The sequence below is a fragment of the Schistocerca cancellata genome, chromosome 4 (assembly GCF_023864275.1).
Source record: "Schistocerca cancellata isolate TAMUIC-IGC-003103 chromosome 4, iqSchCanc2.1, whole genome shotgun sequence".
NCBI lineage: Eukaryota > Metazoa > Arthropoda > Insecta > Orthoptera > Acrididae > Schistocerca > Schistocerca cancellata.
Window position 1 is genome coordinate 37,071,276 of NC_064629.1, and position 72,089 is coordinate 37,143,364.

The following is a 72,089-nucleotide window of genomic DNA, read 5'->3' on the forward strand; positions in this document are numbered from 1 at the left end:
TAATTTTCGGACTAGGTAAAACATAAGCTAGTTTATGAATTACAATAACATATTACATATTCGGACGGTTCGTGTATATCCATTTTTTTTAAATTTACATGTAAAGATGTTCTCATAACAAGATACATAATCGAACTTTTCTTAGGCGTATTAGAGAGCATTCTTTTATATACACTTTCATTATAAAACTATAATTATATTATACTTGATTGAACGTTCTAATTTTATTAATTTTTTTCTGAATGTGTACCTAAAGGCAGATGCAAACCGATTGCTAAACTTAAGGGTGCTGCCTGAATGATTTAAAATACGACCATGTGCATAAACGACCATGCATATAAGCCATGTGCAAATACGAATGAAAATACAGGGTGTTCATAAAGTCCGGGAACACAGTCCCTAGTAGTTTCAGTGTTTTCAGTCAGCCATTGATTGTTTACAGTTGACAGTAATAAGGCATCTATAAAGAAACGTAACGTGGAAAGCTGAAATGAGGCCTAGCAGCTAGCTTTACTACGGCTGGCGAGGTTTCTGGAGGTGCACACTTCTCCGACTGTTGCGTTGGCTCTGTAGATAGCCTACTCCCGCCGCTATGTCCCACAGCACTCAGAGTCCACAGCTAAATCCGCAGCTGAGATACGGGGCCGCCGTAAAAGCAGAGATACGGAGAACTTCCATCCTCTCCAAGGCGCTCTGAGCCTGAGTACCTGCCCTTTCATAACTTTGGAGGAGGTCATGGCTACCCCAAACATCACGTGGACTTGGACAGCGCAACCCTTTCCCTCGTGGCAGAGGCTGCTGAGGGGTAGTAAACCGCTACTTCTCTTTGGGAGAGAAAAAATCTGCTCTCAGTGGTTCACGGGGTATTACTCGCGTGCTCTCTGGAAATACCTTTGCGTTCGCACTGTAGGGGTTCCTCGTTCTTCATGCACACAAAAATGCGTCATTGTTGGCCCGAATAATAACTGTGCTTCTAAATACTATAGCGGAATATTTTATATTCATATATTATTATTAGAAACACACGAATCGCATCTTCTACTTTCACAGAAAGCGCAGAATGCAATAAATATAAGATTTCTCCTCCTTTTGTTAATTTATTACAACAATTCCACCGCTAATATAAAAAAGCGTTGTCCGCTCGGAAACGAATTAAAGCTTTAGTTTTGGAAACGTTATTGACTATTACAAGGAGAAGTATCCAGCACATCTAGTAGTGCTTTATGAAACTTTTATAAAAATAAGAAAATATCTTTCAAAATATGAGCGGCAGCTTGATATAGTCTATCGCCACAAACAAACTGTTTACATGAGAATATGCGAAATAGTGATTGATATGCATCTGATATTCTATGTCCCAGTATCTGGAGAAAATGAAGGCAGGGTGTGGAAGGTCATCTATTTTATAAACAAAGCGTATGCACAACATGGTTTAAAAATGCTGGGAGAAAAAGAAACAATTATGTTTTTGCTGAGAAAATAGGGGCTAATATATTTATGTGATGATGAGGTAATGGGGTGAGTTAGTCTCTTTCATTATTTAGGACATGGTATTTTTATTCATAAGAAATGTAAAAGTTCTAAAGTTATGTGAAATGATTAAGAGATACTGAGGAGACAAATGCCATAAAGAACCCAGCGTGAAATTTTATGAAACATGGGTAATCAGAAAAATATTGCCTAGAAGGATATCGGAATCCAGAAAATGACAGAAGAGTTATATCTAAGCATCAGAATGGAATTTTTTTTTTACAGCATTAAAAAATATCGAAGATCAGACGAGCTCCGATCATGGAAGGAGTCTCCACGAATGATGGTTGTACAGTCGGGCGAGTCCTGGAATTGTTGAACTAATGTCAACGACTAATCCTTTCACCACCGGAAAACTACTGACACACATCAGAGAAAGATGCCAAAAACAAACATTTGGCCTTTTCGAGACCAAAAATTGTGATGACTTCATTAAATATCAAAGGATTGTCAACAGGGATAGAGTGTTTACTATCACAAACGAGCGAACAAAGTTCACGGACCATTTTAGCATTGCAGAAAACAAAGGGGTAAACGACCAAAGAGATGAAGACTGCGTTAGAACTTCCTAGTGAGCAATATGGTGGTTCTGTCTTTGTATAGAAATTAAGTTAGAAATTATCGTGGTCACAGACAATATTGAAAATTTAACAATTGAGCTACAGTCGTGTACTACTACACCAGTGTACAAACTACCTAATACTGATTTCATTTTACACCCATGAACCATGGACCTTGCCGTTGGTGGGGAGGCTTGCGAGCCTCAGCGATACAGATAGCCGTACCGTAGGTACAACCACAACGGAGGGGTATCTGTTGAGAGGCCAGACAAACGAGTAGTTCCTGAAGAGGGGCAGCAGCCTTTTCAGTATTTGCAAAGGCAACAGTCTGGATGATTGACTGATCTGGCCTTGTAACAATAACCAAAACGGCCTTGCTGTGCTGGTACTGCGAACGGCTGAAAACAAGGGGAAACTACGGCCGTAATTTTTCCCGAGGGCATGCAGCTTTACTGTATGATTAAATGATGATGGCGTCCTCTTGGGTAAAATATTCCGGAGGTAAAATAGTCCCCCATTCGGATCTCCGGGCGGGGACTACTCAAGAGGATGTCATTATCAGGAGAAAGAAAACTGGCGCTCTACGGATCGGAGCGTGGAATGTCAGATCCCTTAATCGGGCAGGTAGGTTAGAAAATTTAAAACGGGAAATGGATAGGTTAAAGTTAGATATAGTGGGAATTAGTGAAGTTCGGTGGCAGGAGGAACAAGATTTTTGGTCAGGTGAATACAGGGTTATAAATACAAAATCAAATAGGGGTAATGCAGGAGTAGCTTTAATAATGAACAGCATAGTGAACGCATTATTGTGGCAAAGATAGATACGAAGCCCACACCTACTACAGTAGTACAAGTTTATATGCAAACTAGCTCTGCAGATGACGAAGAAATTGAAGAAATGTATGATGAGATAAAAGAAATTATTCAGATAGTGAAGGGAGACGAAAATTTAATAGTCATGGGTGACTGGAATTCGAGTGTAGGAAAAGGGAGAGAAGGAAATGTAGCAGGTGAATATGGATTAGGGGTAAGAAATGAAAGAGGAAGCCGCCTGGTAGAATTTTCCACAGAGCACAACTTAATCATAGCTAACACTTGGTTTAAGAATCATGATAGAAGGTTGTATACATGGAAGAACCCTGGAGATACTAAAAGGTATCAGATAGATTATATAATGGTAAGACAGAGATTTAGGAACCAGGTTTTAAATTGTAAGACATTTCCAGGGGCAGATGTGGACTCTGACCACAATCTATTGGTTATGACCTGTAGATTAAAACTGAAAAAACTGCAAAAAGGTGGGAATTTAAGGAGATGGGACCTGGATAAACTGAAAGAACCAGAGGTTGTACAGAGTTTCAGGGAGAGCATAAGGGAACAATTGACAAGAATGGGGGAAAGAAATACAGTAGAAGAAGAATGGGCAGCTTTGAGGGATGAAGTAGTGAAGGCAGCAGAGGATCAAGTAGGTAAAAAGACAAGGGCTTGTAGAAATCCTTGGGTAACAGAAGAAATATTGAATTTAATTGATGAAAGGAGAAAATATAAAAATGCAGTAAATGAAGCAGGCAAAAAGGAATACAAACGTCTCAAAAATGAGATCAACAGGAAGTGCAAAATGGCACGGCAGGGATGGCTAGAGGACAAATGTAAGGATGTAGAGGCTTATCTCACTAGGGGTAAGATCGATACTGCCTACAGGAAAATTAAAGAGACCTTTGGAGATAAGAGAACCACTTGTAAGAACATCAAGAGCTCAGATGGAAACCCAGTTCTAAGCAAAGAAGGGAAAGCAGAAAGGTGGAAGGAGTATATAGAGGGTCTATACAAGGGCGATGTACTTGAGGACAATATTATGGAAATGGAAGAGGATTTAGATGAAGATGAAATGGGAGGTACAATACTGCGTGAAGAGTTTGACAGAGCACTGAAAGACCTGAGTCGAAACAAGGCCCCCGGAGTAGACAACATTCCATTGGAACTACTGATGGCCTTGGGAGAGCCATTCCTGACAAAACTCTACCATCTGGTGAGCAAGATGTATGAAACAGGCGAAATACCCTCAGACTTCAAGAAGAATATAATAACTTCAATCCCAAAGAAAGCAGGTGTTGACAGATGTGAAAATTACCGAACAATCAGTTTAATAAGCCACAGCTGCAAAATACTAACACGAATTCTTTTCAAACGAATGGAAAAACTAGTAGAAGCTGATCTCGGGGAAGATCAGTTTCGATTCCGTAGAAATACTGGAACACGTGAGGCAATACTGACCTTACGACTTATCTTAGAAGAAAGATTAAGGAAAGGCAAACCTACGTTTCTAGCATTTGTAGACTTAGAGAAAGCTTTTGACAATGTTGACTGGAATACTGTCTTTCAAATTCTAAAGGTGGCAGGGGTAAAATACAGGGAGCGAAAGGCTATTTACAATTTGTACTGAAACCAGATGGCAGTTATAAGAGTCGAGGGACATGAAAGGGAAGCAGTGGTTGGGAAGGGAGTAAGACAGGGTTGTAACCTCTCCCCGATGTTATTCAACCTGTATATTGAGCAAGCAGTAAAGGAAACAAAAGAAAAATTCGGAGAAGGTATTAAAATCCATGGAGAAGAAATAAAAACTTTGAGGTTCGCCGATGACATTGTAATTCTGTCAGAGACAGCAAAGGACTTGGAAGAGCAGTTGAATGGAATGGAAGGTGTCTTGAAGGGAGGATATAAGATGAACATCAACAAAAGCAAAACGAGGATAATGGAATGTAGTCGAATTAAGTCGGGTGATGTTGAGGGTATTAGATTAGGAAATGAGACACTTAAAGTAGTAAAGGAGTTTTGCTATTTGGGGAGCAAAATAACTGATGATGGTCGAAGTAGAGAGGATATAAAATGTAGACTGGCAATGGCAAGGAAAGCGTTTCTGAAGAAGAGAAATTTGTTAACATCAGGTATAGATTTAAGTGTCAGGAACTCATTTCTGAAAGTATTTGTATGGAGTGTTGCCTTGTATGAAAGTGAAACATGGACGGTAAATAGTTTGGACAAGAAGAGAATACAAGCTTTCGAAATGTGGTACTACAGGAGAATGCTGAAGATTAGATGGGTAGATCACATAACTAATGAGGAAGTATTGAATGGGATTGGGGAGAAGAGAAGTTTGTGGCACAACTTGACCAGAAGAAGGGATCGGTTGGTAGGATATGTTCTGAGGCATCAAGGGATCACCAATTTAGTATTTGAGGGCAGCGTGGAGGGTAAAAATCGTAGGGGGAGACCAAGAGATGAATACACTAAGCAGATTCAGAAGGATGTAGGTTGCAGTAGGTACTGGGAGATGAAGAAACTTGCACAGGATAGAGTAGCATGGAGAGCTGCATCAAACCAGTCTGAGGACTGAAGACCACAACAACAACAACAATTTTCATTAAAAAATCGGCCGGCTGGAGTGGCCGAGCGGTTAAAGGCGCTACAGTCTGGAACCGCACGACCGCTACGGTCGCAAGTTCGAATCCTGCCTCGGGCATGGATGTGTGTGATGTCCTTAGGTTAGTTAGGTTTAAGTAGTTCTAAGTTCTAGGGGACTTATGACCACAGTAGTTGAGTCCCATAGTGCTCAGAGCCATTTGAACCATTTTTTCATTAAAAACTCAAGATTCTATTGAGGTATTTTAACTACTTAAGTGCCAATTGGGTATGTATCTGCACTGATAAATACGCAGAAATAACAGGAAATCCGACATAAAAAAGGGTACAGTAACCTATTCTAGCCCTGAACAAAAACCTTCATTTAACAGCAGCAGATGACAGAGACGGTATAATCCTGACAATGTCTTTATTACTGAGAACATTGCTCATCATGTTTCAAAAATAGTAGAAGAACCCATCCCCAGGACGTTACATTGCCCTATACCTTGTTTCTGGAGTTTTCAGAATAGAAATTGTATCCTTCAAACGCCGTTTTGTCTTCAAGTAAGTGAAGTGGAAGGCTTTTCGAAAAGAATTGGATCTCGAAGTTGCAAACATGTAAGCAGACCCAATAAACCACAAAGAGTTTGCCGAACTTGTAAAGGATCAGTCAAGGAGGCATGCTCCACGTGGATTTCGAAATAATTTATATCTGGCCTCGATTGAAGTTCACAAGAGCCCTTGGACGACTATCTTACTAAATACAATGGAAACTTTTTCTCAGCAGTTACAACAGAGAAGAGAGGAGATCTACTCTGAACCAAAACTGAACATAAAAGGGAAGGAGGGGCTGAACTGTAAGTGGTAGTACAGTGAAAAACAGTTAAATGGAAAAAGTAAGTAAACTGTTTATTGTTGCAGGAGTAATCACTATGATTGTTAATACATTTCTCGCACTGTGAGACAAGACGGTCAACGCCTTCAGGGAGAAATGTTTAAGGTTGTCTACGGAACCATGATTGTGACCTGCCCACATACTGCCAAGCTTTTTCCGAGTACGCTGCAGACGTTTCTCTGGGAAGCCCTTCCATATCCTCCACACAGCCCCCACCTCTCTCCATACGATTTCCATATTTTTGGAGCCCTGAAAAAAAGACATCTTACCCGCGCGGTTAGAGGCACCATGTCACGAATTGCGCGGCCTCTTCCGCCGGAGGTTCGAGTCCTCCCTCGGGCATGGGTGTGTGTGTGTGTTGTCCTTAGGGTAAGTTAGTTTAAGAAGTGTGTAAGTCTAGGGACCGACGACCTTAGCTGTTTGGTCACTTAGGAATTCACACACATTTGAACATTTTTGAAAGACATCGTACCCATCGATTTGCCTCGGACGAAAAGGTGCAAACGTAGGAACAATGATGGTTTTGTAGGTAACGAAAACGCCAAAAGGCATTAACGATCTTGTCTCACAATGCAATAAATATTTTAACACTTTTGACGATTACTTCTGAAGCAACGAACGCTTACCGACTTCTTTTTCCATGTCTCTTTCGACTGTTCCTTCACTATCCTATCTCAGGGGTACTCATCCTGTCGACCGCAATCTACCGGTCGATTGCCATGGCTTCATGAGTAGATCTTTCAACACCTTTGTTCGAAATTTGTTTAAATCAGCTTTCTTATAAAATACCAGTTTGTTGACAGTGTGTTTTTCGCACAGTATTTGTAGGCGGTAAATCTGACAACACTGTGTCCTCTTTCGTTTCCGTCTACATTTCACCGCCTTTAACGCTCGCGCCAAGCAGCAGTGTTTTCTCCTGCGTGGTTCTGTTGCGGTGGTGAACCAGATCCGCCTTCGCTCTTGTAGGTAGCACAAACATCTCACTTAGTGACTTGTTTCTGAAAAATGAGGGCACCTAAACATATGAAAACATACCAGTTCCATGGTGAAGTAGAAGAACAGTTTCGTGTTACAATGCATGAAGATAGGTGTGTATGTGTGACATGTAATGCTACATTACTGGCCATTAAAATTGCTACACTATGAAGAAATGCAGATGATAAACGGGTATTCATTGGACAAATATATTATACTAGATCTGACATGTGATTACATTTTCACGCAATTTGGGTGCATAAATCCTGAGAAATCAGTACCCAGAACAACCACCTCTGCCCGTAATAACGGCCTGGGCATTGAGTCAAACAGAGCTTGGATGGCGTCTACAGGTACAGCTGCCCATGCAGCTTCAACACGATACCACAGTTCATCAAGAGTAGTGACTGGCGTATTGTGACGAGCCAATTGCTCGGTCACCATTGACCACACGTTTTCAATTGGTGAGAGATCTGGAGAATGTGCTGGCCAGGGCAGCAGTCGATCAGTTTCTGTATCCAGAAAGGCCCGTACAGGACATGCAACATGCGGTCGTGCATTATCCTGTTGAAATGTAGGTTTTCGCAGGTCGAATGAAGGGTAGAGCCACGGGTCGTAACACATCTGAAATATAACTTCCACTGTTCATAGTGCCGTCAATGCAAATAATAGGTGACCGAGACGTGTAACCAATGGCTCCCCATACCATCAAGCCGGGTGATACGCCAGTATGGCGATGACGAATACACGCTTCCAATGTGCGTTCACCGCGATGTCGCCAAACACGGATGCGACGATCATGATACTCTAAACAGAACCTGGATTCATCCGAAAAAATGACGTTTTGCCATTCGTGCACCCAGGTTCGTCGTTGAGTACACCATCGCAGGCGCTCGTTTCTGTGATGCAGCGTCAAGGGTAACCGCAGCCATGGTCTCCGAGCTGATAGTCCATGCTGCTGCAAACGTCGTCGAACTGTTGGTGCAGATGGTTGTTGTCTTGCAAACGTCCCCATCTGTTGACTCAGGGATCGAGACGTGGTTGCTCGATCCGTTACAGCCATGCGGATAAGATGCCTGTCATCTCGCCTGCTAGTGATAGGAGGCCGTTGGGATCCAGCACCGTGTTACGTATTACCCTTCTGGACCCACCGATTCCATATTGTGCTAACAGTCATTGGATCTAGACCAACGCGAGCAGCAATGTCGCGATACGATAAACCGCAATCGGGATAGGCTACAATCCGACCTTTATCAAAGTCGGAAACGTGATGGTACGCACTCCTCCTTTTTACACGAGGCATCACAACAACGTTTCACCAGGCAATGCCGGTCCACTGCTGTTTGTGTATGAGAAATCGGTTGGAAACTTTCCTCATGTCAGCACGTTGTAGGTGTCGCCACCGGCGCCAACCTTGTGTGAATGCTCTGAAAAGCTAATCATTTGCATATCACAGCATCTTCTTCCTGTTGGTTAAATTTCGCCTCTGTAGCACGTCATCTTCATGGTCTAGCAATTTTAATGGCCAGTAGTGTACTTTAGTCATACCTAAAAAGGGAAATACTATACTCATATTTTAGAACAGTTCACAAATACTTCGAGTCGGAAACCGACGTTGGTGATGAGCTGAGGAGAAAGAAACTTTCTCATCCTAAAAGTAAATTACAATAACAGTAGATGCCTTTTTGTCAAGCCTGTGCAAAAATGTCTTTCATCAAACACACCGGCATTTCGTGTATTTGAAGTACTGATGACATGCAAAATCATTTTGCCGATAGCACAGTTGTTAAGGAGTGCATTCTGGTAGCTAGTGAGACCGTTCCACATTTAAAAACAAGTCGAAAATAATGTCAGACAACTGAGTCCTGCCTCTGACATGACCTACCATAACAAGGTAAGTGAAATGTATGGCGAAAAATATAAAAGGTCAGCTGATACCATATTTGAATCCTGCTTGTGTATCTCATTGCAGTTAGGCGAGTCGGTTGAATGGAGTCGATTGACCTTAAGTCTCGATTTTTGTAGGACTTATGATTTCGGATTTCAATGTAAATGAAGACTTCCTTGCAAATTTGACCTTGAAAGACACTGCACGAGGAGCAGACTTTTACATTGCATTTGAATCCTTCATTTCTGAATGTGATTCGCCAATTGAGAAACTCGACTGATGCAGTGCCTTGCGTGGTAGGCAAACACAAAGGATTTGCTACATTGTGTGTGAACGGCGAATATTTCCCGCTTTTCTCTAAGTATCACAGTATGGTGCATCAGCAAGTTATTTCGATTTTGAAAATGGCGCATGTTATGAGTATTGCCACAAAAATTATGAATTCAGTTCTCTCCCACTGACGACAGATCAGATAATTTAGAGTGCTATTAGAATTGGATGGCTGGTATGGACACCTGCTATTGCACAGTGGAGTTCGCTGGCTGGAGAGAGGTATGGTTCATAACAGATTTAGGGAACTTCCTACCAGCGATAAGATCTTTTGTGTCTGGAAGAGGGGAAGAGTACTCACAACTTTACAATTTGAGCTTGTTGTTGGATCTGGCATTTGTAACTAATATGACAGCTAAATTAAATGAGTTAAAGAACGTCAAGAAAAAAGCCAAACTGTTATAACTCTTATGTCTTCTGAAAAGTTCTTAAGGCAAAGACTTGACCTTTGCATAGCACATTTGGAGAAATTAAATGTAAAACACTTTCTTCAAATATAGTCAGACCTGTCAGATCAATAAACATCACTGGAACATGAAGCTGCAAAAAAGTTATACGGCAAAAAAGGCAGCACTGAAGACGGAGCCTGAAGACAGAAATACAGACTTCAAATGGTTCAAATGGCTCCAAGTACTATGGGACTTAATATCTGTGGTGATTATTCCCCTAGACTTAGAACTACTTAAATGTAACTGACCTAAGAACATCACACACATCCATGCCCGAGGCAGGATTCGAACCTGCGACCGTAGCAGCAGCGTGGTTCTAGGCGTTTCCGGACTGAAACGCCTAGAACCGCTCGGCCACAGCGGCTGGCAAATACAGACTTCACGGCAATGGAACCTGTTCCAGATTTCATAGCTCAAACTTTCCAAAAAGTGGATTTGAAAGATATTTCAAGTAGAATGAGTTTTCTTTTCTCTTGTAGTGTAACTGAACTTGAAGAGAAAGTAATTAGATTTCGCAACAATATTTACTTAAAGTCTGAATCAATGATGATATCTTATGGAATAGTGAATTTAAAAACCTACCCTAAGATTATAAAAGCGGTATCGAATGCCTTAACGTTCTTTGGATCAACTTCTCTGTTTGAGGCAAGGTCTAAAGCGATGGGAATAGTGAAATTTAAGTGTAGAAACAAAGTGACTGATTTTCATCTCTCAGATACTGCAAGGTTTGCGCAGAAAAATTATTTGCCAGATTATAATAAACTCGCCAATGACACACAAAGCCAAGTATGTCCCCAAATATTTTTCAACATTTATGATGGTGTCTATTTTCATTTCTGTTCACATGAGTAATATATTGAAGATGGAGCAGCAGGTTTACAGTTTTTGATGGAGAGAAATTTATGTTTTATATATTTTGTGAAATAGCCTCTTGGCTACAAGTTGTTTGTGCGTAAAATTTTATCAGTTTTTAAGTCAATAGATCTCTAAATGAACTACAATGCATGTAGTAGATCTGAAGCCTAAAATGGCTGAGCACCCCTGTCCCATCTGGGTATGAAACAGAACAGTGAAAGAGCGTGGAAGCTGATGAAAAATCTTAACAAATATACTACGAATCCACCGTTGGGCACAAACGTTAATCCGAATCAAACTACTCGCTAGCTTCTACTTAATGAAAGACAAGACAAAGCCGATTAGACTGAGTCTCAAGTGAAGCATAGGAGGAGAGGATGGGTCTCTAGAAACATCACTTTCACCTAAAGAGGTTGGAAAACCAATGTGATAACCGGGAGAAAACAATGCAGCCGGCCCTGAAAACAAACGAGTTGAACAAGTAAAGGTCTTCGGTTCAAAAATTAATGAATGGCTAGTGAGGATGATAAACAGATTGTTTGAAACATTCCTGATTCCCAAATTGTGGAGGAAACCAGAAGACAGTTCTACTGTAAATTGTATGGAGAGGTGTTACATCATTGCACCAACTCAGAATACTTAGAAGCCAGCCTAGACCGTACGATGCCATTTACAAATTACTGAATTGATTTTAAAGGAAAATTATGTGCTAGAAACAATATTATATAGAAACTTACTGGATCAACCTAGCGAGCACAGCCAAAAGGTATTTGATCATGAGCAGTGGATTCTGTTATGGAGGAGGGTAATAAGCAGCACCGGTATGGAAGACACCTTGTACCCTAAATGAGTGGATGTTGCTTTACATGAGACTGCCAGGATTGTCACAGGATGTTTGAGGCATACACCAGTCCACAAAATATGTCCACTTGCACCCGTAGCACCTCTAGATGTCGTACGCAAAGCAGCCGATAAAACAGAGAAGTACAAACAGTAAACAGCGCACGGCCCTTATGCACAGGGTGATTATAATTAACCTTTCGCTACTTGAGAGGGCCGCCATGAAAAACGAGTGATCGTAGGACAATGGAACTTCGTGGAAACATTTGTAAGAACGTGCGGAATAATAAAACTAAAAACTGTCGTGTTTGTCTGTTAGTCTGTCTGAATAAGGTTCTTCAAAACTACCAGACGAATTTTCTTGGGGTTTTCGCAGGAACTTGAGCATAGCTTGGGATAACGTATAGGAACTTGAGCATAGCTTGGAATAACGTATAGACTTTATTTTATCAAAATCAGATCGCGGAGACAAAGGTATTGAAATATAAAGTGTTATCTAAAACTACCGTGTGTGTCCCTTTGAACACGCTAATCTTCAAAACTAATAGTTGAATTTTCGCGTGGTTTTGAGAGGTAACTTGAAAGTAGCATGGAGCACCGTAAAGGCTTTATTTCAACAAAATCGGATCAGAAATAAAACATATTATAAAAATGTATGTATCTGTGTATGTTCCACATCTCCTCCGAAAGCACTGGACCGATTTCAAGCAAACTTATTACACATTTCACTTACTGTCTGGAAAGAATAGCTGTGAGTGTAAGTACGACCTACATATCAAAGGGGTGGAGGTGGAAAAGAAGTGTAGGCCACGACGCGCGAATACCCAGATTTTAGTCATCCAGTATTTGAGAGTGAGAGCACTTAGTGTCTTGTAACAGACTTTACACATAATTTCAGACCTTTGAAAACTTAGTCTCGCTTAAAACCGCCAAAAAATGAAACAAAAGAAGTTTATCGCTTACTACATTTTCGCTGTTCATGCAGTAAAAGTCTTGCATCAGGCATGAAGGTTTAATTTATTTCCTCTTTGCTATTGACTTTATTCGCGGCACATTTTGCAGACAGAGTTCACATATACGATGTAATGTACGTACCTACCAATAACGCCATAAACACTGAGATGCGTGAACGAAACTACAGGGCGAAATTTGCTAGAGAGACAGGTGAAAGATGCGGGCAAATATCTATTTCGATGGAATTTGATCTGTAGATAGCATGAACCCTGAGGAAGAACGTGGGCTGTTTTTGAAAGTGAGTAGTACAAGGTACTTATTTGTTCGCACTATATTAGAAGAATCAGGAAAAAATATTCGCTCTTTGAAAAAGCTATTTACTCTTTGACTTTCGAACTTCATCATACTCGTGAAAATGATTTTACTGGTTGATATGTGCTACATGATACGATTAAAAGTCGTGAATACACGGCTTGTACAATCTTCAATGTGTTCAGTCCATATCTCCGCACAATTTGTTGTATGATGCACACACTGTGGTAAGTATAGCTACTTCAGTAGCTTGATACATGTTTGCACACTTCTTCCTACGCCCCTCTGTACGCATTACTCATCAGTGATGCTGCACATGCCAACGCCTCATGCATATCATGTGATGGGGCAGATTGGGAGGGGAGAGAGGGAGGAGCTCACAACTTCCTATCAGAAAAAAATTGCAGTAAAATTTAGCCTACCGTCCACGAGTCGAGGATGGACAAATCAGTCAGATTTGCTCCGACCTAAGACAGAACAAAAAACACAAAGACCGTCCGAGCAGGCCTTGAAGGGCCAACGGTACCGATCGGCAGCCGTGTCATGTTCAGCCCTTAGGCGTCACTGGAGGCAGATACGGAGGAGCATGTGGTCAGCATACCTCTCTCCCGGCTGTTCTCAGTCTTCGTGATCGGTGCCGTTATTCTTAGTCAAGTAGCTCCTCAATTCGCCCCACAAGGGCTGTGTGCACCCCGCTTTCCAACAGCACTTGGCAGACCCATCCAAGTGCTAGCCTAGCGCGACAGAGCTTACCTTTTGATAATCTGATGGGAACCAGTATTAACACTGTGACAAGGCCATTGGCTTTTGGAGGTAGAAGGGTGCCCAAAACTACGCTTTCAGTGACACGCCAGTATGAAACTTCTTCTCCCAGAAAAATATAGACGCACACCAAGTAAATGATTTTCTGTCGCTTATCTGATCTCCCGAGTCCTGCGAAAATGCAGTTCGGCCCTGAAAGCCCAGATGCTCACATTCTTCAGTCATGTGCCAGACTCCAAAACAAGCTTTAGCTTGTCCCTACTTGTTCGACTACCGCAAATGTAGCTAAATTTAGTGTTGTATATCCGCTCCTTAGTATTATTCGCTCTTCTGTCTCTGAGAAGAGCTGGACTGCCAGTGTGGCACTGTCCATACAGAGCAAAGACCCCCTGCTGTCTCCAACGACCTTTGGTGGTCACTCACACAGCTTCTGAAAGCGACTGCATGTTGCTCAGTTGCATATCTTGGTTACGTCCTTTTGACAGTCTCCTGCTGGACATAGGAACTTTCTCTAATTCGTCATACACAACAGAGTCTAGGGAACCAATATGCTTGTCCAGAAAGCTTACACGGGGTACACATTTACTATAAGTATCTTAAATGTAAGAAAAAGTTATGAAAATAAACTACTGAAGAAACATTACCTCTGAACATTGATTGAAAAGAAAATTGGAGGTAATATGGAAACAAAATCTCATAAACTCGAATGCAATTAACAACTCTGAGGAACCGAATGTGAGAGGAAAGCCAATTAGGCCGTCACCTCACAAGCTCGTGCTATCGCACAGACTGTAGCTTGCCTAAGTATTGGGCCAAAGTTCTTCCTGGACCAGTTGACAAAACTTTCTAATGTCAACGACAGGGTCACCCCATCCCTCCCATCCCCCATAGTCAAGATCAAAGTCAAGGTAACCTACTGTTCCACTCCTCCTTCTCCCCTCCTACCCTCCTTCCACCATCCTCTACTTTGACCCCTCCTTACCTAATCCTTACTCCAAGACTTACTTCTGCTGGCCAATTCTATGGCTTACAATTGGAAGGACGTTGCCTTGTCGATCGTCAGACCTCTATCACTATTTACTCTAGGCTTTCTATCGGTTAGGAAAGTCATCACACAATGCATGATTGCCAGGCAGACTAAGCATCATTCCTGTTCTGTCTACTGTAGTGAGAGGACTGGCAGCCAACACATACTCAAACTGGTCTAAAATTACGCTGGTTCTGTGGTTAATGGTGGGAAAGCTGGGTCTGACACATGACTTGTGACTGAAATAACATATCGCACTATGGACATAGTAAAACAATTACCAACAAGCATGTGTCACATTAAAAACACTGCCACAAGCTGAGAACAGTTATTCCATACAATCACACATGCCATCCAGACGGCATAATAAGAAAAATGTGAGCTGAGACATTGTTACTGGTGCAATTAATTAGGCCAGTTGGTATACCACAGTCCAAAAAATGGGAGATTGCCTTAGTGGGAAGGTACACACTTATCAGCGTTACCACCACCTAATCACTATGGCAAATAATTACCACTGATCTCCATATGCAACAATTAATGAAATATGATACATTAAAAACGACATTCATAAACAGTTAGCTGAAAAGAAATGCTTGCCTCAGAACACATGCCGCAAAACGATACATCGCTGTACCACTAGGAGTTGTAGCAAATGCTTCTTTATTCAGCAAGGAGGAAGCATCGTTGCTGTGCATCCATAGGAAATGTGACTGTCACAGGCTGACTCTAATCATGACAGCAGCGCGCCAGGAACCATTTATAAAACGTCCTCTTTAGAACCATTTATACAAGACTGTGCTTAACCTGACACACAATATTATTTAGCGCAACGCAATCTGACTATCAAAGATCCCTGCAAAAGAATGGCCCTGAGTAACATTAAACTATACCTTTCACAAATCACTTACCTCACAAAAATCTCCGTTACTCGAACTACTGCAATACGGCGAGCGCCACTACTGCCAGCTAAATAAAAGATTCAAACTACGGAAGGCACTAACTTCTGATAGGGATAGTTAGCAAATGAAAGATTTTAATAGAGAACAAACACTGTATTTACCTTAATACTCATAATATATATAGCAGTTCATGATAAATTACAAAACTCCGCCATCTCTCTCCCCACATCCACCACTGCTGGCGGCTCACCTCCAACTGCGCAACGCTACGCGCTGTTCACATCCAGCTGCCGCTCTACAATGGCAGACAACAATGCAAACTAGCCACAGACTGCACACAGCACAGCCAGTGATTTTCATACAGAGCGCTACGTAACGTTGCCAATAAGAAAACATAAACAGCAAACTTACATAAAGAAAACATAAACAGCCTACTTACATAGAGAAAACATAAATAGCCTACTTACACATTGAGTGGCTACTGCAAGTGTCGGTGTACAAACGTCTCCAGCAAGAATGTGAGAAGCCAACTGTGGTACTGGCATGTGTTGGGAGGCGCGTAGTTCCTCACCACCGACCTCTTGCCCAAACCTTCTCAGATGCTGAGATACTGCAGGCAAATCCTGACAGATGCAACTCCAGTGCATCTTCCATGTGACAAAATAGCGAGCCCTCAAGCTCTCACAGAAATTGTATGTCGTTGAAATGCAGCATAAAAATAACACCAAATAATATCTGTACAGAGTTCTCAGGTTCTATATGATCATCACCATAATTTACTGCCCATGAAAGTCAAAATCTCCACTTTAAGAATTTTTCCATTAATTTTGCACCCTCGCACAAATTACAGATCTGTACATGTCTGCATTACTCCATCACCAAGCCACTGCTGTCACTGGGCACCGCCCAATGGTCATTGACTGTACGCTGACAAAGACCAGCTGTACTGCTATGGCCCAGAGCGCACCGCCGTACCCCACCATCATCCTTATATCAGTCCATCTTCTGTTGACAGCCAACCAGCCCACCAGAGCAGACATTCTTCACTGGACCCTTTGGCATGTGAGGCGTCGTCTGCTGCCCCAGCACGTAAATCTAAGTCATACAGATCGTCGAATTAATTTTTTTTATCAATGTCACCAACCTCCCACTACAGACTCTGTCAGATATATTAGACAGAAGGAATACAACAGCAGTCAGTTATGAAAGGCAACACCGTCTACCAATTATAGGCACTCGGTGCAAGACGTATGCTTGTCAAGGAACACATAAACAGCAGAAGAGAAAACGACACACCGCTGACAGCCGCTTGTTACTGGTGATTCTTGTTGTGCAACGTCTGTATTGTATGAACGAAGGAAGGAAGGAAGGAAGGATAGGATCAGTGACGATTACTCTAGTACCATCAAATACGGCGACTGATGATCACAACTGCTGCTAGCCGGTGGGGACAGCCACCACTTTTAAGCACCTGGAGTGTGCTGCACATGAGTCTGCTGTGAGGCGCCGAATACTGCATAGCAACATGATTTTGTTGAACCGTGGGTGCACCGTTCCCTCACCCCATCCTCAACACCACTCTGTTGCTACCCCCAGCTTCTGGCATCCCTTGTAGTGGTTGTGTTCTCCAAGTTAAATTTTTCCATTTTGTATCAGAAGCATGCGAGTGACTCTGGTGGTTTTTGAGAACACACTGTAAATTCTACAGTGGAAAAAAGTTACGCAACTGTATCGTGATGGCAGAGTGCTACACTCAAAGCTTTATGCTGTGGCAAGGAGTGAAACTGAACCGCACTTTATCGGTCACATAACATATTTAATTGCAAAATGTATTCCAGAGGCGCACGAAAAATTACACACACTCCTCTTGGTATCGTTCTGTGAGTCGTAATGTCATGGTATACCATACTTTAGTGATCACACGACAAGCTCAATTGCGAAGAATTCATTTGAAGGAAGGAAAGACGCAAGGCTATGGTTACACATCCCAAGGACATAGAAGTCATTAGTTCAGTTTAGTTTAGTTATGTCATCTTCTGTAGACCATTTTCATGATTACTTTATCGATATGATGTGGAACGATCCAGATTACAAGATTATATATATATATATATATATATATAGTTAATATTTCTGAAATTTTTAGTTCTACACATGGAACTACACTCCTGGAAATGGAAAAAAGAACACATTGACACCGGTGTGTCAGACCCACCATACTTGCTCCGGACACTGCGAGAGGGCTGTACAAGCAATGATCACACGCACGGCACAGCGGACACACCAGGAACCGCGGTGTTGGCCGTCGAATGGCGCTAGCTGCGCAGCATTTGTGCACCGCCGCCGTCAGTGTCAGCCAGTTTGCCGTGGCATACGGAGCTCCATCGCAGTCTTTAACACTGGTAGCATGCCGCGACAGCGTGGACGTGAACCGTATGTGCAGTTGACGGACTTTGAGCGAGGGCGTATAGTGGGCATGCGGGAGGCCGGGTGGACGTACCGCCGAATTGCTCAACACGTGGGGCGTGAGGTCTCCACAGTACATCGATGTTGTCGCCAGTGGTCGGCGGAAGGTGCACGTGCCCGTCGACCTGGGACCGGACCGCAGCGACGCACGGATGCACGCCAAGACCGTAGGATCCTACGCAGTGCCGTAGGGGACCGCACCGCCACTTCCCAGCAAATTAGGGACACTGTTGCTCCTGGGGTATCGGCGAGGACCATTCGCAACCGTCTCCAGAAGATGGGCTACAGTCCCGCACACCGTTAGGCCGTCTTCCGCTCACGCCCCAACATCGTGCAGCCCGCCTCCAGTAGTGTCGCGACAGGCGTGAATGGAGGGACGAATGGAGACGTGTCGTCTTCAGCGATGAGAGTCGCTTCTGCCTTGGTGCCAATGATGGTCGTATGCGTGTTTGGCGCCGTGCAGGTGAGCGCCACAATCAGGACTGCATACGACCGAGGCACACAGGGCCAACACCCGGCATCATGGTGTGGGGAGCGATCTCCTACACTGGCCGTACACCACTGGTGATCGTCGAGGGGACACTGAATAGTGCACGGTACATCCAAACCGTCATCGAACCCATCGTTCTACCATTCCTAGACCGGCAAGGGAACTTGCTGTTCCAACAGGACAATGCACGTCCGCATGTATCCCGTGCCACTCAACGTGCTCTAGAAGGTGTAAGTCAACTACCCTGGCCAGCAAGATCTCCGGATCTGTCCCCCATTGAGCATGTTTGGGACTGGATGAAGCGTCGTCTCACGCGGTCTGCACGTCCAGCACGAACGCTGGTCCAACTGAGGCGCCAGATGGAAATGGCATGGCAAGCCATTCCACAGGACTACATCCAGCATCTCTACGATCGTCTCCATGGGAGAATAGCAGCCTGCATTGCTGCGAAAGGTGGATATACACTGTACTAGTGCCGACATTGTGCATGCTCTGTTGCCTGTGTCTATGTGCCTGTGGTTCTGTCAGTGTGATCATGTGATGTATCTGACCCCAGGAATGTGTCAATAAAGTTTCCCCTTCCTGGGACAATGAATTCACGGTGTTCTTATTTCAATTTCCAGGAGTGTACATTTAGAGGTACAACTTTTTTTTACCAGTTCTGAAACAGAGACTCGTCTATAGAACAGAAGGAGTTGTCCAAAAGAAATAATTTTAAACTAGATCTAAAACTTGATCTGCTACCTGCCAGACACTTCATGTTGTCGGGCAAATGATCAAAGAATTTTGTTGCTGAATAAGGTACTCCCTTTTGAGCAACTGACAGCTTCAACAACGGATAGGAATGGTCATTTTACCCTCTAGTGTTGTACGTATGTGCAACACTGTTCTTCGCGAATTGGGATGGATTATTTATAACGAATTTCATTAGCGAATATAAGTACTCTGATGGTGCAGTTAAAATACCTAACTCCTTGAATAGGTGCCTACATGACGTCCTTCTGTGAACACCACTAATTATTCTCACTGCTCTCTTTTGTGCAATCAGTAATTTACGTCTATGTGGTGAGTTACCCCAGAAAACTATTCCATAAGACATTATTGAGTGGAAATATGCAAAGTACGTTAGGAGGCTAATCTGTGTATTACCAAGACTAGCGATTATACAAAGAGCGAAAGAAGCTGAACTTAATTATTTGAGAAGCTCAGTAATATGCTTCTTCAAGTTCAAGTTGTCATCAATGTGAACACCCAAAAATGTGGAGAAATCTATCCTATTAACTGAGTCCTGTTCATATGCTACATCAGTTGTCGGTATGACTCTATTCGGTGTACAGAACTGGATATAGTGAATTTTTTCAAAATTAAGGGAGAGTCCATTTTGTGAGAACCACTTAATACTTTAAAAGCGATGGCTCGTTTTATTTTACAGGTTACTATCCCTCTTTGTAGGGGCTGTAATTTTTGATATTCCTTTTTTTTAAACCAGCAAGGTAAAACAGAGGCCACTACTTCCACCACATCCAGTGGATTTAGTGCTCACGTACTCACACTGAGCCGTGAACACTTCCCAGTTTATCAATGGGGGATAATTGAAAATTATTATTACTATTATCGGTGCCATGCGTGCAATGGTCGTGCCAGGCGCGCGATATTGAATCTTGATCCTATCATTAATGGCGCGAGACCTGCACGACCTTGTAGCAACCGTTATAGTTCTTCATTATTCTACTGTGACACTAAGGATGGTTTCACGCAATGAAAGGGAGAATGTACGGATTAAAGGACTCATTTATTTAACAGTTGAATGCTGAACAATTATACAGTCAAATGGGGGTGGGGGAAGAAAGAATTGAGTTCAGCAGCTTGCCCCAACGCTCGTTCATAATAAGCCACGATAGCAAGAGACAAGGAATTTTAGGGACGATCGCCGTATTATCAAATGGGGTCCAATTTACTAAAGGAAGGGGTTGCAGGCATGCAACGACCACTACGATGAATCAGCAAAAGATTAAGATAGATGCTACTGTGGGTGAATCGCTAGGTAGCCTCCTGTACTAAGGGAATACAACCAGCAAGACGCGAAACTATTCACATAACTTTGGCTCGCGGTCCGACTACGTTAACGAAACATGAAGGGGCGCCAGACACTCACCACGTGGCGTAGGACAAAGGGCACAACTTTTCAAGCTAGGAAGACACAAATTCTGAGTCGAATTTTACACAGGAGAACTGAAAGAGCTACTGTCGGACGAAGTGGAAAAGTGAGCTAGAATGTGTGCACTTTAGTGCCGTACTGCAAGCTTCTGTGACTAACCAACACGTCTCGCACATTATGCTCGACTGTATAAGGAAAACGCTACAGTCTTATAACACGGAAAACATTGCATAAACCGTAATTCAAGGAGCGCACATCAGTACAATGACCTATAAGGTTCCCTCTGGGCCGCAGGGCGCGAATCTACAGTGCACGTCGGCGCTCATGCTTACCGAAGTTCATCTCCTGGAAGCAGCACCTCCGGCCTCAGGCACGGTCACACTAGAACTGACTACAGCCCCTTTGTCCACTATCCATCCGCGGAGGGCGGTTGGCGCCCGCCCGCGGAAAACGGGCGCGCACCTGAACTGGCCAATCATAGGGCTGGAATTTCACAGGGAGGCGACCTCGCGACGTTAAGGTTGAGATGAAATATCAGTTACAAGGTTGGCAAGGCAGGTTGGGGAACTGAGAGCAGGAGAAACTTTGGCCACTACTGAACTTTCAAACGCCACCACGTGCTACCCTGGCGATCGGAAAAAGGATAGGAAACGGGGAGCCATCATGGCTGCTAGAAAGACTGCTGCCCTCGCCCATAAATAAAGAAAATTCCTGGCGTCAAGCTCCTCTCACAGATCAGTGTGAGACAAGCTGTAAAAATCGTCAAATAGATCAGGCAACCCATAGAAATTATTAATATTACCTGAATTAATAGTTTACCGAATACTAGAATGCGTTGATTAGAAATATGAAATGCGAGCACTGAATGTTGAAAGAAGTGCACGTCTTTCAACTTCTTTGAAATACATCCTCAACAATATCTTCAGCTTTTCTGGAATGGGATTTATTATAACACTCGTGTCATCTGCAAAAAGTACTAGCTCTGCTTGCTGAACGTTAAGTGAGAGGTCATTCACATGAATAAGGGACAGCAGAGGACACAAAACTGAACCCTCTGGGACTTCCTCTGCGATAACTCCCCATTCACTAGAAATTACCACCCTCCCAACATTATTTGTGTTATTCAGCACAACTTTTTGCTTTCTGTTCTTTAAGTATGATTCAAACCAGCAGTGTGTATAGCCTTCAATTCCATAAAACCTGAGTTTTTCTAAGAGTGTGACATGATCCACACAGACAAATGCCTTGGAAAGACCACAAAAAATACTAACTGGTGATAATTTGTTGTTTAGGGCTTGTACTATTTGATGGGTAAATGTGTAGCTAGCATTCTCAGTCGAGTAACCATTCTGGACTCGGAACTGTGACATGCTGAGTAAATTATTTTCACTTAAATGTGAGACTACTCTTGAATACATAACTTTTTCGAATATTTTAGAAAACAAAGTCAGCAATGAGATTGGTTTATAATTATTTAAGTCACTCTTGTCCCTTTTCATATGAAAAAGCTTGACAATTGCATATTTTAAACTATCTGGAAAAATTTCCTGTGCCAGTGAAGCTTTATGTGTATCACTAAGGACTCCACTTATTAAATTAGAACAGCACTTCAATATTCTGTTAGAGATCCCATCAACACCACATGAGTTCTTGTTTTTCAGTATATTTATAATTCCCTTAGTTTCGGGGGGGGGGGGATATTCGTGCTATTTGCTGGTCACTGTGGCCTAGCGGTTCTAGGGGCTTCAGTCCAGAACCGCGCGACTGCTACGGTCGCAGGTTCGAATATTGCCTCGTGCATGGATGTGTGTGATGCTCTTAGGTAAGCCAGGTTTAAGTAGTTCTAAGTTCTAGGAGACTGATGACTTCACATGTTAAGTCCCATAGTGCTCAGAGTCATTTGAATCATTTTTTTTCTACCTCTTCTAGGCTGCTCTTAAAACACTGTACCCTGTTCGCATCAATAAGCCTCCCTGCCTTGTGTGAAGCTGCCTGAAGCCTGTAAGGTGCTATCTGCGTTATTTCCATTAACTGTGCATCATGATCAGATAGCCCATTAACAACTGGGTACACATTAATTGTTTCTGCTTGAGCACTGTCTATGAAAATGTTATCAATAAGTGATCTACTATCATCCTGCACACAAGATGCTAAATTTACAACAGATACTACACGTAAATAACCAAGCAAACATTGTATGTCATTTTTCCTATCGGTATCTCTTAAGAAATCTACATTAAAATCACCGCCTACTACTAACTGCTTCTTTTTGTCTGACAGTTAGCTCAATAATGCCTCTAGATTTTTCATGAATAGCTGAGAGTTCTCTTGAGGGAATCTGTAGATTGTTACTATTACTATAGAAGTTTATTGCAGTGGCAACTCACAAGCACATGCTTCAAGGATATGATCTACACAAAAAATATTTCTTTCAATATTTTTGACTTTGTGTCCAGTTCTTATATAAGTAGCAACTCCTCCGTTTTTCCATGTTGACTCCACATGAATAATATGCTAATCTGTAATCCCTTAAATTTAACTTTATCATCCCTGCGTTTACATGGTGTTCAGAGAGACACAAAACATCTATACCTTCAGAATTTCCCCGATTTTCTAGGCATACAAGAAGGTCATTGTTGTAATGGCGACCGGAACGGTCACGGGGTAGTAGCGACGGAAACGCGGAGGGACCCGGGAGTGGCCCGCGAACAACACCGCAACGGGAGAGGACGGACACGACCGACGGAGGACATTATGACACAACAAGAACAGACAACAGAATAACGAACCAAACAAGACAAACACGTGCACTGGAATAGCAACACAAAAGTCAATACGCTGTCTGAGGCGACATGTCCTGAGACACACGCAATGTTAGACTGCTGGTTGAGCTTTTTTTGTTCTTTATTGTAATTTGAACACCCTATAAAAGGTGGGCTGGCAGCGGAAAAGTGGACTCCGGTCTTCAGCCATAAGCATGACAATAAAAAAGAAAGGGAGACATATAAGGAACAGATTGGCGGTTAAAAAACAGTAGATACAATAATTAAAAAACATGAAGCCGTTCACACTCGACGAAAGAAACAAGAAAACTGTCGGTACTGTGCACAAACACTGACGAGTTAGACGACACATGTGAACGAAGGAGCGTGGACGGCGAAAAACACTGATGCACAAACACGACGGCACAGACACTAAACCGAGGGCGATGATCTCCGGCGCGCGAATGTTCACTTTGCGTGTGCGAGTCCGGGGACCTGCCAAGAGAGGAGGAGGAGGAGGAGGAGGAGGAGAGGGAGTGGGAGAGCGAGAGGGGAGAGCAGAGACGCCACGGGCAGGGGAGAGAGGGAGGAGAGAGGAAGGGGGAGGGGAAGCCCGGGGGAAGAGGGTTGGAGGGAGGGGATGGGGGAAAAGGAAAGAGAAGGGAAGGGAAGAGAAAGGAGGGAGGGTGCCTAAGGGAAAGGACGTCGGAAGTGGGGGGGGGGCAGGGTCAAAGTTGATAAGAGGGGTAGATGGATGGGACGAGGACATCATCAGGGAGGGGGAGCTGGCGGAAGCCACCTTGGGAGAGGGTAAGGAGGGTGGAGAGATGGAGACCGGGTGGGACGTGGGAATACAGGCGCGGCAGCAGGCGGGGGTGGGAGGGAGAGGATCGGGGACACGAGCGGGTGAGGAGGATCAAGTTTACGGGAGGTGTACAGGATCCGTATCCTTTCAAGAAAAAGGAGGAGGTGGGGAAAGGGGATGAGATCATACAGGATCCACGTGGGGGAGGGGAGACGGATGCGATAGGCAAGGCGGAGAGCATGGCGTTCAAGGATTTGGAGGGATTTATAGAAGGTAGGGGGGGGCGGAGATCCAGGGTGGATGGGCGTAACAAAGGATAGGGCGGATGAGGGATTTATAGGTGTGGAGGATTGTGGAGGGGTCCAGACCCCACGAGCGGCCGGAAAGGAGCTTGAGGAGACGGAGTCGGGAACGTGCCTTGGCTTGGATCGTCTGGAGATGGGGAGTCCAGGAGAGGCGACGGTCGAGGGTGACGCCAAGGTACTGAAGGGTGGGAGTGAGGGCGATAGGACGGCCATAGACGGTGAGATAGAAATCAAGGAGGCGGAAGGAAGGGGTGGTTTTGCCTACATTGATCGCCTGGGTTTTGGCTGGTTGAGCGCGAGACAGGCGCCTAAGTATGCTATTGGGGGCGCTGCTATTGGCCGCTGGGACCATGTGTTCCACGGTGGCGCCCTCACCCATACTGGCGGGCCCACATGGCTGTGCCAGGGGTATACCACCGCGAAGGCCGCGAGTGGGGTCGGGAGGAGAATGGCACCAGCAAATGAAGCGGTGTGCGCGGTTGTCGTCCCTGAAGGAGATCCTCCGGATTGTGTCTGTCAGTGGGCGTAGTGCGATAGGTGCTCAAAAACAGGGTGAGGGCCGACGTGGTTTGGGATGTGTCGACCGCTTTAGTCAACTGGTGTTTAAAAGTATGGACAAGCCTCTCCACCGTGCCATTGGACGAAGGGTGGAAAGAGGGGCTACGGATATGTTTGATGCCGTTGGCCTGACAGAAGTCACGGAAGGAGGATGCTGTGAATTGGGGACAATTATCGGAGACAAACGTGTGGGGCAGGCCATCAATGGCGAGAACCTGGGCCAGGGCCGTGAGTGTAGCCTCCATGGTAGTGGATGCATTCGGACAACATAGGGGTATTTGGAGTAGGCATCAACGATGAGTAACCACATAGACCCGAAAAACGGGCCCGCAAAATCGATATGGGTGTGAACCCAGGGCCGGAGAGGCACAGGCCAGGGTGCAAACGACTGAGGGGGGCTCGCCTGGTGTTGCGCACAGACAGCACACCCACGGACCAGGCGCTCAATATTGCCATCGATACCAGGCCAATACACATGCGGGCGAGCCAAAACTTTCATACGGGACATACCCCAGTGCCCACAGTGTAACAAACTGTGCACCCAAAGCCGCAATTTCAGAGGTATGACCACCCGGTGGGCATCCGACTCCGTGGCCAACGAAAGAACATCATCGACCACAGAGAGCCTGTGGGACAGGTGGCGCCAGGGGCTAAAATAAGACTGCTTCGGACGATAAACATAGGACGGCACCCAATGGACCACGTAGTGGAGAACCTGCCGCAAGACAGGGCCGCGGCGGGTAGCCACAGCAGTGTCAGTAGCTATAAGAGGAAGACTGTCCAGCGAATCCCGGCGGGCGGAATCAATGTGAAAGCAGAGGACCTCCTGTTGGTCATAGGCAGGGTCGGGGCCTGCTGGAAGACGTGACAAGGCGTCCGCATTATCATGCTGGGCGGTGGGCTTATACCGGATGGTGTAAGCGTAATTACGTAAACACAATGCCCAGCGCTGGAGACGTTGGGCCGTCGGCTCAGGAAGGTGAGAGCAGGGCCCGAAGAATGATGTCAAAGTTAGCGTAAGGAGGGCTATGCGTGAAGCGTTCAGTGAATTCGAAAGTAAAATTCTATGTACCGACTTGACAGAAAATCCTAGGAAGTTCTGGTCTTACGTTAAATCAGTAAGTGGCTCGAAACAGCATATCCAGACACTCCGGGATGATGAAGGCATTGAAACAGAGGATGACACGCGTAAAGCTGAAATACTAAACACCTTTTTCCAAAGCTGTTTCACAGAGGAGGACCGCACTGCAGTTCCTTCTCTAAATGGCTGACATCGAAATAAGTGTCCAAGGAATATAAAAGCAACTGGAATCACTCAACAGAGGAAAGTCCACTGGACCTGACGGGATACCAATTCGATTCTACACAGAGTACGCGAAAGAACTTGCCCCCCTTCTAATAGTCGTGCACCGCAAGTCTCTAGAGGAACGGAAGGTTCCAAATGATTGGAAAAGAGCACAGGTACTCCCAGTCTTCAAGAAGGGTCGTCGAGCAGATGCGCAAAACTATAGACCTATATCTCTGACGTCGATCTGTTCTAGAATTTTAGAACATGTTTTTTGCTCGAGTATCATGTCGTTTTTGGAAACCCAGAATCTACTATGTAGGAATCAACATGGATTCCGGAAACAGCGATCATGTGAGACCCAACTCGCTTTATTTGTTCATGAGACCCAGAAAATATTAGATGCAGGCTCCCAGGTAGATGCTATTTTTCTTGACTTCCGGAAGGCTTTCGATACAGTTCCGCACTGTCGCCTGATAAACAAAGTAAGAGACTACGGAATATCAGACCAGCTGTGTGGCTGGATTGAAGAGTTTTTAGCAAACAGAACACAGCATGTTGTTATCAATGGAGAGACGTCTACAGACGTTAAAGTAACCACTGGCGTGCCACAGGGGAGTGTAATGGGACCATTGCTTTTCACAATATACATAAATGACCTAGTAGGTAGTGTCGGAAGTTCCATGCGGCTTTTCGCGGATGATGCTGTAATATACAGAGAAGTTGCAGCATTAGAAAATTGTAGCAAAATGCAGGAAGATCTGCAACGGATAGGCACTTGGTGCAGGGAGTGGAAACTGACCCTTAACATAGACAAATGTAATGTATTGCGAATACATAGAAACAAGGATCCTTTATTGTATGATTATATGATAGCGGAACAAACACTGGTAGCAGTTACATCTGTAAAATATCTGGGAGTATGCGTGTGGAACGATTTGAAGTGGAATGATCATATAAAATTAATTGTTGGTAAAGCGGGTACCAGGTTGAGATTCATTGGGAGAGTCCTTAGAAAATGTAGTCCATCAACAAAGGAGGTGGCTTACAAAACACTCGTTGGACCTATACTTGTGTATTGCTCATCAGTGTGGGATCCGTACCAGGTCGGGTTGACGGAGGAGATAGAGAAGATCCAAAGAAGAGCGGCGCGTTTCGTCACAAGGTTAAATGGTAACCGTGATAGCGTTACGGAGATGTTTAACAAACTTAAGTGGCAGACTCTGCAAGAGAGGCGCTCTGCATCGCGGTGTAGCTTGCTCGCCAGGTTTCGAGAGGGTGTGTTTCTGGATGAGGTATCGAATATATTCCTTCCCCCTACTTATACCTCCCGAGAAGATCACGAATGTAAAATTAGAGATTAGAGAAAAGAGAGATTAGAGCGCGCACGGAGGCTTTCAGACAGTCGTTTGTCCCGTGAACCATAGGCGACTGGAACAGGAAAGGGAGGTAATGACAGTGGCACGTAAAGTGCCCTCCGCCACACACCGTTGGGTGGCTTGCGGAGTGTAAATGTAGATGTAGATGTAGATGTAGTGTAACCAAGGGTTTATGGTCCGTTAGGAGGGTGAACTTTGCCCGAAAGACATAGGTTTGAAATTTTTGGACGGCGAACACAATCGCCAGGGTCTCCTTTTCAATCTGGGTGTAGTTTCGTTGTGCTGGGGTCAACGTCTTAGAGGCATAAGCGACGACGAAGAGGGTAAGGAGCCGTGGAACCCGCTTGTACGTCGCCTGGACGACGAACTGCCCACGAAGGGGAATGGAACCCTCTCTAGGCGACCAAACGGCGAGAGGTAGGCGACAATGCAGGAGAGCCCAGCCGCATATACGTCGCCATATTAATTAGGGAGGCGTTGGGCCCAGTGTCGACCTGAAAACTGACATCCTCTGTGAAAATGCGGAGCTTGAGGAAAAGCTTCCGCGCTGATGGGTCATCCTGTGCGAAAACCGATTACATAGCATGGACGGTATCTTGAGACCCTGGAGGGGCAGAACTGGATCGAGTCGAGCGACTACGACAAACCGATCGGATGTGGCCCTCCTTGTGACACAGCGTTCACGTTTTCCAGCGGTGGGGACAATCAGCCAGCGAATGTAAAGCACTGTGGGCAAGATGGAAGTGGGCCGCGCGACCAGCAACGAGGGGCGACCGAAGGCGCCGATGCCATAGGGACGTTGGACAACGACGCTGGCCTCTGTCGGCCGGGCCACGTCGACGTCGCAAGGGCGAAACCCGTCGTGGCGCTGTGATTGGAGGAAACAACGGCGGACGCGGGAAAGCATCGGACACCCAAGGACTCAGAAGCTGTTGCAGTAACGCATCCCGGGCATCGACTGTGTCCGTTAGCAACTGCACCGACTTTTGTAAGAAGTCTAACTGGAGCTGCTGCTGCTGCTTCATGAGCTGCTGCTTTTGCTCCAGCAGACAGACCAACTTCGCCTCCATACCAAAAACGACCGACGTTTACATCGTCGCCAAAATGTTGTAACGGCGACCGGAACGGTCGCGGGTTAGTAGTGAGGGAAACGCGGAGGGACCCGCGGAACGGCCCGCGAACAAAAACACAACAGGAGAGGATGGACACGACCAACGGAGGACGTTACGACACAACAAGAACAGACAACAGAGTAACGAAGCAAACAAGACAACCACGGCCACTGGAATAGCAACACGCCGGCCGGACTGGCCGAGCGAGTCTAGCCGCTGCAGTCTGGAACCGCGCGACCGCTACGGTCACAGGTTCGAATCCTGCCTCGGGCATGGATGTGTGTGATGTCCTCAGGTTGGTTAGATTTAAGTAATTCTAAGTTCTAGGGAACTGATGACCTCAGAAGTTAAGTCCCATAGTACTCAAAGCCATTTGAACCATTTTTTTAATAGCAACACGAAAGTCAATACGCTGTCTGAGGCTATATGTCCTGAGACGCAGGCGATGTTAGACTGCTGGCTGGACTTTTTTTTCCTGTATCGTTATTTTCATACCTGTACAATCAGGTAGGCTGTCAGTGGCATGCTACGCCGCTCTTCAGCCATAGAGTTGACAATGATATAACACAGAATGAAGAACCAGAATAAACATAGTGATGGGCAAAAAATAGTGGACACAGAAATAGAAAAAACACGGAGCTGTTCACACTCGACGATAACGACAGTGAAAACATGTGGACACTGATGAATCCGACGGCACAAGTGTACGTATGAGCGTGATGGTGGACAGTTAAAACACAAAACGACGGCACACATACGCGAAACTGACGGCGATGATCTCTGGCGCGTGAATGTCCACAGAGCGTGTACGAGTCCGAGGACCTGCCAAGAGGGAAGAAGGGGGAGTGGGAGGGAGAGGGGTGAGCACAGATGCCAATGGCGGAGGTGACGGAAGTAGGAGATGGAGAAAGGGCTGGAGGGGAAGCCCGGGGGAGGAGTGGGGAGAAAGGGAGGAGGGAGGGAAGGGGAAGAGAAGGGAGGGAGGGTGCCAAAGGAACAGACAAAGGAAGAGGGAGGCTGGATCAAAGTTGGTAGGAGGGGTAGATGGAGGGGAGGAGGGCATCATCAGGGAGGGGGAGCTGGCGGAAGCCACCTTGGGACAGGGTAAGGAGAGTGGAGAGATGGAGAACAGGTGGGACATGGAAATACAGGTGCAGCACTGGGCAGGAGTGGGACAGGATGGGGGAGACAAGCGGATGAGGACGATCGAGTTTACGGGAGGTGTAGAGGATCCATATCCTTTCAAGCAAAAGGAGGAGGTGGGGAACATAATGAGGTCGTACAGGATCCATGTGGGGAAGGGGAGACGGATGCGATAGGCAAGGCGGAGAGCATGGCGTTCAACGATCTGAAGGGATTTGTAAAAGGTAGGGGGCGGAGATCCAGTCAGGATGGGCATAACAGAGGATAGGGCAAATGAGGGATTTACAGGTATGGAGTATGGTGGAAGGGTCCAGACCCCACGTACAGCTGGAAAGGAGCTTGAGGAGACGGAGTCAGGAGCGTGCCTTGGCTTGGATTGTCCGGAGATGGGGGGTCCAGGAGAGGCGACGTTCGAGGGTGACGCCAAGGTACTTAAGGGTGGGGGTGAGGGCGATAGGACGGCCATAGATGGTGATGTAGAAATCGAGGAGACGGAAGGAAGGGGTGGTTTTGCCTACAATGATTGCCTGGTATTTGGAAGGATTGACCTTAAGCAACCACTGGTTGCACCAAGCGGTGAACTGGCCAATATGGGATTAGAGAAGGTGTTGGAAGCGCTGCAGGGTGGGGGCAAGGGAAAGGAAGGCTGTGTCATCGGCGTACTGAAGAAGGTGGATGGGGGGTATAGGCGGCGGCATGTCCGCCGTATACAAGTGGTACAGAAGTGGGGAGAGGACGCAACCCTGGGGCACACCGGCAGAGGGGAACAGGTGTAGGAATCCGTGTTGTGGATGGTGTGTCCGGGTCACGCGTGCGGAGGAAGGCACAGTAGAGATGGCAGGATTCACGGAGGAAGAGGACGGCCTGTGGGGGTAAGGTAGGACGGTGGGGGTGGATGGTGACAGAAGAGACACTGGCCTCCACGGCCTCAGACAAGGCCTGTTGGAGAAAGGAGGTGGCATGTGTAATATCATCGAGGTGGAGGCAGGTGAATGTGTGGCCATCGACCTGGGTGGAGAGGGTATCCCTGTAGGTATTCCAGTCGGCACGGGAATAATCATGGACGTACTTCAGCAGAGGGTCATGAAGGGGGTCGTTGCAGGGCGACGACCGTCTGAAACGGTGAGGAGGATAGGGAGATGGTCACTACCAATGGGGTCCAGGACCTCCACCATTATGCGGCCAATGAGGTTAGGGGAGGAGAGGATGAGATCAGGAGTGGAGTTGGATTCGGGGCGGGTGTGCTGGGGAATAGGAATGAGGTCGCCTTGGAGGGACGAGAGGAACCGATGCCACCACCATAACTGGGCGGCAGAATGACTATGGATGTTGAGGTCAGTGGCGATCACATAGGAGGAGAAGGTATGGTCAATGTGGGAGAGGATGTCAAAAGGAATAGGGGTGTTAGGGCGGACATAGATGGTGGCACAGGTGACGGTAAGGCCAGGGAAGAAGAGACTAAGGATCAGGTGTTCGGCGGGATTGGGAAGGAGAGGTTGGAGCTGAACTGGGATCTGGCGGTGGTGACCGATGGCAACTCCAACACACGCTATCGGGAAGGAATTGTCGGAGCGGTGAAGGAGGTAGGGCAAGGTATGAACGGTGTGGTGGGGCCAAAGAAAGGTTTCATTAAGGAGGAAGGCACCCACGCGGTGGGTGGCGAGGTTGTGCATGAAGAGGTTCTTGTTGGCGGGAAGGGAACAGATGTTGTTGAACAGGATACGGTGCTGTCGCACAATGACAGGGATTTAGACGAGGGTGTCGCGACGGGAGAAGGTGAAACGGGCCTGGTTGTGGGAGTAAGTGGCATACATTTTTAGGTGGAAGACAGAACGGGTGGCGAGGGAGATCTGTTGGAGGGTGTGAGGGCGCTGGAAAGGGTGGACGTTTTGCAGACCAATGATGAGGAACCTGATGTTGTCCTCAGCGGTGGGGGGGGGGGGACAAAGGGAATTGCCAGGAGGGGTGGGAGCGTCCAGAGGGCGGACAGGGACAGTGAGTTCAGGAGTGGTTGGAGGGGGTTGGGCTTTACGTTTTTGGGAGTAGGTGGGATGGGGGAGATTGCAGGTATTACAGGAGGGAGGGGACTGAAGGTAAGGGCACTGCCGGAGGAAGTGCGCTTGCTTACAATGCGGGCAGATGGGGGGCTTGTGGCACTCAGCTGTTGTGTGTGCGTTGTAGCGCAGACACCTCTGGCAGCGAAGGGATTGAGGAGGGGAGAGGGAGGGGTCGACCTTATATCGCTGGTTGAAGAGGAGGGAAACCTCCTTCTGGAGGCGGTCAATGGAGGGGGCGTCCTCTGACGAAACCCGTGTAAGGAGAGTGGGGCCAGCCGAGTTAAAAATGCGTCGGACCGCCCGCACCTCCAGCGACGGATGCGCCTTGAGCTCCATCAACACCTCCATAATCGTCGGACTAAGCCGAGTGAATACGGCGGTGAGGGGCGACGGGCGACGCGGGGGTTGGGATTGGCGGGTAGGAGATGGGGAAGGAGCATGGGTGAGGGAGGTGTTAGGTCCAAACCGGGTGATGGGGATGCGGGAGAGAATGTCAGTATGGAGGGTGGGGCTGGAGGAGGAGATGAGAACTGAGTCCCGTCTGGGAGTGAGGAGTGAGACGGGGTCACCAGGAAAGTGTTGGCAGAGTAGGAGGGAGACGTTCCGGGCCTCGATGAGGGAAGGATCAGGACGAGAGAGGCGTATTTGTAGGTAGAGGTAGGGGAGGAGGAGGAGAAGGAGGAGGAGGCAGAGGGAGCAGGGCCAGGCGGGGAGACATCCATGGCATCCTGCAGGGGGGGGGGGAGGAGGACGGGGCGGGGCCTTTTTGGGAGCGGAGGAGGTGGTGATGCGATTAAGGGCGGCGGAAGGGTGAGTGGTGACATGAGGGACGGGAGCTATAGGGAGGTGGCAGGAAGTGGCAGGCTCGATATTATCTAACGACAAATTTGAACAGGCGCTATCACTGAATTATGTATAAATACTCTAGTGGAAACAGAATAACGACTTTACTGCACAATATGGAAAATTAACTGTACGTAAGTATAGAAACACAGGAAACACGAACCGAATGCAAACTATACACGCACGATATTCTTCACAATAAAGCTACACAGACACTACCTGGAAATTATTGAATAGTCACATAACGTAATGCGGTTGATAACGAAAACAAACCCACGCCAACGGCTTGCACTTTAGAACAGTTATCTTTTCACGAAAACTACGCAAGTAAAAGCGATACCTTAAATATGTAGATCACAATGGATAGTAATTTACTTATTTAAGTTACATAATTGCCTTAATATACACTCCTGGAAATTGAAATAAGAACACCGTGAATTCATTGTCCCAGGAAGGGGAAACTTTATTGACACATTCCTGGGGTCAGATACATCACATGATCACACTGACAGAACCACAGGCACATAGACACAGGCAACAGAGCATGCACAATGTCGGCACTAGTACAGTGTATATCCACCTTTCGCAGCAATGCAGGCTGCTATTCTCCCATGGAGACGATCGTAGAGATGCTGGATGTAGTCCTGTGGAACGGCTTGCCATGCCATTTCCATCTGGCGCCTCAGTTGGACCAGCGTTCGTGCTGGACGTGCAGACCGCGTGAGACGACGCTTCATCCAGTCCCAAACATGCTCAATGGGGGACAGATCCGGAGATCTTGCTGGCCAGGGTAGTTGACTTACACCTTCTAGAGCACGTTGGGTGGCACGGGATACATGCGGACGTGCATTGTCCTGTTGGAACAGCAAGTTCCCTTACCGGTCTAGGAATGGTAGAACGATGGGTTCGATGACGGTTTGGATGTACTGTGCACTATTCAGTGTCCCCTCGACGATCACCAGTGGTGTACGGCCAGTGTAGGAGATCGCTCCCCACACCATGATGCCAGGTGTTGGCCCTGTGTGCCGCGGTCGTATGCAGTCCTGATTGTGGCGCTCACCTGCACGGCGCCAAACACGCATACGACCATCATTGGCACCAAGGCAGAAGCGACTCTCATCGCTGAAGACGACACGTCTCCATTCGTCCCTCCATTCACGCCTGTCGTGACACCACTGGAGGCGGGCTGCACGATGTTGGGGCGTGAGAAGAAGACGGCCTAACGGTGTGCGGGACCGTAGCCCAGCTTCATGGAGACGGTTGCGAATGGTCCTCGCCGATACCCCAGGAGCAACAGTGTCCCTAATTTGCTGGGAAGTGGCGGTGCGGTCCCCTACGGCACTGCGTAGGATCCTACGGTCTTGGCGTGCATCCGTGCGTCGCTGCGGTCCGGTCCCAGGTCGACGGGCACGTGCACCTTCCGCCGACCACTGGCGACAACATCGATGTACTGTGGAGACCTCACGCCCCACGTGTTGAGCAATTCGGCAGTACGTCCACCTGGCCTCCCGCATGCCCACTATACGCCCTCACTCAAAGTCCGTCAACTGCACATATGGTTCACGTCCACGCTGTCGCGGCATGCTACCAGTGTTAAAGACTGCGATGGAGCTCCGTATGCCACGGCAAACTGACTGACACTGACGGCGGCGGTGCACAAATGCTGCGCAGCTAGCGCCATTCGACGGCCAACACCGCGGTTCCTGGTGTGTCCGCTGTGCCGTGCGTGTGATCATTGCTTGTACAGCCCTCTCGCAGTGTCCGGAGCAAGTATGGTGGGTCTGACACACCGGTGTCAATGTGTTCTTTTTTCCATTTCCAGGAGTGTATTTTTTCCCACGAGTAAGCACAGACACCTGCACCAAAGAGCTTAGAGACAGAGTACAAGCATGAAATGGTTCAAATACGAGAAAGGAAATCAACAATGAGCTTTCAAAGGAACCATTCTGGCATTTACCGTGGGAGACTCAAAGAAATTTTGGAAAACATAGATCGGGAAGGTCTGACAGTTGAGCCATCATCTTATTGAATATGAGTTCAGTGTGTTAACCACGGTGACACCTCACTCAGTACATTGACCACTACACGTAACATATGCATTTAACTGACACATATATTTATAATACTCCAGTTTACATGTAACATATACATTTAACTACCACAAGTAATAATAATAATAATAATAATAATAATAATAATACTCCAGTTTTATAAGTGCCACACATATGACAGCAATGCTCTTAAATCACATCCCATTGGTGAACTCTTTCTACTGAAAACATACATGGGATGAAATTCTCCAATACGCAGTTGTACAGTTAGTATCCATGGAATAGCGCTGTGATGGTCGAGTTCACGAATTTTGGTGGTCAGCAAAGTTTCAGTTATATTGTGATCTGGTGACTGTAATGACCAGAGGAGATGTAATTATTCATCCCCATGCTTCTAAAACCATTCCTGAATGATGCAAGCTGTATCAAGAGGGATCAGGTAATCTTGGAACACTGCATCCCCATTGGGGAACAAACATTGTACTATGGGATGGAAGTAATCAGCCATAACAATCCTTGGCAGGAATTTCACCGTCAAGAGTGACAATGGGATTCACAGAATGTCCCGATATGGCTGCCCAAATCATCATCGCCATATTTCACTCTTAGGACATAAATTTAATCAGGCATTCGAATGGTAGTGTATTATGATGTCACGCAAGATGGCAGCAGAATAAAAGATGGCAGCAGAAAAAAGACAGCGGCCAGCTATTACATAGCAAGCTGAGACTAGAAAAAAGACTCAGAAAATTGCGCATTTTAGAAAAAAAAGTTCGTGCATTAGCCTGCTGACAGCATATTAGCTCATCAGGTGAGCACAATGTGATTACAATATGCCGTTCACATTATGACTGTATTATGGGAAAAAGTCTGGATGTTATCCTGCTGGAATTCATGAAGTGTGTTAACTCAACTACCGGCCACGTGATCACACATGTTTGACGTGCTATCACAAGAATCCATATATGAAATTTTAACAAGAAAGAGCAATAAACACTTGTTCTAGAATTGCATAGCTCAACTGACAGTCTCTTGATCATTGAAAATCCATGAGGTACATTCGAATTGCTAAGACAGGAAGTTTAAACAAAAAAGAATAATAAACAAAAAAGTTTCACATAGGTCAACTACCAATCACATGATAATCGACAATTGATCAGATACATCTGAATTGATATAATATGATATAATATATAAAAAAGATCAATAAACAAAAAGTTTAACATTGTACATTATCCTGCTGGACATGGTATATGAAAACAACAAAATTCGGTTATTTATAAAGAGGTAAGAGATGTTTTTTTGCATTTTATTTCGACACTCAGTAACGAAACAATACGATAAGATGGTGGACTAGACGACACCAAGATGGCAGACAAGATGACAGAGAAGACGGAAGGTTGTGGCAGAGAAAAAGGCAGACTACGGTACTGAACAGTTAGTTTTGCTGCATTCACTTAACCCCACCACGTGGCAAGGCAATGCAATCACCCACCAAATCAATGAGCTATGTTCAGTCACTGTAGTGGAAGGATCATGATGTGTCAGCAAAGATCAACTGAGTTAAATAAAAATTAGAAGAATAGGGCTGAATGTAAGTACTGTATTATTTCACACTAATAAAAAAGCCACGAAGGAATTATTCAAGTCAGTAACAGCTTGGTCCACCTCTGGCCGTTATGCAAGCAGTTATTCGGCTTGGCAATGATTGACACAGTTGTTGGACGTCCTCCTAATTCAAATCATACCAAATTCTGTCAGATTTACACATTACACTGTCAAAATCCCGAGATGGTTGAAGGGTCCTTTCTGTGGTGTCACCGCCAGACACCACACTTGCTAGGTGGTAGCTTTTAAATCGGCCGCGGTCCGCTAGTATACGAGGGACCCGCGTGTCGCCACTGTCAGTAATTGCAGACCGAGCGCCACCACACGGCAGGTCTAGAGAGACGTACTAGCATTCGCCCCAGTTGTACAGCCGACGTTGCTAGCCATGGTTCACTGAGAATTACGCTCTCACTTGCCGAGACGATAGTTAGCATAGCCTTCAGCTACATTTGCTACGACCTAGCAATGCGCCATTACCAGAATAGATATTGAGATTCTATTAATGTATCATCAAGAGCGATATTCTACAAATGTGGTTTAAAGTTAAGTATTCCAGAAGCTACGTACTTTTCTTTATAGCATTCACTACGTATCCTGTTTCAGACCTCACGCCAGCCTGCGTGAGTTAAGCGCGTGCCTTTCGACTTCCTCTCATTGTGTCTAGGTTGTCTTGTCTAGACACAACATATTTGGCGACGAGTCTAAAAAGGGTCTTCTTTTTCTTTATACTTGCTTACTTTACTTGTGTAATGGCTTCGCCACCTTCTCCAGATGTACTGTCCGAATTTTATCGCTTTCAGAATCAGCAGACGCAGGCCTTATTGGATGCCCTTGGACAGCTCGTCCAGGGTCAACGTGCAATGCAAAACGATGCGGCCGCCGCCGCTTCATCGCTACCGTAGCCACAACACGCAGTTGCACCACCTTTTCGTCCGTTCAAGGCGGAAATGGAAAGCTGGGCGGAGTGGTCATGCCAATTTGGATTCCATTTCGCCGCCTACAGAATTCAAGGTAACGAGCGGCAGCCTCATCTCCTTTCTTGTGTCGGTGTGTCCACCTACCGTGTGATAGTATGCCCGCATCTCGTGGTCGTGCGGTAGCGTTCTCGCTTCCCACGCCCGGGTTCCCGGGTTCGATTCCCGGCGGGGTCAGGGATTTTCTCTGCCTCGTGATGGCTGGGTGTTGTGTGCTGTCCTTAGGTTAGTTAGGTTTAAGTAGTTCTAAGTTCTAGGTGACTTATGACCACAGCAGTTGAGTCCCATAGTGCTCAGAGCCATTTGAACCATTTTTTTTGTGATAGTGAAATTGTTTCCCCGACGCGACGTAGCAACTCTGTCCTACGAAGAAATTTTGTCTGCATTGGATGCATATTTCAAAGAATCAGTTAATGTACTTGCAAAAAGGTATACGTTCTTTCCTACAAAACGTATGGCCGGTCAGACTAATCGGGAGTGGGTTGCAACTTTGCAAGGCCTTACTAGGGATTGTGCATTTGAGTGTGAATGTGGACTCCCTTATTCAGATACTATGGTGCGTGATGCAATTGCACAGAACGTTTCTGATGTTCGTATACAGGAACAGATTTTGAAACTAGTCAATCCCTCCCTTCAACAAGTGATGGACATTTTGGATTGGCAAGACACACTTGACTTTGCTCAGGAACCATTTGAAAATTCGCCAGCTGTGTGTCACATTAACCGGCCCGCCGGGCGAGCTGCACGGAACTGTAAACAGCCCTCGCGCATGTCCGCGCAGCCACGTGTGCCGCGCAAGCACGCAACTGCAGTGAAATCATGCTCGCAGTGTGCAACTAGACATTCGCGTGAGAATTGCCTGTCACGCCAAGCTATTTGCTTTTTCTGTAATAAGAAAGGTCATGTTCAAAGTGTTTGCCAGAAAAAGCTTAGATCGGACACTCACAACCATTCCAGGCCCTTTGCTTCACGCTGAAATCGAACCAAGAATACTCAGGCTTGCGAACCTTCGCCCATGGACATTCATGTAGTTAATTCCACTGCGCCCAGTGCCACTCTCTCTAACAGTGACTGTGTTCGTCCCACAAAAAGTGTGCGTCGACGTCGACGGAAATCCCGTCAGGTCCCAAGTGATTCTGTACCCGTGTCAGTTCACGTTGCACGAGACAGTCGCTCTTGTCATCAGCAGGACAATAAACTTTTTGTAGATTTGGACTTTGACGGAAAAGTGGTCCCGTTCCAGCTCGATACCGGAGCTGCAGTTTCATAGATCAATCACGACACGTACAGACAGCTCGGCAAACCTCCGTTGCGTGCTGCAAATGTTAAGTTACATAGTTATTCCGGACAGCATATCCCTGTGTTAGGACAGTGCAGCCTTCTTGCAACATACAAGGGACAAACAAAACTTGTGTCTTTTTACGTCCTTTGTTCTTCTTCTGCAGTGAACTTGTTTGGTTTAGATTTATTTCAGTTGTTTAACTTGTCTATCGTAAATCAGGTCCTATCAGTGAACCAGACTGTGCCTTCAGCCAGTGTTTCTCGTCTATGTGAAAAGTTTGCAGACATTTTTGCACCGGGCCTTGGTTGCGCTAAGAACTATGCAGCACATTTGGAACTGAAAGTAAATGCGCAACCGAAGTTTTTCAGAGCGCGCAATGTTCCCCACACATTGCGTGATGAGGTCGCAAGAACATTACACGATTTGGAATCACAAGGTGTAATTGAACGTGTGCAGGATTCTCCCTGGGCTTCACCCTTAGTAATTTTGCCAAAACCTTCCAGAAAATTGAGACTTTGTGTGGACTTCAAGGCAACAGTGAATCCGCAACTAGTGATTGCAACTTATCCTTTACCCCGCCCGGAAGATCTTTTTGACACACTGTGCCCGAGTAAATATTTTTCGAAGTTGGACCTAGCAGATGCGTACTTGCATATACCGGTGGACGAAGAATCCCAGCGCGTATTGGTGGTTAACACGCCTCTTGGTTTGTACCGATTCAAACAACTGCCATTCGGGTGTGCATCCGCCCCTGCATTGTTTCAGCACTATTTACAAACTGTTTGTGCGTCGGTCCCTACTGCAGCAAACTATCTGGACGATACAGTGATCTCCGGAAAGTCGGAAGACGAACATTTCGCCAACCTCCGAACATTATTTCAGGTCTTGCGACGAAATGGTCTTCGCTTGCGGAAGGACAAATGTGTGTTTTTTGCTCGTGATTTGCCATACCTGGGACATGTACTCAATGCCCAAGGCATGCATCCCAGTCCAAAGCACCTTCGTGCCATACAAGACTTGTCTTCGCCGCAGAATTTGAAGCAGCTACAGAGTGTGCTGGGTAAAATAAATTATTACCATCGCTATATCCCTCATGCCTCTTCCATTTCAGCTCCGCTTCATCGTTTATGCCGTAAAGGTGTTCCGTTCGTCTGGTCGACGGAATGCGAACGCGCCTTTCACCAGCTGAAATCGGCGTTGCTTTCTAATACTTGCCTTACGCCATTCGATCCCCAGACACCCCTTTTGTTGATGGTAGATGCATCAGATTTCGGGATCGGTGCTGTGCTTGCGCACAAAGATGGTTCGCACGATCGCCCTATTGCCTTTGCGTCCAAATTGCTGTCGTCTGCGCAAAGAAATTATTCAGATCGAGAAAGAAGCATTGGCTCTCGTATTTGGTGTTACCAAGTTTCACGATTTCTTGTATGGTCGTAACTTTACCATCATCACAGACCACAAACCTTTGACATCGCTTTTTCATCTGACCAAGCCTGTACCTCCACGTACAGCGCAGAAATTCATTCGCTGGTCTACTTTCCTCTCGCAGTACCGCTACGATATCTTGTATCGGTCCACTGCTAAGCACGGAAACGCCGATGCGTTGTCTCGTTTGCCTGTTGCCGAGGATAGAGCATTCGATTCCTCCGAACTTGCTTGCATGTTCATTGATGCGGAAGCCGATGACGTGGTAGAATCGTTTCCAATTGATTTTCGTCGTGTAGATACAGCCACAGCTGCTGACCCTGTCCTTACTACAGTTTTGCGTTTTGTTGCTACGCAATGGCCCTTGTCAAAGTCACGGATCGTGGATCCGTTGGTTCGCCGATTTTTTGCTCACAAGGAGAGACTTCTTGTATGACGTGGTGTTTTGCTGTTGCGTTCTGATAATGATCAGTCCAGGGTCGTGGTCCTACGTTCGTTACAGTCCTCTGTCTTACGGCTTCTCCACCAAGGACATTGGGGTATAGTGAGAACGAAACAACTTGCTCGTCAGCACTGTACTTGGTTCGGAATCGATGCTGCGATTACGAATATGTGCTCTTCTTGCATGGCGTGTGCCGAACAACAATCCGCGCCACTGCGGAAATTCTTTGCATGGCCGACAGCCACTTCCCCTTGGCAACACTTACACATCGATTTTGCTGGTCCATTCTGGAATGCTCGATGGTTGGTTGTGGTCGATTCCTTCAGTAATTTTCCTTTTGTTGTCAAGATGTCTTCCACGACGTCATCTGCCACAATCCAAGCGTTATCCGCTATCTTTTGCATTGAAGGTCTTCCGCAGACTATTGTTTCCGACAATGGCCCACAATTCATGTCCGCAGAATTTCAGTCATTCTGCACGGCCAATGGTATTCAACATCTGACATCCGCACCGTTTTCGCCTCAGTCAAACGGTGCCGCTGAACGTTTGGTCCGGACTTTCAAGTCACAGATGTTGAGATTGAAAGAGTCACATTCTCGGGAGGACGCGTTATTGCTCATTTTGTCCTCGTATCGCTCTCAGCCCCGCGATGGTCGCTCGCCGGCTGAGTTGCTCCATGGTCGTCCTCATCGAACCTTGATGTCTTTGCTGCATCCGCCGCATCAGGTTCCTTTGCAGCGGCAGACACCTGCTTTTGCCCCAGGCGACGTTGTCTATTATCGCAACTATCGCGGTTCACGGCGTTGGGTCGCAGGGCGCGTTCTTCGCTGCCTCGCCCGCGCTATGTATCTGGTTTTGGGGGCCTCTGGTGAGGTGCGTCGGCATCTCAATCAGCTGCGCCTCTGTTGTCGCCCGGGTTCTGCCGCTCCCCGTCTGCTTTCAGCGACGGTGCCGTCCGGTCAGCGCCCTGGGGACCCATCTACTGGCTCGCCTCATCCCCAGGTGTTACCGACGCTGCCTTCCATTTTGCCCCATGGCGTCGCGCCGCTGCCGCAGCCGCCGCCGGCGCCGCCTGCAGTGGACGCGTCGCTGCAACCGCCGGGCGCCTCCCTGGGTCCCACGCCGCCGATAGCTTCCCGTGACCAGTTGTCCTCCGACATGGAACTCTGGCCCGCTCCGGACCATCTGTCGTCTTCGCCACTCGGGTGCTCCGGCTCAATGGAGTTCGACCCTTCGGCCCCTCCTTACTATCTACGGGCGCATACACCTTATGTTGGCGTGCACCCTTGACTAGGTTTTCAGGCGTTTCCTAGCTCCCCTCGGACCGAATGGCCGAGTGCGGGTGGCACAGCCTCGCCTGTTGTTAGGCTCCCCACCTCGTCGCATACGTCAACATGGGGTCCTCCCCACGGCGGGCGGAAGCCTTATAATACAACCGTTCGCCGATTTGCGGGGGAGGAATGTGTTGCCACCGCCAGACACCACACTTGCTAGGTGGTAGCTTTTAAATCGGCCGCGGTCCGCTAGTATACGACGGACCCGCGTGTCGCCACTGTCAGTAATTGCAGACCGAGCGCCACCACACGGCAGGTCTAGAGAGACGTACTAGCACTCGACCCAGTTGTATAGCCGACGTTGCTAGCCATGGTTCACTGAGAATTACGCTCTCATTTGCCGAGACGATAGTTAGCATAGCCTTCAGCTACATTTGCTACGACCTAGCAAAGCGCCATTACCAGTATAGATATTGAGATTCTATTAATGTATCATCAAGAGCGATGTTCTACAAATTTGGATTAAAGTTAAGTATTCCAGAAGCTACGAACTTTTCTTTATAGCATTCATTACGTATCCTGTTTCAGATGTCACGCTAGCCTGAGTGAGTTAAGCGCATGCCTTTCGGCTTCCTCTCATTGTGTCTAGGCTGTCTTGTCTAGACACAACACTTTCCATAATTCTCCACACGTTTCCCATTGGGATGATACAGAAGGACCTTGCTGGCAGAGATAGCGTTTGGGAAGCATGAAGACAAATAGTAGAAACCTTCATAGTGTGCATGCAGGCGTTATCTTGCTGATATTTAGCCTCAGAATTGCTTGCCATGAAGGTCAACAAAACGGGGTGTAGAAAGTTGTCGACGTGACACTGTGCTCAAATGGCACTGTGGATGAAAACCAAAGAGGTCCTGCAATGAAAATAAATGGTACCCCAGAACATCAATCCAGGTTCTTGGACCAAGTGTCGGGCAACACGCGGTTTGGTATCCCATCATTGTTGGAGGCGTCTCCAGACACGTCTTTGCCCTGTAATCTAAGTGATTGGAGTATAATTGTCTTCACTGATGAGTCCTGCTTCGAAATGCGACCTGATGACCAGTGAAGATGTGCCTGGAGATACCCTGGACAGCAGTAGGACACCATCCTAAATGTCGCCTGCCATACGGCCCCGACGATACTCTACACCCAGTTCTGTTGGTCTTCTTTGCAAGACATTCTTCGCTTACATTTCAGCAAGATAATGCCCTCCCTCGCGTGGCGAGCATGTTTACTTTGAAACGTCCCCTTAGAACAATTTATACGCGACTATGCTTAGAACTGACATACAATATTTTAGCGCAACGCAATCTGACTTTCAAAAATCCCTACAAAAGAATGGCCCTGACTAACATTAACCTATACCCTTCACAAATCGCTTACCTCACAAAAATCTTCGTTACTCAAGCTACAGCAAAACAGCGAGCGCCACTACTGCCAGCTAAATAACAGATTCAAACTACAGAAGGCACTAACTACTAGTAGGCATAGTTAGCAAATGAAAGATATTAATAGAGAACAAACAATGTATTTACCTTAATAGTCATAATATATGTAATTTCAAAACTCCGCCATCTCTCTCCTCACATCCACCAGTCTGAATTCGGCAGGTCAAAGGTGAGGTTTTTGGGACATATTATTTCTTCTGAAGGCATTCAGCTGGATCCTGAAAAGTTAGAAGCAATCAGAGCCATTCCAGTTCCATCCACAAAAAAACAAGTCCGCAGTTTTCTAGGTCTCGTAAATTTTTACCGTCGTTTTCTGAATATGCAAATTCTAGTTACACCAAAACTTTGTTCTCTCACTGGAAAAAATACTATTTGGAACTGGGACGAACAAGCACAGTTGGAATTCAATTCTTTGAAAGAAGCGTTACTTCACGCGCCAATACTAGCTCATCCAGATCTGTCACAAGATTTCTGCCTTAGCACGGATTCTTCTAAAGTCGGTCTTGGTGCCCACTTATTTCAAGAAGCCATAGATAATGACACTACTGTTCAGAAAACCATTGCTTTTGCTAGCCGAATGCTAACAAAATCTGAAAAAAATTATTCCGTTACTGAATTAGAAGCTTTAGCTATCGTTTGGGCATTTAACAAATTCCGTTTCTTTCTTTCTGGTAAGCACGTAAAAGTATACAGTGATCATCATGCATTACAGTTTCTTATGTCTTCAAAATTAAATCATGATAGGTTAAAACGTTGGGCATTGTTTCTGCAAGAATTCCACTTCACAGTAGTCTACATTCCCGGCAAGGAGAACATTGTTGCGGACGCACTGTCACGCGCACCGGCTGGGCTTGAGAAAAGTAACACAGAAGGCAACCTCGAGAAAAATTTCAGTATTCTTTACATTCAGAAAGTCGCCTTTGAAAACTTCATCACCACATCTTTAAAGGACATTGCTCATGAACAAGATAAAGATCCGATTTGGAAAGACATCAAAAGTAAATGGCATGAAAAGACACACACTCAGATTCGGCATTATTACCTGGTTAGAAACAACATACTGTTCAAACGCTGCACTGTTGATGACAAGCTATGGGTACTTTGCATTCCAGACGATTTTGTTAATAAGCTCATTTGGTACATTCATTTCAGCTACGCACATTTTGGCCCACGAAAATGTTATCATATTCTTCGAACGACTTGTTATTTTAACAATATGGTAAAGCGAATTCGAAGAGTCTTGTCTATTTGTAAACTTTGTGAAAAGGCGAAACCATCTACTATCTCACATCGTGCTCCGTTGTTTCCTATTATTCCTTCTAAATTAAAAGAATTTGCTGCTGTTGATCTCTTGGGACCCCTTGTCAGAACATCGAATGGATTTTCGTACGTTCTAGTCGCTGTTGAACTTACTTCAAAATTTGTTTCTTTCAGTCCATTACGTAAAGCCACTGGACGGTCTGTATCCAGCGCCTTTGTTAAAAATTTCTTACGTGAAGTTGGACACGTTAGTAAAGTCATTTCAGATAACGGACCGCAATTCAGATCTGCTGTTTGGTCACGCATGCTTCGGAATCATAAAATCAAACCTGTTTTTATTTCATTGTTTTCACCACATTGTAACCCGTCTGAACGGATTATGAAAGAAATCAATAAGCTTTGTAGACTTTATTGTCACAGAAAGCATCAGCATTGGGACAGATATTTACACTTATTTCAAAATGTGCTGAATGAAATGCTTCATGATTCCACTGCTTTACCACCTACTCTTGTACTGAAGAATGTAGAACCTCCGAACAGAATCAGAGAGCTTGTACCTTTCCCGAATACACGTAAACTTCGACAGAAAGATATAATTGAGTTGGCTCTTAAAAATATAAAATCTGCAGCAGACAAAAGGAGAAAACTACACGGTAAAGCAAATGCAAAGAAATTATGTATTGGTCAGAAAGTTCTCATTAAAGCTCATTCATTGTCACATAAGAAGAAACACTTGAGTCACAAATTCTTTCTAGTTTACAATGGACCTTACAGAATCCGACGTATACCACATGATAATTGCGTTGAAGTTGAAACTCTGCGTACTAGGAAGAGTAAAGGTTTACACCACATTTCACATGTAAAACCATTTATTGACAGATAATCTGCTTTTTAACTTAGTCTTTGCAATTTTCACTTCACGCTACTTGTACAATTTGTCACACTGAGAATCTGTTAACATGCAACAATGTTTTGAAGTTCAATATCCACTCAAGAACCAAGAGAACTTATTTAAACAGAAATTACGACTGCATTGTTATTGCGAACAGACGACACAGTGTTATTGTGTGTGTACATTCTTGCTTGTTAGTTGCACGATTACGTAACGACTATAAGGCTCACATACTTAGAACATTTACCAGTACTGCTAATGGGATTCTATTGCAACATTTTGGTTTACTTGAAAATACATTCCGGATTTAAAGTACTTTCTGAGAGATACCAGATGACACAGTGGTTAGTTTATGTGACAGCTACACGATTATATCACGACGTTACTAATGTGTGACACAATTTACATTGTTGCTTTTGCGGGGTATCTGTTTTATATCTGCACGGTTTTTCTGAATTCTTCTGGAAAGCAAAACATGTTTTAGTAGTAACTTTTGTGGTATAGCTACAAGGAGACAGCCTTTTCTGTAGCACAACAATACGTTACAGCACAGTACTTTCTTCATCACGGCAATAAGTGTAATAAGTAAGATATCTATACGCAAAGCATTTCACTTTTGTTTATCATGAGGTAAGTACATTGACTTCTGCAGAACTTAGCTTTTGGAGGACGATAACTACGACACTTCCACAGAGATTATCTTACAGCAAGACGCACATCTAGCGCTACAGGACACGTATTTGAGTGATTAATTTTGTACTTAAAACATTTATTTTTAAAGATTTTTGAATTACAAAGAAAGTTTTCCGTGATACATTTCATTCCATTGCTGTAATCTGTAACACCTGAGGGTATAATTACAATAATCCTCAGGGGGGTACACGCTTACTTTGTGTATCATGTGTTTGGCAAGCACAAGGAGCCCTAGCTAATATGGTATTTGCTCATACAACTTTACACATCGGTACCATATTTCTCTAACACAAATTACACAGCTATCTGATCATTTAACTGAGAGAGACAAACTTTTTTATTACATCAGTGACAGATGTTTACGTGATTACACCGTTGGATAACTTCACACTTACGAAATTGTATTAACTGTAATTCCAGATTCTGCAAAAATACGTAACAAACTGTTGAGGATGCGGTTATGTTGTTCCCATGAAGCTTCTGCTATTAGAATGTCGTCCACATATAAGGTGATGTGACGTTTTAAGAACTCAGGTAATATGGAAATTAGCCCGCGAATGAATGCTGCCGAAGAAATGTTCAAACCAAATGGAAGTTTCCGAAACTGATAACAAACGTCGAAACAAAGGAAAGCTGTGTATTTTCTACATTCTGGATGAAGTTCGATCTGATAAAAGCTGGATCTGAGATCAATGGAAGACAACACTTTTACACCATTAAAATTTTGAAGAAGTTCTTCCATCGTGTGCGGCCTGTCTGTTTCAGGAATAATGATAGTATTGATTTGTCTCGAATCTAAGACAAGCCTGATCGATCCATTTTTCTTCTCAACAACATGTAACGGATTGTTGTAAGAGCTTACTGCAGGCTCAATAATGCCCTCGTCAAGCATAGATTGAATTTCTGTTCTAACACGGTCCCTATATGTGCTGGAATTACATATGGTCTAACACAAAATTTAGTATGCTCACGAACACGAAATTGGTATTGAAATCCCTTGATTGTTCCTGTTTTTTGAGAAAAAACTGTGGAATGTGCTTGTAAAATCTCAAAAAGGTCCTGCCTATCAGTGTCATTACAATTCTCAATTGTTTGAATTTTATTCTGAATTAACTCATTAATTTCAAATATGTCGTCGATATCATCCCTGTCAGTACTTGCAGAGTGATTGTTAGTGTCTAGTTCCGTAGAAAATTCCGAACTGTTGTCTAACAGAAGGTAAAGCCGATTAATTTCCTCATCATGGTTTGAGAGCCAGTCTTCCAATTTCAAAGCTATTGACTTACCTTCTTTCTCTAAACTTATTTCAGCATTGTGAAAGCTTAAGATTGCTTTGTATTCATTCAAGAAGTCTACTCCCAGTATAATTTCCGTCGACAATAATGGAACAATAAGAAAGTTCATAGAGAAGCTGTGGCTTTGACAAAAGAATTCTAAGTTGGTTTGTTGGCATACATCTGCACTTTTTCCAAAGATTGCACCTTGTAATTTAATCTTACGTAACGGAAGTGTGGGGCAATCGTTCGATTTGTTGCACTTGCTAAAAGCTGTTTCACTAATTACTGAAATGGGACTGCCAGAGTCAAGTATTGCCGTAAATTTTACGTCATTTACAGTAATGTGAATCACAGGATAAGCAATGTTGTTAAGTTTTACGTTGTGTTCCTGGAGTAAGATGTCCCTAATGTCTTCCATTTTTACGTAATTACTAGCTACGGCAGCTGCGTCGTCAGTTTCATAAGTACGTTTTGTGGCTGCCAGCGGTGTGAGTCATTGCCTATTGTCTCTTTGTTGGCGCGCATTGTTATTGGGATTTGGAGACCTAACTTCTACAAATTCACCGTGACGAGAGGGTCCTGCTCTGTTTAAATCCCGCCAGTTCTGATGCGGTTCAGGTCTGTCGTTACGATCATATCGTCTGTCGTCATGTCGGTAGATTCCATAGTTTCTTTCTTGTTGGTCACGTGGTGGAGAATTTCTCCCTGAATCATAACTGCGCACTTCACCGTTGCGTCTAAAGTTATTCTGTCTCCCTTGATAACATTTATTTTGGTTCCCATATTGTCTGTTTCTCTGATTGTCTCTGTGATAGTCATTACCGCAGAGAGGTGATCTTTCCCTTTAATTATTACTACTCTGCCAACGGTTCTCATACGGGTGGTGTCTGTTTCGGTCACGATTTACATTGAAAGAATAGCCTTGTCGTATATTATTTCTGTCATCGCGGAATTGCGATGGATGTGATCTGTAATTGTTGTGCTCCTGTTTTCACGTTCCGCGATTGTCAGTGTCAATTTCCAGTTCTTGTAACAGTCCCTGAAAAGCTTCAATGTCGTCTTTGCAGCGTCCTGCCACAATAATATGTCGTAAATGTTCAGGTAATTTGATTAAGCAAATGCGGATGAGTTCTGAGGGGCTGTATGAGTTTGACAGGTACTGATTCTTGTGCAACATGTCTTCAAAATATTTCACAAGACTGGAAAATTCAGATTGTTCGAAATGTTTCATCATTATGATGCTATGTTTTACACGGTCTTGTGTAGCTTGAGATCAATATGCTGAGAGGAAGGCATGATAAAATTCTCCTTCACTGTGACAATCGTGAATGACCGATCGCATTCTTACAGCTGGTTCATTCTCCAAGTAGCCACACGTAAATTCTAACCTGTGCTCCAATGACCAGTTGGGAGGAAAACAATGAGAAAATTGATGAAGCCATGCTTGTGGATGAATGTCGTCAGAATTCTTAAATGTTTTGAATTTACGTGTAGTAATGAACAGCTTATAGTCAAAATCATCATGTCGGCGAGTCGCATGTCGGTCATTGTTACGTCGTTTCGGCGGTTCCATCTCAAAATTCGGTGTACCTTGCCAATTCCTTTCATAATTTCCGAAGTGCCCTGTGTTATTATTTTGTGGCTGTTCCGTATTTCTATGTCCCTCTTCCCAAATTGGAGCGTGAGTGTCCTCTGAAATACGTAATTCTTGTATTACCTGTGTCAGCGGATCTTGTACTTCGCGGATTTCTCTTTGGTGTTGCGTATTAATTTGATTCAGATTTTGTTTCAGTTTCCTAATTTGTTCGCACTCTTCTGTGTAATTAAAGACTACTGGTTTTGTGTCATTCAGATTATCATCTACCTTCGTAGATAAATTATTTAGCTGATCCGAAAGTTCAACTACTTTCTCTGATGATGAACTAATTTCCTCCATGTGTCTTTCTACTGTGCCCTTTAAGTTTTCCTGAGCTTTTGCAAGTTGCGTAACCGAATCGGTAGATGCAACTGAGTCAATTTTAGCTTGCAAGGTGTCGTGATTTTCATGAACAATAGTCTGCAGTTCTTTTATGGCTGCTTCGTGATTCTGTAATGCATTTTCATGACGCGAAAAAATAGGTTGTAAATGCTCACAAATTTGTGTTTTTACGTCATTACAGACCTTTTGACATTTCGATTCGATGTTATCTAACTCAGTAGTTAAATCTTCACGTGCTTGTTCAAGTGTGGTGTCTAACTTTTTAAGATTTTGTTCCACTGTGTCTAACTGTTGCTGTGTTTGTCTCTGGTATTGTTCCATTGTGTCTAACTTTTGAAGCTTTTGTCCCATTTGTTGCATTAATTGTAATAACAATGCATTAGTGTCTGGAATCTGTTCCTCTACGCTTTTCGGCAGTGCATTTGCACCGGCAACATTCACATTTTGACAAGCTGAAAATGTGTCTTGACTTGTTTGAGAAAACGGTGAGGACGCAAAACCTGGATCTACAGTATTTGTAAAATTGTGTCCTGTCATTTCGGATTCCTGAGGCGAACTGTTGCCGACCGATCGATTGATAATGCTTCCCTGTTCACAACCTGTTTCACTGTCTGCACCATTATTTGCCGCCCGCTCCATTTCCCTTGCCCAATTACCAAATTACTACTTGGAATGTCTGTTAATTCACTACACAGTGGTGCTGATAAGCTACGCTCGTTGTCACTATTATTTTTCAGTTTACTTTGGAGCCTAGTGTTACGTTTTTCACACGCCATTATTGTGACAATATTTCACACGATAACACAGAAAAACACAATTTGAAGAGCAAAAATAAGAGAACACATTAACATAGCACTGAAAATAATATCTAGTTAATTGCAAGCGCAGCTGCGAAATACTTGGTGCAAATCTACATGCATGCCACAACTGTTTTACTGTGCAACAATGAAAAACCACAACTACCAAGGAAATTCTCTCTATAATTACGCGCTAGCAATAAACAAAAGCTACACTAAATACACAAACTACAAGAAAAAATCAGAAGATTCCAGTGAGATATCCTGGCATGGTCGCCATATGAAACGTCGCTTTAGAACAATTTATACACGACTGTGCTTAAACTGACATACAATATTTTTAGCGCAACGCAATCTGACTTTCAAAAATCCCTACAAAAGAATGGCCCTGACTAACATTAACCTATACCCTTCACAAATCACTTACCTCACAAAAATCTTCGTTACTCAAGCTACAGCAAAACAGCGAGCGCCACTACTGCCAGCTAAATAACAGATTCAAACTACGGAAGGCACTAACTACTAGTAGACATAGTTAGCAAATGAAAGATATTAATAGAGAACAAACAATGTATTTACCTTAATAGTCATAATATATGTAATTTCAAAACCCCGCCATCTCTCTCCTCACATCCACCACTGCTGGCGGCTCACCTCCAACTGCGCAACGCTACGCGCTGTTCACATCCAGCTGCCGCTGCCCAACACTACAATGGCAGACAACAATGCAAACTAGCCACAGACTGCACACAGCCCAGCCAGTGATTTTCATACAGAGCGCTACGTAACGTTGCCAATAAGAAAACATAAACAGCCTACTTACAACTTCTTGTCTTATTACTTACCAAATCCTATATTGGCCAGCAAGGTCGCTGGGTCTATCACTACCTTTGACGATCTAAAGCACCAGCTGGACAGAATTTGGCATGATATCCCTGAGGATGGCATCCAGTAGCTCTATAAACCAATGCCTAGCAGAATAACTGCATGCATAAGACCCAGATGTGAGCCAATGCGTTATTGACTTGCTCATTTTGTGAAGCCCTTTCTCTTCAGAAAATCATCCATTCTTTTCAATTGTTATCATTTGTTTGTCTGTTCATGTATATCACACCTACCAGTTTCCATAATATTCAAATAATTCCTTTGCAGTGCATTTATTTGTCTTAGAGTGCTTTATAATTAACCATCTCCTATTAGTATTAATTTTTTGTGTACAAGTACTTGTGGGTTATTCGACTTTTCAACGGCCGAGCATTAGCGGCCCTCCATATTGCACTAGCTACCATGTTGGAGAAGGACAAGCATCTATTCAAGTATATATCGACTGAACCGCCCCTTATACAGCGACAGCAGTGCACAGACAGGCTACCAGATATATCTGATCAACTTCAGCCTGGCTTAGAGTTACTACCATCTAACACCCACAGACAGAATTAGAGGAAAGGAGCTGTATGTACTAAGCCACATATCATTATACTTGTTAATGTCATACAATTATACGTCTTTACATTCACTGTATTGTGTTCTATGTGTGTTATTTCGGAATTGTACAAGCTTTTCATGTGCTGTTCAACAGTCCAAATCCAACTGACTAATTAGGAAAGCCATTCAAATGATCAATCTTCCATTATACGCAGTGTCATTTGTAGACCCACAGGAGTGTGCAGATGGGCAACCAGATATACCTGAGCAGTACAGAACTGTTCATCGAGTTGCAGTTGAGTATTGTGTTGGCCACACCAGTACCAACATTTGTTGAGCCACAGCAGTGCACAAACAGACTACAAGATATATAAGTGGAGGACACACAATGTACATCAAGCTGCAGTTAAGTTGTTAATTACTATTTGCCACAAAAAACTATTTGACTGCCAGTGGATCGCAAAGTGGGAATATAGGCATAAAAGCAGACATTGAATGTAAACCAATGATAGAATCGAGAAGGGAAACTTCGTGTTAATGTGCAGTTTACCCAGAGGAAGTGGGATGGGTTATGTCATGCAGTGCCATGCATTGATGCTCGAATGACAACAGAATATGACCCATCTCACCTTCGATCCACAGACATGGTCCTTCCTGACATCAATTTGCCGTCATAGAGGTATATGGGAATGGTCTGGAGACTCCTCCATTTATCTAGCCATTCGAGGTTTCAGAACTTACACGACCTAGACTGTGTACTACTAGTTGTATTAGACAGAATGAGTGGATGGTTACTGTATGTTAAACCTGCATTCAGTGATGTTGTGCATTGTCTACACGAGAACAGTTTACATGTGAGTACTGTATAAGAATTTGCAACTGTGCTGTACCGGGATCTGCCCTGTCGCAACCATAAGTATTAAGAACATTCATGTTGAACTTATGGATTGAATACCAAAGATTTATGTTGCGCCTATACACATGCATGGCATACAGACTAAGTTTACAGCGTATAAGAGACAATTATTTGTAAAATATTGTATGAGCGAAAGATGACGTGCTCTACTCAATGTATGTTGTATATTAAAATAATAATACACCACGAAATTGCTTTTATTTCAAATATGAATTTTAAATTTGGCTTTCATTTTCTTGATATTTGTGAGTATTTTGTTAGAGATTTTGGCCCAGTTAAGAAGCACTTTGACAGAATGTTTCTTGCTGTAACTTGTATGTAGTCTCCAGTGATCAATTTCCTTCTTCATCTGAAATATTTATCAGTCCCATAACAAAAGGATTTGAAATGCAAACTAAACAGCAGTGTGTGTGAGACTACTTGCAGACAAACAGCAAAACGGCGTAACAGCGTCAGTAGACCTACCTTATCAGCACCTAAAAACTGATAGCGTGGTAAGAAGAACTAGCTGTTACTAATGTCTCCAAATAAATGGCTTTATAGACGTTTATATCGTTGCTTTGGCTCATTGGCGTATATGTTACTCATTTTTGTTTTGTTTCTCAACTCCATTAGATACAGTAGTCATATGAACTTTTCCTAAGTTAACGTGAGTGAACTTAATAAAATGTGTGCCAATTGTAAAGTCTCTCTTTCTACATTACAGATAGTTGAATTTTAGAACTTTGATAAGGAATATCGTCACATAGCAGAGGAGTTCTACACTTGTTCAAGTCAGTCGGTAGAGGGGTGGTGGAATACAACTGCACAAGTCAACTGTAAGACTATGGTAGAGAAATACTAAATTTTTACATAAAAAATTACACTGAACTGTAACTAGTTCAATACCAGACATCTGCAATAAACATTACAGCATCCATAGACCGTGATACAATTTTAGACATGTGTTCTATAGTCTTTGGGAATGGCGGTGACAGTGCACTACCTGTTCCTAGAAACCAAAACATGGGGACTGGCATGCAAAATCCCATCTGATCTTAACATCACAGCATCCAACAGCGGCAGTCCAAACATATCAGAAACTGTCAGATCTAGTACAGAGTTGACAGAAGGCCAAAGAATTTCACCGATTGGTCCATCCATGTCGCGACCACTCGACACAGGTGTTCCTCCTTTCACCCGGTTTGTCAATACACCCCACTTTCATACGGATCAAACCGTATGAGTAGCGTAGGTCTTAACATTAGTACTCTGGAGGGGACAAAAATTATGTTTTTAACCCTATAGCCAAAGGAAGACTGCACATGTTGGCAGGATGGTGGTACTGTGTGTGAATTCTGTGTATTGACAGTAAAGAGAATCACATTTCTTTAACATAGGCCACGAGTTGCTAATATCACACTGTAATCATAGCAGTCATATTAAGAGAGGACCTAAATATGACTGATGTAGGAAAAAATAAAGAAGAATACATTTAACAAAAGTGCTTTGTTGTCCACAATGCGTAAAAGAATGTATAAAATCAGTTTTCGTCAAAAACGTTCTCACTGTAGCCAAAACAGGTCTCTGACACAGCACATGAGAAAAGAGGAGGTCCACATTTAATGCAAGCAGCTATACGTATGCATGGAAGGAATAGTACCACCCCTCACCCCCTCCCACTAGTTCTTGGAAGCAGATTTTACTCAAGCGAGCTTTGGCAGAAGTTCTCAGGTCACACGGTGTTCTGATGCTGCTTTCAGAAGATTTGATGGATGTTTAATATTAGCTGCATCCTTTGTAAATTTGTTCAAATGGCTCTGCGCTCTATGCGACTTAACTGCTGAGGTCATCAGTCGCCTAGAAGAACTAATTAAACCTAACTAACCTAAGGACATCACACACATCCATGCCCGAGGCAGGATTCGAACCTGCGACCATAGCGGTCGCTCGGTTCCAGACTGTAGCGCCTAGAACCGCACGGCCACTCCGGCCGGCTGCATCCTTTGTAGAAGTTACTGCATCTCTGTTATGACTAGCATTATTCACAAAATTCTTAGCCTCTGAAAGAAGCACAATCATTGTTGAATACAGCTGTAACATTTAGTTGCGACCTACTCAGTCTGTCTAACACAGCTGACAACGTTTTCCTTGGTCACGTAAGTTCGGAACATTTGAATGGCGTAGATAAATTTCTACTCCAGGGCCTATCTTGGGTGTTGCATTCCCATATATCTCTATGGCGACGATCTTAATGCCAAGTAGGAATATGTCTGGGGGTAGAGGATGAGATGGGTCATACTCTGTTGTCATTCAAGCATCGACGTATAGCATTGCACGACTTACTCATCAGACGGTCTAGCACCACGTTCAACATTGTCGATTCTATTATTGGTTTACGTCCACTGTCTGCTTTTATGCATACATTCACACATTTCAATCCATGGTAGTCAAATTATATATTGTGACAAATAGTAGTAAACCACTTAACTGTGTGAGATTGTGGCGTATACAATGTTCAAATAACTTACGGGAATGCAGCCGGGTGACGTCGACAAAATACCAATATTTCGACAGGAGAACACCCAATTTCAACAATTTCAAGGCAAATCAGCAGCAAGTATGCCCTGTGAAAATGAATTCAGTACCTCGGTTTTCACATAAACTCGCTAAAGATAACACACACACACACACACACACACACACACACACACACACAGACGCGCGCGCGCACACACACACACACACACACACACACGCTGTTAACACTACCACCAGCACAAACCAAAGGTGACCGAAGTAAGAAGTTATCGATAGTGAAATCAATAATCGACTGGTAAGGGTACCATAAACTCCGTCCCTCTGTTGTTTGACAAATGAGAGAGCAAGATTCCATACTCTATTTAAACAAAAACCACCATCTGTTTTTATAAGGTTCCTTCATAATTTAATTTCTACAGCTTCCTTAATGACACTGTCTCAACAGCTGGAAGTGCACGCCACAACCTCCGTGTCGTTGAATTCCATAGGATGGCCAGTGCCAAGACAACGTTCTGCAGTGGTGGATTTGCTCAGCTGTTGTAAGCGCATGTGCCGCTTTTGTTCAGTACGCCGGTCCTCCGTAGTCTGACCAATATATGACATGCCACTACTACAAGGAATACGGTAGACACCCGCCTTACGCAAACCAAAACCATCCTTTACTGAACCTGAAAGGACCCTGTCTTAGATGGTGGTCGAAAAACACACTACACATCATATTCCCAAAAAATACGAGCAATACTGTTCGAAATGCTCCTTGTGTAAGGCAAAAAGGCTATAGAGTCTGGTGCCACTTCAGTATTATCGTCACTGATACTGTGCACAGTTGGTCGACAGCACAATGCACGTCTAATCTATCATCCACTATAAGCATCCTGGCGAAAGGTGGCTTTGAGATGAACTAACTCAGCTGACAAACTCTCAGCGTCCAAGGTGACTTCGGCTCTAAAACCAATGTACTAAGTACCCCTTCACGTTGAGCTGGATGGTGACTGCCTGCAGATACAAGTGAGTATGAGTAGGCTTCCTATGAACAGTATGTCCCAACGTACCAACCACCTTCCTCCTGACCAACACATCAAGGAAGGGAAGATAGCCATCCTTTTCCACCGCCATCATGAAACGAATATTTGGGTTGACTAAATTCAGGTCTTTTAAAAAGTCGATCAGATTCTCACTGCCATGAGACCAATCATCAAAAGTATCATTTTCATATCTGAAGAAAACGCACATGTTTCGAAGCCGCCGATTCCAAGCACGTTCCTCGAAATCTTTCACAAACAAATTGGCAATAATATGTGACAACATGGGTCCCATCGCAACTCCATCTGTTATGCTCGTAGTACTGTTCACTAACCTGGCAGCCTCTATGTGCACTGCTGTGGCTCGATAATTGTTGGTGTATATATAACCAATGGAACACCTAACTGTGACTCCGGCGCAGGGTGTCCTGGCCATGTATGTCTGGTAACTGACCTGTGCCCTGCTGTGTGTCTACAAATGACAGTGCATACGATGGAAGCCTGGTCCGTTAGACGTCCCCCCCCCCCCCTATACTTCAATGAGGTGCTGCTCTGTTGAAAAGAAAGAGAAAAGATCGTAAGTGTTTGAGACAAGTCTCATAGAATATGATAGAGCGAATGTAAAGATGTATGAATTTATGATATTAACAACTGTAAACTTGTTTGGGTTAACTTACCAACAACTTTTGTTTCTTCGTATTCTGTCTGCGGGTGTTACACTCCACAAACTCTAAGCCAGTCCATCTGTGCAGTGCTGTAGCAGCACAATTAACTTTTTGGCCAATAGGTGCTGGAACAGATGTGCTCCAACATGGTAGATAGTGCCATATGAGAAACCCACTCACGCTGAGCTGTAAGTACTTGTACACATATAATTAACACTGTGCAAAATTCTGTACATTGCTCTTGAATGTTTAAATACCTTACATGCCTTTCCACGATAGCAGTTCGAACGTATTATATCAGTTCTCGATGAACACGTGAGCAGTAGTTGAGCTAATAAACTTCTCCAATTCCAACAGGATAACCCACGACATTTTTGTCATAAAACTCAGTCATAATGTCAGTGTCGTAATTGTAATCGTATTGTGTCCATAATTTCCAATAGTTGAGCTAAGATGCTTCCAGTAGGTTAAGGTACAATTTTTGTTTCCAAACTGCACAACTGTCTCAATATTTTTCTAGTGTTATCTTGCGACGTCATAGCCGGCCACTATCTTTCTGCCGTCGCCATTTTTTCCGCAACTATCTTGTGTGACGTCATAATTCACCACCATTCAAACATGTAGTCGAGTTTACATCCAGAGAATGAAATATGAAGGTGATGATTTGGACAGCCATATTTTAACACTCCATAAACTCTATGGTTACTGTGCAAAGTCACATTACTGCCAAGGATAGTTTTGGCTGATCAGTTCCATCTCATGGTACAACGTTTGTTCCCCAATGGTAATTCTTTGCTGTAAGACGACAGAATCACTGTTCACACAGTTCGCATCATCCAGGACTCGTTTTGTAAGCCTGGGAATGAACTCTCACATGTCCCTTGGTCGTCACAGACACTAGTTCACAATATTATTGGATCTTTGCAGAGTATGGAAATTCGTGAACTTGAATGCCAGTGTGTTGTTCCACGCATACTACCTGTTCAAATGTTCAAATTGGTTAAAATGGCTCTGAGCACTATGGGACTTAACATCTATGGTCATCAGTCCCCTAGAACTTAGAACTACTTAAACCTAACTAACCTAAGGACATCACACTACACCCAATCATCACGAGGCAGAAAAAATCCCTGACCCCGCCGGGAATCAAACCCGGGAACCCGGGTGCGGGAAGCGAGAACGCTACCGCACGACCACGAGCTGCGGACGCTGTTCAAATGTGACTTAGAGAATTTTATACCATGCAGGTTTCTGATGAAGAAGTTCATCAGTGATAGGTAATTTAGGAGTACTGCAATCATATGTATGGTACATACACAAACTGAAAAAAGACATACCACGAAGGTATTATCCGAATGAGACGGAAATCGGTTGGGTTGGTATTTCACCACTATCTGGGCGCTCTCCATACACGTCTTCGGCCTCGAATCTCATTGAGTGAAGAATTGTCTTCAGTGACGAATCCCACTTTAAATTAAGCTCCAAAGACCTGTGAAAGATGTATCTGGAGACACCCCAGACAGTGATGGGATAACAACCTGACTTTTATCTGTCATACAGTCCGACAATCAGGAGTGATGGTTTGAGATGGCATTTTTTTCATAGCAGGATCCCTTTGTTTGTCATCTGTGGCACCCTTACAGCACACCGGCATCTCGACAATATTCTACGGACTGTTTTGTTGCCGTTCATGGCAAGTCATCCTCGGCTTACATTTCAACAAGATAATTCCTACCTGCACACATTGAGAGTTTCCACTGCTTTTTGTCATGATTGACAAATCCTACCTTGACCAGGAAGACCGCCGAACCTCTCCCCTACAGAGAACATTTGGAGCATTAAAGTCAGGGAGCCTCAAATCAGCTCCGGAGTTTGACGATCTAACCTGATAATTGGACAGAATTTGGCACAGTATATCTAAGGAGGATATACAGCAATCTTTTCAATCAAAGCCAAGCCAAAAAATTGCTTACACAATGGCCAGAGGTGGACCAACGCATTATTACTTTGCTTGATTTCTGAAGCACTTTCTGTTGAATAAATCATCCAGTTCTTCTAATGCTGAGCCGAATAACTGCTTGCTTAAGAACCAGAGGTGGGCCAGTGCATTATTGACTTGTTCAATCTGTGATACTGGTTCCCTTGAATAAATCAACTAATTTTCCTGAAACTGTAATCGTATGATTGTATATGTACATCACATCTACAGATTTCCTTTCCATTCAGATTATGTTTTGGAGCAGTGGTAGCCAACCTTTTTCACTTACTGCCCACCTTTGTATTTCTATAATTGTAAGTAGTAAAAACTTCTCCCAAGTTCCGCGGTAATGGTGATTAATAAAGAAGGGAAGTAACTTTACGTTTTAAATTTGTAACACATAGTTGAAATAAGTTAATACCTACAATAATGAAAATGTGCCAAACACTTTATGTCAACATTTTGTGAAAACCTACTGATGTATCTTTAACCCCGAATCGCCTACCACCCACCATGAAAGCTAGAATGCACTCTAGTGGGCGTTAGGGGCCAGGTTAATTACCACTGTCTTAGACATTATTATGTGAACTTGTGAAAGTTGAAACGTCCCCTTAGAAAAATTATACATGACTGTGCTTAGACTGACACACAATATTTTTAGTGCAACGCAATCTGACTTTCAAAAATCCCTACAAAAGAATGGCCCTGACTAACATTAACCTATACCTTGCACAAATCACTTACCTCACCAAAAATCTTCGTTACTCAAACTACTGCAATACAGCGAGCGCCACTACTGCCAGCTAAATAAAATATTCAAACTACTGAAGGCACTAACTACTGATAGGCATAGGTAGCAAATGAAAGATTTTGATAGAGAACAAACAATGTATTTACCTTAATAGTGTTCAAAAGTCATAATATATATAGAAGTTCATGACATCCAGTCTTACAAATTTCAAAACTCCGCCATTTCTCTCTCCACATCCACCACCGCTGGCGGCTCACCTCCAACCGCACAACGCTACGCGCTGTTAACAGCCAACTGCCCAACGCAACAATGGCGAGTATTACAACAATGCCAACCAGCCACAGACTGCACACAGCACAGCCAGTGATTTTCATACAGAGTGCTACGTGGCGGCGGCGTTACCAATATAAAAACCTAAACAGCCTACTTACATAGCCCCCATGCTCCACACAAAAAATTTTACAAATTGTTTTGGGCAGTGGCCAATAATGATTTGAGAAAATTTTTCATAATTACAATAACAAAGATATCAAATGCACACACTTATTGATACAATGTTGGTCAAAAGCTAAAATTTTGTCACAGTCCATAGAGACAGTCCTGATCATTCATCACAGTAAAATTGCAGTTTTTTTTTCAAAGTCTGAGCAGTAAAAGAGAAGGCACACGGAAGTAGTGGATTTCCATGCAGTCTTGAAGTAGTGTTGTCCTTCCAACAGAAAGACAGCGCTGACTCTTGACATGCAGACAGGTAATGGGCCACAACAGAGCAAACCCACAGCAGAGTCAGTCGAAGTTTTGAAGAATATTGGTAGGTAGGTCATCAAAGAGCAGACCCACTGTAGTCCTGGTAGAGATTATGTTATTGGTGGGCCACCAGAAGTGCAGACCCACTGCAGTCCTTGTAGAAATGATGGTATTGGCGAGTCATCAAAGATGTAGACCCACTGTAGTCCTTGTAGAAATAATGGTATTTATGGGTCATCAAAGATGCAGACCCACTGTAGTCCCTGTAGAGATGGCCAGCAGCCATCTGTTTGACTGTGCAGGTGCACAATCACCATTGAAGAGTCTTGCGGATAATATAGCAAGTCCATGAACCACCACTTGTGCACTCACAAAATTTTTTTTGAAATGCCCTTCGAACCAGCAATGCTGTTATCCAGTTCCTTGCTGAATTATTAACACACATGCAAACACTATCAGTCCCTACTTCTCACATATTGTCCGTATACTATGACCAACAGAAACGTGTGCAGTGAAATGTAACTTACAAGTTACTTAATTTGATGAACTGGTGTTAATTACAATTTTATAACATAAGAATACAATAACAAAGGTACAAAATACATCATTAAAAACATAATAATACAGATAGCCCGCATCTCGTGGTCGTGCGGTAGCGTTCTCGCTTCCCACGCCCGGGTTCCCGGGTTCGATTCCCGGCGGGGTCAGGGATTTTCTCTGCCTCGTGATGGCTGGGTGTTGTGTGCTGTCCTTAGGTTAGTTAGGTTTAAGTAGTTCTAAGTTCTAGGGGACTGATGACCATAGAAGTTAAGTCCCATAGTGCTCAGAGCCAACCATAATAATACAGATAACATTTGTAGTAATACAGGCTTTACAAAACAATAGAAATAAACATATACATCATTGTTACAGGAATTATGACATAAGTAAATACATAAGACATCAGAATAACTTTTGAAACATCAACTTCACACATGAACATTAAAACAAAACAGACTAAATAATGTCTACACATCTTTACGAAGTAAATAACATATTATTAATGCCAATTATATTTGAGGATAACAGTATTCCTCATCATAGTGAATGTAGCTTAGTATTAGAAGAGAAAAAAATTCTGTGATACAGTACACAGGGACAGGAAGAAAACAAATCCACAAGGGTACACAAACACATAGTGGGGTAACACAAAAGGAAAGGACAGGGTTTGTTTTCAGTGTACCATTTGGCACTGCAGTCCAACCCAAAACTTCATTCCATAGATCGTTCCTCTTACTTCGACATTTTCTCCAGCCAAAAAAAAAAAAAAAAATTCTATCCAAGCATGCTTTCTGTATTCTGTTCACATCCTCTTTCAAAAATAGTTTTTCTCCACTGTACACCACTTTTTTGGCCAAACCATTTTCTTATAGTTTCTCAATGCATTTCTTCAATTCCATCATAGTTAATTTCTTATATAGTCTACCCCCTCTTAAGCTAACTTAAATCTACTGAGCTCAGATGCTAAACTAAGGGATGAGGCAATGCAGCAGCACAAAACAATTAACACAAACAGCAATGACAAAAAATTCAGATTGGCAAGGCAAGCAGCAATAAATGTAATAACTTATATCTAAACATGACAAAGCTCAAACAGAAAAAATAGTACGGTAAATATGGCCATGTCTAATACCTTTGTCACATCTTAATACTAAAGTGAAGCATCACAAAAACTTACTCTGCAAGAAAAGTTACCAAGTCATTAAAAAAATTATTTATGCAATTCCTGTGAAGGGAAATGTCTATTTGTGCTCTCTTTTCTACGAAAGTACATCATAAAATTATTCTTTACTGGGTCTGTAGACAGAAAATAGTGATATTAGTACATCTACTAAATTTAATTTTAACCAATGCTGCAGTGCAGCTAGAAACTAGATATTAAACAAAATGAGCAAATATGTACAAAGGAAGGCATGAAACATCATTCATTAGCCATATGGCATTTCATAAGGTAGTAAAAAAATCTCTCAACTAGAAAGACAGTAGTCAGTAGTCAGTACATCAGGTGTATAGACATAAAATATTTCTCGTCATTTCATTAGGCATTTCAGTAAATATCATAAATTAAGAGCTCCACAGTGTAATCATATGTTTCCAAGTTTGGGCGTGTCGTATTTGCGAAGCTTTCAACAAATAAATGTCAATAGCGAGGATAATGGCCTCTTTTTTTTCTCCACCTGTGCCTGTGAAAGGCACACGCTAATGGCTTTTTTCCAGGCGACCGTCGCGCAGCTGGGTGCCTACGACGCATTACGTGAAGGTGGTCACTTAACTTTCTTACTGAAATATTTATGACACAAGTTTGCACTACAGTGACAGTCTCATATAAAATATTTCACAGGTCGAGAATTTGCATTGCAAATGTGTAGAAACAAAATCCTATGAATATAACAGTGTGCAAAAAATTTTCGCCTGCTTTGTGATACATTCACGCATTTACACACATTTCATCACTCAAAGTACGATTCTCAGCTTATTGATCATAAACATACCTCAACAGCATAATACACATCATCATCGGAATAATAACATCATAACAGATCAATGACATCTCAGAAGCGTCGCAGCTTCTTTCAATAATTTCAAGACCTTCAATAAAGTCATCTACCTCAAACGTACTTCAAAAATCATGATCCCTTACCAAATACATCATTCTAAGCTCTCATAGTATCACAATGGTTCCGAAAAAATATATGAACAGTTCACAAAGTACAGACAAAATACAATTTCATAAGTGTGAAGTTATCAAACTGTGTTATTGCGTAAACATGTGTCACTGATGTAGTAAAAAAAAATGTTTGTTTCTCTGTTAAATAATCAGATAGCTGTGTAATTTATGTGTTAGAGAAATATGGTACCAATGTGTAAAGTTGTTTAAGCAAATACCACATTAGGTAGGGCTCCTTGTGCTTGCCGTACACATGGTACACAAAGTAGGCATGTACCCCCTGAGAATTAATGTAATTAGACCCTCAGGTGTTACAGATTACAGCAACGGAATGAAATGTATCACGGAAAACCTTTGTATCATTGTACTTCAAATATCTTTAAAAATAAATGCCTTAAGTACAAAATTAATCACTCAAATACGTGTACTGTAGCGCTAAACTGTGCGTCTTGTTGTAAGATAATCTCTGTGGAAGTGTCGTAGTTATCGTCCTCCGAAAGCTAAGTTCTGCAGAAGTCAATGTACTTGCCTCATGATAAACAAAAGTGAAATGCTTTGCGTATAGATATCTTACTTATTACGCTTATTGCCGTGATGAACAAAGTACTGTGCTGTAACGTATTCTTGTGCTACGGAAAAGTCTGTCTCATTGTAGCTATACCACAAAAGTTACTACTAAAACATGTTTCCCTTTCCAGAAGAATTCAGAAAAACTGTGCAGATATAAAACAGAAACACTGCAAAAGCAACAATGTAAATTATGTCACACATTAGTAGCGTCGTGATATAATCGTGTAGCTGTCAAAGAAACCAAATACTAAGTCATCTTTAATCTCACAGAAACTACTTCAAATAAAGAATTTCTTTTCAAGTAAACCAAAATGTTGCATTGAAACCTCATTAGCAGTATATGTTCTAAGTATGTAAGCCTTATAGTCGTTACATAATAGTGCAATTAACAAGCAAGAATGTACACACACAATAACACCGTGTCCTCTGTTCACTATAACAATGCATTCGTAATTTCTGTTTAAAAAAGTTCTCTTGGTATTTGACTGGATATTTAACTTCTAAACATAGTTGCATGTTAACAGTTGCTAAATGTGACAAAGAGTAAGTAACATGAAGTGAAAAATTTTATAGCAAAGAGTAAATTAAAAAGCAGATTATGTCTCAATAAACGGTTTTACATGTGAAATGTGGTGCAATCCTGTACTCTTCCTAGTGCGCAGAGGTTCAACTTGAACGCAATTATCATGCGGTATACGTCGGTAAGGAATGCTAAAATTTTTCTCAAGGTTAGCGTCTATGTTATTTTTCTCTGAGCCAGCCGGCGCACGTGGCTGCCTGCGGTGCAAGTCATTGTCTGTCTCTTTGTTGGCGCGTGTCGTTATTGGGATTTGGAGACCTAACTTCAACAAATTCGCCTTGCCGAGAGGGCCCAGCCCTGTTTCTGATGAAATTCACGTCTGTCGTTATGATTATATCGTCTGTTGTCATGTCGGTAATTTCTGTAATTTCTTTCTTGTCGGTTAAGTGGTGGAGAATTCCTCCCTAAATTAACACTGCACAGTGGACCGTCATGTCTGAAGTTATTCTGTCTCCCGTGATAATAAGTATTTTGGTTCCCATATTGTCTGTTTCTCTGATTGTCTGTGTCATATTCATTACTACGGAAATGTGATCTTTCTCTGTAACTATTATTCTGCCAACGATTGTCATAAGGGTGGTGTCTGTTTTGGGCACGATTTCCGTTGTAAGAATAGCCTTGTCGTGTCCAGTTATTATTTCTTTCATCGCGGAATTGTGATGGATGTGACCTGTAATTGTTGTGTTCCTGTTTTCGCTTTCCGCGATTTTCAGTGTCAATTTCCAATTCTTGTAACAGTCCCTGAAAAGCTTCAATGTCATCTTTGCAACGTCCTGCCAAAATAATATGTCGTAAATGTTCAGGTAGTTTGATGAAGCAAATGCGGATGATTTCTGAGGGGCTGTATGGGTTTGACAGGTACTGATTCTTGTGCAACATGTCTTCAAAATATTTCAAAAGACTTGAAAATTCAGATTGTTCGAAATGTTTCATCATTATGATGCTATGTTTTACTCGGTCTTGTGTAGCTTGAGACCAATGTGCTGAGAGGAAGGCATGATAAAATTCTCCTTCACTGTGGCAATCGTGAATGACCGATCGCATTCTTCCAGCTGGTTCATTATCTAAGTAGCCACACATAAATTATAATCTGTGCTCTAATGACCAGTTGGGAGGAAAACAACGAGAGAATTGATGGAGCCACGCTTGTGGATGAATGTCGTTGCGAGAATTCTTAAATGTTTTGAATTTATGTGTAGTAATAAACAGCTTATAGTCAAAATCATCGTGTCGGCGAGTAGCATATCGGTCATTGTTTCGTCGTGTCGGCAGTTCCATCTCAAAATTCGGTGCAGCTTGCCAATCTGTTTCATAATTTCCGAAATGCCCTGTGTTACTATTTTGTGGCTTTTCCGTATTTCGAAGTTCCTCTTCCCGTGTTGGAGAGCGAGTGTCCTCTGAAATATCTAATTTTTGTATTACTTGTGGCAACTGATCTTGTACTTCCCGGATTTCTCTTTGGTATTGCGTATTAATTTGATTCTGATTTTGTTTGAATTTCTTAATTTGTTCATACCCTTCTGTGTCGGTGATGGCTACAGGTCTTGTGTCATTCATATCATCATCTACCTTTGCAGATAAGTTAGTGAACTGATCCGAAAGTTCGGCTACTTTTTCCGATAGTGAACAGATTTCCTCAGTGTGTTTTTCTGAACCAAGCTTCAGAGTGTCCATTTGTGTTGAAATTGTATCTACTGTGTCCTTTAAGTTTTCCTGAGTTTTTGCAAGTTGCGTAACCAAATCGGTAGATGCAACTGAGTCAATTTTAGCTTGCAAGGTCTCATGATTTTCACGAACAATAGTCTGCAGTTCTTTCGTGTCTAATTCGTGATTCTGTAATGTATTTTCATGCCGCGAAAAAATAGGTTGGAAATGCTCACAAATTTGTGTTTTTACGTCATTAGAGCCTTTTTGACATTTCGATTCGATTTTATGTAACTCAGTAGTTAAATCTTCACGTGTTTATTCAAGCGTATGTTCTACTGAGTCTTAAATTTTGCAGCTTTTCTTCCATTGCTTTTGAAGCTTTTGCTGTGTTTGTCTCTGATTTTGTTCCATTGTGTCTAACTGTTGCTGTGTTTGTCTCTGATGTTGTTTCATTTGTTGCATTAATTGCAATAATAATGTATTAGTGTCTGGAATCTGTTCTTCTATGCTTTTCGGCAGTGCATTTGAACCGGCAATATTCGCATTTTGAAAAGCAGAAAATGTGTCTTGACTTATTTGAGAAAACGGCGAGGACGCAAAACCTGAATCCACAGTATTTGCAAGATTGTGTCCTGTCATTTCGGATTCCTGAGGCAAGCTGTTGCCGACCGATCGATCGATAATGCTTCCCTGTTCACTAATTGTTTCACTGCCTACACCATTATTTGCAGCCCGCTCCATTTCCCTATGCACAATTACCAAATTACTACTTTGAAAATTAGTTAATTCATTACACGGTGGCGCTAACACACTGCTTTCGTTGCATGTAGTGGTCCTTTTACCTAGTGAGGTGCCACAGTTGTTAACACACAGGAGTAGGGCGATGGTTCAAATCTATTTCAGACCTTCGCAGCTTAGGTTTTCCGTGGTTCCTGTAAATTTCTCCAGCAAATGATGGCGTGTGTCCTTTGAAAAAGCACTGCTGATTTCCTTTCTTATCTTTGAAGCATTCCAAGCTAGTATTCAGTTTCTAATCACGTCTGTGTGTTCGGACATTTAACCCTAACATACCAGCCTTTGTTTCTTAGAATAAATTCTTTGTAATTAGTCTTGCTGTGTGACCGCTGAAGCACGGTATAACACGACATTACGTCTCATAGGACGATACCAAGTGAAGTGTGTGATTTTCCGAGTGATTATGGAATATGTCCCGTAATTAGACATTTCATGTGATCGATAAAGCGCGGTATAATTTCACACGTTTCCTCAGTGTGAAACTTTGCAGAATACGGTAGGCAATATCTTTCCCCATTATACTGTTGCAGTGTGTTTCCGAAACAAATCAGAGTTGCTCACACACTTCTGATACGCAGCCATACTGTTAGTCGAGGAAGAGTCTCGTTCCATGCAATATTGTTATGTCTCTGAGTTCTGCCCATTGAGTTGTAGGTCCGTGTTGGTATGGCACGGTGTGGGCGATCAGAATAGACTTCTCTGAAAATCCGTTAAAGTAGAGAATTAGATACTGGGGGTGGTGAAAAATGTGGATGGTCATATATAACATGAGAACTTGAGAGAGGACAAGTTACTCTCTCACCTACTTTCTGCATATGGAAAATTATTAAAGATTTCATTACAACCTGATGCACCTTGAGCGAGATACTAGAAAGTTAATGGCCTGAGCAGACGCTGATGGAGCCTGGTAGGGCGCTAAAAGCATGAGGTATTTTTATGGTTCTTAGCTCATAGAAACGGCATGTTGGAAGTTGGAAGCAACTGGAGGCGAGCCCATCCCTCAGTAAATCTTGCTGCACAGGCCCACCACCGTACAGGGCAGACAGGGCAGCCCACGTCAAGACAGGTATCCAGGAGAACAATGCTGAGCTACCTGCTGCGGCGCCACCAATAGCCTGGGCTGGGGGCGACAGTCTGAAGGAATGTGTCTACACAGAGGAGCCATAAACTGGACATTGTGTGCAGATCCATGTGTAATAAAAATTCACCTGTTTTTGTGTTTGCCAAAAAGTGCAAATAGGCCAATGAACCACTTCCCTGGCTACCTCGGTTCTATGACTGAAATCCGGAGTCTGAGAAACGTTTAGAGATAGAATCTTTATTACACTTCATTACACTAACAAGCTCCAAGGCACAGGCGATTTAGATAAAGATCTTTAAGATTGTATCTGTTCACTTATTGCTGTGGGAAGTGACAAGTCTTCAGAGAAACTCATCTTCCCCTTGCAAAAACTTTAAAAAGCCAGTAACTGGCGGTTTCCTTTTTTTTTCCAGAGACGCAGGTATCATAACTCTTGCTCTGGTTCGACATGAGTTCGTGCTGTCGTGTGTGAGGAGAGATTTGGCGCCTCTAGACCTCTGTGATTGGCTCAAGATGGCGTGAAGGCAGTGTCGTTCTTGCACTTTGCGGGAAAACGGTATTTTTTTCTGAAGAGGTGCGAAGCACTCTGGTTCTGGACTTTGCTCTGGTAAGGGCACTTCTGGTCGAAGCTCTGGCATGTGTGGTTGGTACTTGGCAGAGACTGACTTCACTTGTGAGTAGTTTAGATTGGGGAGCCTGTGGTGAAGTTCTTACTGTACCGACAATGTGACTTCAAACGTCTAAGACTACTCGTTTGCCAAGGGCACACTTACTCGTATTTGGTTTATTGGTCTTGACGTTTGGTATCCTTGTGCGCTCTGTCACATAAGTGAGCCAAATTGATCCTTAGTATGACCAGCGAATCTTCCGTGATTTCAGGGCTCTGGTAGAGAGTAAATTGCGATTGGTCTGCCTAATCGCTAGACCGTGACATTTTTGCACTTTTTTCGTGGCCGCGATGGATTCACAGGTGCCACCTCACGTCTCATCTCCGCCGTACCCATCTCGCCAGCTGCAAGTTACATCGCCGCACGAAGCAAGTAGGGTAACGTACTGCCACTCCGGCATTGTCAGGACGTACAGATCTCAATCGCCACTTGCTCTAAGCTGCGCCTATGTAGTGAAACTATAGTAGATTTTTTTCAACTAAAGTCTCCACAGCGTCATATCAATTCAGATTGCGTTATCCACATTTTTAGGGCCAGAGTACTGGACTCTACTTCTGCCACCCAGTATCCTTATCCATTGTACTCTTAAAACACCTGGTAGTTGTTCACGGTATTCAATCGATAACTTGTCTGGCATAATTTATGTTTAGTTTATTAAGATAAGCTTTGATAGTAAATTTTACTTCATTCTCAATGATGTATATAGTCTCCACAGGGTTACCTTTCAAACTCTACATAGACATATTGTGGTGATAAGCGACGGTGACAGTATTGTATTTCTGCGTCAGATATGTCGTGGCATTCTAACAGTGGGTTGGCAGCTTCTGCAGAAAACGTTAGCGTAGAAATCACAGCCGCTGTTAGGGATGCTTGAGACTGTGTGCAATTGTGGGGGAGTGGGTAGCGGAACGGTATCCTTGCAGTCCGAAGAACCTGCGCGACCATGCCGCATTCGGCGTCTCACAGCAGAGACATGTGCAGCGCGCTCCAGATGCTCACAACCGGTCTCTGTCCCCACAGGCCAGCATTAGTTGCAAACATCAGTTGCTGTATTTAATTTTGTTAAAAGCATCATCAATGATTTTATCCTTCCTTCCTTGATTTCATATCTGACAATGCAGAGCGACTTCATGAACGACACCAGTAACATATAACCAGTGGCTATTAGCAATGTGTCATTTTGTGCTCTGCTGTTGGTGTGTTCCTTGGCGAGAATATGTCTTGCACTGTATAGCTCTAATGGGGATCCGTTGTTGGCTTTCACAGTTAAGTGACGTCTGATTCCTCCTGTCTGATACAGGGTGTTTCAAAAATGACCGGTATATTTGAAACGGCAATAAAAACTAAACGAGCAGCGATAGAAATACACCGTTTTTTGCAATATGCTTGGGACAACAGTACATTTTCAGGCGGACAAACTTACGAAATTACAGTAGTTACAAGTTTCAACAACAGATGGCGCTGCAAGTGATGTGAAAGATATAGAAGACAACGCAGTCTGTGTGTGCGCCATTCTGTACGTCGTCTTTCTGCTGTAAGCGTGTGCTGTTCACAACGTGCAAGTGTGCTGTAGACAACATGGTTTATTCCTTAGAACAGAAGATTTTTCTGGTGTCGGAATTCCACCGCCTAGAACACAGTGTTGTTGCAACAAGACGAAGTTTTCAACGGAGGTTTAATGTAACCAAAGGACCGAAAAGCGATACAATAAAGGATCTGTTTGAAAAATTACAACGGATTGGGAACGTGACGGATGAACGTGCTGGAAAGGTAGGGCGACCACGTACGGCAACCACAGAGGGCAACGCGCAGCTAGTGCAGCAGGTGATCCAACAGCGGCCTCGGTTTCCGTTCGCCGTGTTGCAGCTGCGGTCCAAATGACGCCAACGTCCACGTATCGTCTCATGCGCCAGAGTTTACACCTCTATCCATACAAAATTCAAACGCGGCAACCCCTCAGTGCCGCTGCCATTGCTGCACGAGAGACATTCGCTAACGATATAGTGCACAGGATTGATGACGGCGATATGCAAGTGGGCAGCATTTGGTTTACTGACGAAGCTTATTTTTACCTGTTGCAGTCCCATCGTCCCTGCATCCTCAAAAAGTACTGGTCTGGGCCGCCATTTCTTCCAAAGGAATCATTAGTCCATTTTTCAGATCCAAAACGATTACTGCATCACGCTATCTGGACATTCTTCGTGAATTTGTGGCGTTACAAACTGCCTTAGACGACACTGCGAACACCTCATGGTTTATGCAAGATGGTGCCCGGCCACATCGCACGGCCGACGTCTTTAATTTCCTGAATGAATATTTCGATGATCGTGTGATTGCTTTGGGCTATCCGAAACATACAGGAGGCGGCGTGGATTGGCCTCCCTATTCGCCAGACGTGAACCCCTGTGACTTCTTTCTATGGGGACACTTAAAGACCAGGTGTACCGCCAGAATCGAGAAACAATTGAACAGCTGAAGCAGTACATCTCATCTGCATGTGAAGCCATTCCGCCAGACACGTTGTCAAAGGTTTCAGGTAATTTCATTCAGAGACTACGCCATATTATTGCTACGCATGGTGGATATGTGGAAAATATCGTACTATAGAGTTTCCCAGACCGCAGCGCCATCTGTTGTTGAAAATTGTAACTACTGTAATTTCGAAAGTTTTTCTGCCTGAAAATGTACTGTTGTCCCAAGCATATTGCAAAAAACGGTGTATTTCTATCGCTGCTCGTTTAGTTTTTATTGCCGTTTCAAATATACCGGTCATTTTTGAAACACCCTGTATATATGGTAACAGAGTCTTTAATTGGAGGTGAGCGATTTGTATGAGATATATTTAAACGGGGGGTGGCAGACGAGCCCACACTTACCGAATGGGCCAGTGTGAGGAGTGCTGCCTGTGGCAGGCTGATTGGCTATCAGCAGAAGGAGAACTGATATGGGGCAGTGGTGAGGTGGGGCGGCATGCTCTGGGCCGTAGCAGTGCAGCAGGTGTTTGTTGGTATATTGCCTACGACCATTGGATGGTGTCCAGTGACAACTGTGGCTTCGTGATGGAGTAATGCAGACACTTACAGATCTGTGGGAGAAAACGTTACAGAAAAGAAGTGGAGATATTGAATTTGGTGACGTTAAATTATGTTGAAGATCATATGTACGTTGAGAACTCCGTATTTCCATAATTGGGTGCTTTTTGTGCTGTCAGTGTTGCATTCCTACGACAGATATTTTACGTGACATCTTAGGGGTTTCTTTTTTATCACATGGAGACTATGGTGGAGTTACATCTGTCAGGTCTCTGCACGAGAATCAGAGAGTGTGGGTGGGTGGGGCCCAGAGGTTCGTTGTGGGGGCACAGTGCATTCACAGCTGACGGAAATACTGCATTTGGCTTCTCGCTGCAGACGTGTGCATACGGACCCTCGCAGCAGCCGCTGGGATACTTCTGTCATGATTCCAGGCATGTGATGCGCGACCAGCCTGTGGCAGTCACACTTCTTATGTATGCACATTGAAGCATTTGCTAC